The sequence below is a fragment of the Protopterus annectens genome, chromosome 10.part0, assembly GCF_019279795.1.
Source record: "Protopterus annectens isolate FY-2018-M chromosome 10.part0, PAN1.0, whole genome shotgun sequence".
NCBI classification, from domain to species: Eukaryota; Metazoa; Chordata; order Ceratodontiformes; family Protopteridae; genus Protopterus; species Protopterus annectens.
In genome coordinates, this window is record NC_056744.1 from 1313166715 (window position 1) to 1313238803 (window position 72089).

Genomic DNA, 72089 nt, shown 5'->3' on the forward strand with positions numbered 1-72089 from the left:
TGTACACATTCTGCTGACACATTCACATGCAGCCATTTGGATATCTGTACCTGAGGTGGGATGTTAACATGTGGGGTACATATTTGCCCGCGTGGCACTGCCTAGGACAATACTTCTTACTACATTTCAGGTATGCCCATTGTGTGTAGGTGTGTAGCTGCGCAAGGCTGCTAGCTGGGTTGGGTGCACAGTCGTACATGGGTGCGGGTTACATGCTATGACGGGGCTGTTGTGTATTACATTTGCATGCATGAGATCCGCTTCTGGATATTACGCTTAGGCATATGCCGTCCTATGTGTATGCGATGAGCACATTGCTGGGTGTAGTACATGTTGCTATGCATATGTTTGCCTGTGTTTAGGGTATCTTGTTTCCTTCTTGTTGTTATATCGACACGGCTACCCGGCTGTGTACTCTCACTACTGCTGGTGACCATGCCCATGTCGCTACTTCTATGTCGGTGTGGCGTGCTGACATGCTGCAGTACACCTTCACTGGGTATGCCCACTGACAATGCATTGCGAGACGGACACGGTATTACGCGTATCCTTTGTTCCTTGGACGGGTACACTTTGGACTTAGTGGGTTAATGTTTGGTTCTCTGTTTTGTGTGAACGGGTACTATGTTGCATAGTCTGCGTACGTTTCATTATCCACGGGCCCTGGCTGGTGCGGTTACTATTGCAGGCGGCCTGTGGAAGTCAGCACTTTAGGTTGCTCATCGCCTGCCGGCTTGGCCACGCCTCCAGACGCATCCTACTTGGGCTCGCTCACGTGCCCTCCGCACATGTCTGTGGTTGCGGCGCGCACTCATTACTATGCATATGGCACTGCTACGCCGATTATTCACTGCACTGCCGGCGCAAGCCTTACACCGGCCTTGCGCCGAGCTTCATGAATCCCGGGGATATTCTCCTCATGTTTCAAAACTTTCACCACATTTGGATCTTGTGAGGTCAGTAGATATGTGTGGAGTCCCACGATTGCAGATCTATACATGTAATCAATTTCAGGGAGGCCCATCCCTCCTTCAGAACAGGGAATATATAATCTTGGTTTTTATAAATCATTTGGTGAGCATGAAGTATCTTTCTTGTTTTAATATCCAATCTAGCCAACACTTTTTGGGGCCAGTCAATCACTCCAAAACTATAAGTTAGGACAGGAAGAGCAAATCGATTTATAGCTTGGATCTTGTTTCTAGGTGTCAATGCTGTTTTCAGGATTAATTTATGTCTTCTAAAGTACTCCTTATTAAGCTTTATTCGCATTTGTTCATGTTTTATTGCTGATCCTTCATCAATTCCCAAGTATTTATACACTCCCTCTTGCTCAAACTCTTTTATATCACATTCTTTTTCCAAACTGATATTTTCCTGGTGCTGCAGTTTTCCTTTTTTAAAGGTTGCTTTTGCACATTTATCAAGACCAAATGACATTACAATATCATCTGAAAAAGTTTTGACAACCTGCAGAGTCACTCTGAGAAATACAGTCTATGGCGCAGGCAATCTGCTGTGTCACTGGTTTGGAGATTGGCAATATCTGTCTTTGATTCCTTCTGATATCCATTCAATCAGATTATATGATGTAAGACCTCAGTTATTTGCAAAGGTTTTTGAAGACAACCACTTGGTCATATCCTTTAGATGTTTGCATTTTCACAACCTCTCCTTGAAGTAATGGTCTAAGAGGTTTGCTGGACTTATAGTAAACTTTTGTGACTGACATTTTCTTGAAAGCTGAGCCTTGGCCATTATGTTGTTCTTTGCATTTGTTACTGACAATTGTTTACTGATAAGTAAAGTTGTTCTCGTCTGTCTGGACATTAATCTCTAAGCAGGTAAATCAAGAAAGTTATCTTGAGAAATGTTTCTGAGATTGAGTACGTTAAGAAAAACACCTGTACCATCTCTCTTGGAATTCTCCAACAAATGTTTCATACTTTAAACTGTATGCTCAGCTAATCCATTGGACTGTGGATACCCAGGACTACTAGTAACATGGACAAAGTCCCAAGACTCAGCAAATTTCTTGAACTGCTGACTTATAAACTGTGCACCATTGTCCGAAATGACTTTGTGCAAACTAACATGGACAGAAAAATGTCTCTTCAGTTTTGTAGTGACAGTGCTAGCTGTTAAGTTAAGAAGAAAGTCAATTTCAAGCCAAGTCGATTAAGAGTCTACTAACACTAAGTAATGCTGACCATTCCATTTGAAAATATCAGTAGCAATCATCAACCATGTTAATTCAGGAATCTGGTTCAGCTGAAGTAGTTCTTTGTGTGGGTGCAATTAAGTTCTTTTGCAAATTGAACATGCTAGATTTTCCTTCTTTATATATTTTGACATAGAAGGCCAAAATACTATGCCTCTTGCCCTTCTTTTGGTTGAATCAGTACCTGGGTGACCTCAATACAAAATTTTGATACATTCCTGTTTGAACACTGTAGGAATTATCATAGGTTCATAGGTTCATACTAGGCTATCTGCCGTAGGGCATTTATAAGCCTAGCCAGAGTTGTGTGGCTTTCACCACCCCTTAGGTTGAAGAATACTATACCCATTAGTTTGCCGTGCCTCTGTCTAGCAGTGATACAGAGATGATCCCCGGGGTAAACCTACAATCTCCCATCCACTGGTCAAGATTCCTCTTGAACAGATCCAGCGAGGTGCTCTGTCTCACATGGACCGGGACTCTGTTCCACAGCATAGGGAGTCTCTGGGTGATGAATCTGTCCCTCCAGCACGTCCTATTTATATCCGTGTTGAGGTTTAAGTCTCTTGCTCTTGCGGCTCTGGTGGATTTGGATTTTTTGAGGTGGAGCATGTCCATTAATTCCGGGTTGGACATGGCCTTGTATGTCAGGCACAGGTCACCTCTGAGCAGACGGTATGCGACTGAATAGAGCTGGAGTTTCTTCAGTCGGGCAGCATATGGCATATTTCTGAGCCCCTTTATCCTTTTGGTGAGGAACTTTTGGGGTCTTTCCAATTGCTGCAGGTGTCGGGTAAGATACATTCCGAATGGGGCATTGTACTCAATCATTGGTCTGATAAGTGAAGAGTACAGGGGAACAATGACCTCCCTTGATCTGGATGTGAATCCCTTCATAATCAGGTGGGCAATGTGAGTGTCAAAAGAAAGGTTACTGTCAACTTGGGTCCCCAGGTCCCTGATAACCACTTCTGTGCTTAATGGATTGCCACCTATGTGGTAACTTGGGGTTACCTTGTTTTTACCAAAGGGTATGACTATACATTTTTTGGCGTTTAGCTTAAGGCCATGGCTCTGGCACCAGTTATCCATTTCTATGAGACCTCTCTGAAGGATATCTGTGTCTGATGGATTTTCAACTATGGCACCCAGTTTGCAGTCATCTGCAAACTTTGTCAGCCACAATCCTCCTATGTTTGCCTGCACTTCTGAAAAGTAGATGCCGAACAAGAGGGGCCCAGGACTGAGCCCTGTGGGACACTGCTTGTGACCGGCTTGGATTCTGACATGGCACCAGCAACTCTAACCCTGTGGGTTCTGTCCTTGAGCCAGTTTGCAACCCATCTTGTGACATATGGGTTTACATTTAAGCTGGTGAGCTTTTCTATGATACCCAAGTGGGGTATTGTGTCAAAAGCTTTTGCAAGGTCAAGGTAGGCTGTGTGAACTGCCTTACCCTCATCAATGGCCTTGGTGACTGTTTCAAAAAAGTCGACCAAGTTCAAGAGGCATGATCTGCCCTTGACAAAGCCGAATTGGATAGGATCCAATGTCTGTAGGTCCCCTATGTCTTTATTTATGAGTTCCATTATGATCCTCTCCATAGCTTTGCAGACCAGGCTTGTTAAGCTTATGGGGCGGCAATTACCAGGGTCCGTAGAAGCACCGCCTTTGTGGAGTGGGACCACAGTTGCTGTACGCCACTCTTTGGGTACATATCCTGTGGTAAGGCTAAGATTAAACAGCAGCCTTATGTGTGGGTTTAGTTCCTCATTGAGTTCGTGTAGCACACAGCCGGGGACACCATCTGGTCCCATTGATGCTGTGTTTTTAGCTTTAGAGAGAGCAGCTCTCACCTGGGCATTTGAGATGATTGGAAGGCTGCACTCTGCTGGGATAGATATTTCTCCTTTTGGGGGGGAGGGAGGGGAGAAATTTTCACTGAACCTGTCTGCCAGTATGTTTGCAATGTCTGTGGGTTCAGTGATTTTTGTATCATTTTGGACTAATTCTGAGCATATCTGGGAGTTTCCACCCAGATTTCTAACATAGCTAAAGAAGGCCTTATGACTGTCTTTTGAGTCCTTGGCGATTTTTCTCTCAAAGTTGGCCTTGGATGATTTTATGAGTGATCGTAGTTTTTTACTAGTACTGATCAGAGATGTCTTCCCTTTTAGGGATTTTGCTCTATCTTGTAGTAGCTTTCTCCTCTTGTTGTAAAGTTTGTTTATGGCTGGGGTCCACCAGATCGGGCGCTTGCCTTTGGTGGAAAGGGTCTTGATTTTATTTGGGATTGCTTGATCCATGCAATCCTGGAGGTGCTCGTAGAAAGTATTTGTAAGGGATTCAGCAGCGTGGGTTGTGGTTTCCAATGGCTCAGGGGCCTTGAAGGATACCACACCAGTCTTATGAAGTGTGAAGTTGGCTTTTGAGAAGTTCTTCACTGTGGTCTTTTTTGTTGGGGGTGGGGGCGGGATGTGGATCTCCAGTGAGATTAGTTTATGGTCTGATCTCACCAATAAGGGATATACTTCCAGTGTGGAGCATTTTGTCCCCATGTTTGTGATGATCAGGTCTAGTATATTTTCACCTCTTGTGGGCATGGTGACAAGTTGTTCCATAGCATTTAAGTTTAACTCCAGGAACCTTTGGGCTAGGGTATTGGGGCTTGAGTATTGTTCCCAGTCTATGTTTGGGTAGTTGAAGTCACCCAATATGATGGTGTTTGGAGAGACATTTATACTCTCCAGTGTCTTCAGGAAGGCTGTGTGGGGTTCCTGAGTTTGAGAGGGTGGCCTGTAACATGCTACAAACCGTAGAGCAGTTTTGCCTATGGTCAATTGCACCTGAATGGTCTCTGATGCTTCGTGAGTTGCCACCAGCCTGGAGGTGTGGGTATCCTTGATGAATATGGATACACCCCCTCCTTTTGTGGTACGGTCCGGGTTTTGGGGCCGGAAGGCATGATATGAGGTAAAACCTGATAGTGCCGGGGTGCTCTCAGGAGCCTTGAACCAGGTTTCAGTCACAGCACAGACATCGATGTTCTCCATACTGAGGAGGGCTTTGAGGGCGTGCATCTTGAGATTTAGACTTCTGGCATTGAGCAGCATTACCCTTAGTTTTTTTCCATTATTGTTTTCTAGGGTGGTGGGTTTAGAATATCACTTTAGGACCTTTCATGATGATTTCATTTTCCATCATCTCAGTAAGGAAACTACTTCTGTATGTCAGGTGGTAGACTGTTTTGTCATGCTGGTCATCCTTAAAATTATAAAATGTTGCAGCTTCTGGAGAATTGGATCTGAGGTGGTGTAAATTCTGAGTTCATCAAGACGTGATGAGGAAAAATTTTTGATTTCCAAGACTTCAATATAAGCAAACTACATTTATGAGAGGAATATGAATTTAATTAAATTTTTAAACTGGATTAACACTAAATAGGTAAAGATCTTTAAGGATACATCTAGAAGAGTTACAGGTGTAGAATAATTTGGATTCTGATTACTCCTTTTCTTATGAGTCTGAATAACTATTCCTTTTTTTTTTCAGGAATTTGAGAATTTCATTAATCAGTATAGCATATGAATTATGCAATGAATATTTGTCCAATCTTACTTAACAGTTTTATAGCTTTTTCACTAAGTGGTTGAGTATAGGAGATTTTTTCCCTTTCAGCATACCACTGCATTGATAATATAATTTACATAACTTTTTATGAGATATTCCCCGGGATTCAGCAAACTTCCATGCAGGAATAGTTTATTCCTGCACGGAAGGGACCATTCTCGTACAGCACGGCAGCGTGTTATGTATATTCATGAAGGTGTGCTGCCGTGCTGTTAAACAGACACAGATCTATGTATGAGTGTAGGAGGTGTGTCTGAGAGCAGTTCTCTCACAATACACATGCCCCCTGCACACCAGAATTGCCATTCAGCAATATAAAACGAGTGAGAATGGTCATAATACCCCCAACCAGTTAGGGTAAGAAATCTTGTCAAAGGCATAAGGGACAATCATCCCTACCAAGACAAAAGTTGAAAGAATAAGAGATGTAGCATAAGCACATAGCGCACACCACCCGACCCGTCAGAGTAAGGAATGTGGACAAAGCCATAAGGACAATCATCCCACAAAGCAGAAAGTTGATAGAATAACAGGTTCAGGATTAGCAGGGATATTCTGAAGGGTACAAATAATAAAACACAACAAATATTTTTTTTTTGTACGTGCGATAAGTTTAAGCGTAGCTGTGTGGGTGTGCCCATTGCTTAGCTACACTTAGTCCAGCTTAAACAGCAACAGAAGTTAAATAGCAAGAGACATCCAACATAAGCAGTACTGCGATAGTGTAGTGGTTAGAGTGCACACTTTGCAAGCAGTACACATAAACATTTTTTTTTATAATTAGCTACGAAATAACATACATTTGTTAACCAGAGTACTGTAGCAGGTCCAGATGTGAGATGTCAGTTTAATAAAGTTGTGAAACCTCCATGTAAACACAAGTGCCCCATACAGTATAGTCACACATGAATAAATGTAATGAAAGCACATGGGGGATGATACGGACAGTAAAAAAATTTACAATATATAATGAATTATGACTCAGTTCCATACAGCAGATAGTCTATAAAATAAAAAGTAAGCAGTGCTAAGCATTGCACAGCTCTGCTTACCAGGTGTAAGCATTGTGTAAATATGACTGCTAAGCAATGAGTAGCCCAGCTAAGTGGATTTGCCCATTGGTAAGCAGTGCTGAACCTGCCCCTTTAAGCAATGCAAACCTTAGCTAAGCAGGTTTGCCCGTATTTTAGCTTAGCTCAGCATATTCAAAAACGTCCAATCATGGGAAAGAGTGGGAAATCAGCTGTATTTAAACACCACAGGAGGGAATACAGCTCATAACTGGTTGCAACTTCCCACTGTAGGCAGTATGGCAGGTGTTGGTGAGGACATGTGCTTCCGAGCACAGTGCTGGGGCATACAGGAGTCCAAGGTCATGGTATGACTCCTAGTACAAAAACATGATGAGAGATTACTGCAGGGCCAGTAACAGGGCTCCCAATATAAAGCAAAAGCCTGAAACAGTTTTGCCATTGATCTCACCAGTGCCACTGGTATCCCTCAGACTGGTGAGTAGGTCCAGCACCACTATGCCAACTTGAAGCGGAGGAAGAGGGAGCTCTTGGATGAGTGGGTCCAAGAAGCAAGGCAGAGGGGTGATGTCCCAGCAGTGTGTAAGTATTCCTATCAATAACTGTTTACTGTGTATGTGATAGATAGGTATGCCTAAATATTTCTCTATTCCCTTTACAGCTGTAGCTGAGTGGGCTGTGAATCAGGAAGCCCATGCCAGTAGGTTGCAAAGGCTGTGTCATGAGGCTGGTGAGTAAAAATCCTACTTGTAGTAATCATACCAAATAAATATAAAGTAGTAGAAAGTCACCTGGCCGGGTGGCCATGGTGTTGCAGCAGTTAGCGTTGTTGCCTCACAGCAAGAGGTTCTCTGGTTTGATCCTCGGCTGGGGTGCCTTCTGTGTGGAGTCTGCATGTCCTCCCTGTGGTCGCATAGGTTTTCTCTGGGTGCTCCAATTTCCTCCCACATCCCAAAGACATGCTGTAGGTGGACTGGACACTAAATTGGCCCTAGGCTTGAGTGTGTGTGTGTGCCTTCTGTGGAAGGTTGGGCACCGGGCTGGCAACTCAACACTGTAAAACTCCACTGCCAATCATGAGCAGACAGGTGATCTGCTTTGGCAACCCCTAACTGGGAAAAGCCAAAATAATAATAAGAAGAAAGTCACCTGGCAGTATAAAAACTGTGTATGGGTTGTACTGAATAAACCAGACAATATGACAGTAAAGTCCCATACAGGTGATATTTAAATAAAACTGTAACTGCCTGACAATAAACTTGTAAATCCTGGACTGGTTGTATGTTAAGAAGGGAGGTGATGATTAGTGATCAGCAGTATGGTTTCATGCCAGGAAAGAGCACTACAGATGCAATGTTTGCTCTGAGAGTGTTGATGGAGAAATACAGAGAAGGTCAGAAGGAGTTGCATTGCGTCTTTGTAGACTTGGAGAAAGCATATGACAGGGTGCCTAGAGAAGAGTTGTGGTATTGTATGAGGAAGTCGGGAGTGGCAGAGAAGTACATAAGAGTGGTACAGGATATGTACGAGGGTAGTGTGACAGTGGTGAGGACTGCAGTGGGAGTGACAGATCCGTTTAAGGTGGAGGTGGGATTACATCAAGGATCAGCTCTGAGTCCTTTCTTATTTGCAGTGGTGATGGACAGGTTGACAGATGAGATCAGACAGGAGGCCCCGTGGACTATGATGTTTGCAGATGACATTGTGATCTGTAGTGAGAGTAGGAATCAGGTTGAGGAGACTCTGGAGAGGTGGAGATATGCTCTAGAGAGCAGAGGAATGAGGGTCAGCAGGGCTAAGACAGAATATATGTGTGTAAATGAGAGGGAGGGTAGAGGAATGGTGAGGATGCAGGGAGTAGAGTTGGTAAAGGTGGACGAGTTTAAGTACTTGGGATCAACAGTTCAGAGTAATGGTGAATGTGGAAGAGAGGTGAAGAAGAGAGTACAGGCAGGGTGGAATGGGTGGAGAAGAGTGTCAGGAGTGATTTGTGACAGACGGGTATCCGTAAGAGTGAAAGGGAAGGTCTACAAGAGTGTAGTGAGACCAGCTATGTTATATGGGTTGGAGACAGTGGCATTGACAAAAGGCAGGAGTCAGAGCTGGATGTGGCAGAGTTAAAGATGTTAAGATTTGCAATCAGTGTGACTAGGATGGATAGGATTAGGAATCGGTATATTAGAGGGTCAGCTCATGTTGGACAGTTTGGAGACAAAGCAAGAGAGACGAGATTGCGTTGGTTTGGACATGTGCTGAGGAGGGATGATGGGTATATTGGGAAAAAGATGCTAAGGATGGAGCTGCCAGGTAAGAGGAATAGAGGAAGGCCTAAGATAAGGTTTATGGACGTGGTGAGAGAGGACATGCAGGCGGTTGGTGTGACAGAGCAAGATGCAGAGGATAGGAAGAAATGGAAAGAGATGATCCGCTGTGGCGACCCCTAACGGGAAAAGCCGAAAGAGAATGATGATGATTGTATGGCATTTAGTTTTGCATTCTCTGAATAGTAATGTTGTGTTAACCACTGTTACCCACACTGTGCTACATAAAAATAAAATATGTCAGATTGTACAACCAAGAGAGGCTTAGGTAGAAAACACTGAAGGAAAAGACAGCAGTTTCTAAATAGCTCACACTGATAAAACTGAAATTAATGTATGTTTAGACACATAGCCATGGTTCAAATCCTGGGAGTGGTAGTAAGCTGGATGCATAATCATACCTCTCAACTATACAGATTTTCACATAATGTCCAGATAATTGGCACATATTTTTGCCCGGTCCCAGTGGATCCACCTCTTCCACCTTATCTGGCCATGGCACCAGGCCCCAGCACATCTGGGACCCACCTCAGGACCTCCTTGTCCGCTGGTCCTGCACCACCTTCAGGCTTCTCCCCCCACTGGGAGTAGGTGCAGACAGCATCCTGTCACCCGAAGCCAGGTCCGGAGTTTGATGTGTAGCGAGCTCCGAAAGGAGTCTGGAGATCTGCTACGCCAACTTGAGGGCCACATGGTGCAATTAGAGGGTTAGCCTGCCCCTCCTGCTTAGCCCCCAGCACAGCCACCTTTGGAGCAGTGACAGTGCAATGGTGCATGGGTGGGGACATCAGTTTCTATTTGGGGGCTCATGTGCTTCTGATTTCCAAACACCCCTCCCGTCCAAGGTGTTTGTGTCCATATGTCATATACTGCCCCTGTATGCTGTCTTGTCTATCTTCCTACCCAACCTACCTCCCCAAATATACCTACTATCCTTCACACCTTACAAGGATAAATATATATGAACATAATATATACATATATATAAATATATATCTAGGTATATATATATATATATATATATATATATATATATATATATATATATATACACACACACACACACACACACACACACACACACACACACACACACACACACACACACACACACACACACTCACAGACGAAATATATATATATACATATAGATATATATATATATATATATATATATCTACATATATATATATATATATATATATATATATATATATATATATATATATATATACATATATGTGCATGTACTGCAGTTATACCCAGCACCATACCTCCCCACCCCTAAGTGCAAGAGATCTGGACAAAGGCTGCAAAATGGGGGGGGGGGCAATGAACCAACACTAGGGACATAATGTACATCCTGCAGGTATAAATGTAGAATGTCACTACAGGAACAGGGTGTGTGTCAGCATACATGTTCAGAAGGATGTCAATTATGAAACTGCAATGTATGTCATCATATACTAACAGTCATCCCCACATGATTACAGTGATTCACCACAGGAAGGAATAAAATGATACTGCTCAACAGACCAGAGATATGGCCAATAAACGTGGACAGTCTGGAAAAATCTGGCCGGTGACAGATATGCTCAGAACAGCTTAATGCAGGAAAGCAAAACCAAGCCTGGCAAGTGGGGGAGCCATGAAAATGTGGACATATCTGACATACTGGTGTACATGAGCTGACACATGTGATGCAGTAACACCCTCCTGTCTGTTCCAACATCTATTGAGTGGAATAGCACAAGTCCAAAACCCAGTGACTTCCCAGGAGTTAGTCATGTAAATCTTCACATCCCACAAAAACTTTTGGTTTATCAGTCTTCACATCCCCCCACTGATGTGTCAGACATACACAATGCTTATGTGGGCCAGGCAACACTACACATCTGCCAAATATCTGGACATAACATCCCACTATGGAAAATGCACTGAGCTGATAGCCATGTCATCAAGTGATTTCCAAACTACAGGCAGAATGACAAAACAAAAAAGCAATCTTGCTATGGGGGAATACACATGTCATTGAAAATATACCAGGCACTCCAGTTATGTAACAGCACTGAGAAACATACACAAGTGTGAAAGTGCATACAATATAAGGAGTGTTTGAACCAAACTGCCAGCATGCTTGATACTCACACACTACCCCTACATATAATGGCCCAATACAAAGTGTAGTATGATGCCTGACTGTGTTATGGGGCATATCTACAAAAATGTAACACTTAATAGAGCAGCACAAACTGGAACCACATGCAAAGGCAGACAGAAAAGGAAACATAACACTTACATCTACCCCCCCCCACCCAATAAATAACATATTCACAATACACTGCTACACAATCCTGACAGGCTGTCAACAATAGCCAGAAATACAAAGACCTCCCAACTGTACACACTCCCAAAGAATGCCCAGGCCTTGTCATCATATATAAGGCCTCTTACACATAAAATGTCTGGCGGTCTGATACCTAACTGGGATGATATTACGACTTACATCACTAAGTAATGATATACTATGTCTCTATGCCTCTGACTGCATAATATATGGACAAAGTTTGACATACTCATGGACAGAGGCCTAAACATAGGTCCAGGATGGAGATATTGCTGTTATAAACTGAGAAAGTAGCTGGTGTAAGTCTGTTCCTATCCCCCATAACATAGAGTGCAAATGTGAACATCCCACACCTTGCTGTGTCCAGCCCTGAATCCTGCCTGCTGTACAGTCCCACTGTCTGCAACCAGTATAATGTAGCCAGTCACACTACCCTCCTGCAGACTTTACAAATTACACTTAATGGTACTTGTCTGTCACAAATAACTCCTGACTCCCCTCCACAACACAGAACCTGCCTGTACTCTCTCGTACACCTCTCCCCCACACTGCCCATGACTCTGAACTGGTGTTCCCAAGTAGTTAGTCCTATCCACCTTCCAAACTGTATGCCCTGCATTGTCACCATTCCTCTATCCCCCACCCAATTGACATACATGTATTCTTACTTAGTCCTGCTGACCATCATTCCTCCCCACTCCACAACATAACCCCACCTCCCCAGGGTCTCTGCAACCTGTCCCCTAATCTCACTACATACCACAATGTCATCTGAAAACTGCACAGTCAACAAGACCCCTGTCTGATCAAGTCTGTCAACCTGTCCCTCACCACTGCAAATGTGAAAGGACACATAGCTGACCCCTGATGTACTCCCACCTCCACCTTAAATCCACCTGTCATGTCAAAACCAGAAATCACTGCTGTCAGACTAGCCTCCTACATATCCTGTGGTATCTGACAGACTCCTCTGGCACCCTTGACCTCCACATACAATACAACTACTCACCAGGCAGCATGTCATATGCTCTCTGTAGGTGTGCATAGACACAATGCAGCTGCATCTCAGCCTCAGTGCAGAGCTCCATCAACACTTGTGGATGAACATTTGTATCTGTAACACTTTTACCTGTCATGAAACCATACTGCAAATCATCAATCATTACCATGTTCTCAACCAAGCTGCCACCACCCTTTACCATTACCTCATCCTGTGACCAATCAATGTTATCCCTCACTTGTTACTACAGCTCTGTAGACCACCCTTGGTTCAGATAAGCAGTACCCATACATATTCGCCAGCATCTCATACATCCTCTCACTTTCCAAGATTACAGTAAACAATCCAGTTAACAAAATACCACTGCCAGGTCTCAGAAACACCTCCAGGCATCCACAGGTATATCACCTGGAACAACAGCCTTTCCACTGTTAAACCCCCCTCATAGCTATCCGTACATTCTCCTTGATAATCTGTTGTACCTCCTGGTTAACCATACCCACCTCAGACAACCTTCCCTCCCTCCCCCATTTTCCTCATGGAACAGGCCATCAAAGTGATGCTTCCATATGTTCTAAACACACTTCTAGCTTGTATGTTTCACCCATATTCCTTTACCGACCTTTTGTCCTGCACATCCTTCCTAGCTATGTGCCTCTGCCCAGCCAATAGCTACAGGCCCTATACACCATCTATGCTGTCCAACATTAAATACAACCCCAGACTCCACATTTGTATGTCAGACTCCACATCCATAGTCATGTGCAACACTCTCTTTGCCATGCACCCCATCTCTTTATACTCATGTCTACTCTCTACATCTGTCTGTCAATCCCGCTTCTCCTTTGCCAACACCTTTCTCTGCATACTCCCCTGTACTTTTTCATTCCACCACCACTTGTGTAGGAGCAGTCACCATCTGGGCAGCATGTCAACTTGTGTCTGATTGAGCATAGTAGGTCACAGGTGCAATAATATAATGCTGAGTATGAATACAAATAGGACACATCCACTGAGGGCAATTGGATGGCCATCATCACATGTATCAGTGGTCTCATAGGTAACTATCCAACCCACCTTGTAATGGAGGTCAGCCACAGTACATACACACACACCACAGCTGCAGATGGCCAGCTTCAGACATGTTTAGGACAAACATCACCCCCTTGGCTCAACATCAGTATACAAGGATATGGAAACCACATGCACCCCTACCCTCATCATTAATCAGGTGCAAACTGCCTACTTACACATAATGCTATGCATGTCCATACAATTCTGCTAGGTACTGGAGTATTATATGATGTAATGTTGTGGCTACTAATACTCATTACTAGTGAGCTCTCCCTGTAAAGAACTCTGGACAATGTCTGAAGTCCTGTAATGTGTTTTTCCCTGTTCGTGTATTTCAGGTGTGATGCATAGGCTTCCAGGCTATGATGTCCAGGAGACAGCAGCCATAACTGAGGGCATCCTGGAACATTACCACATTCTCTTCAGTCGGGGTCACCAACATCAGCAGGAGAGGACAGCCCTCTGGGAAGACTTCACACAGAGAGTGACACCTTGGGGAACCATGGCCGCAAATACGAACAGGTCAGGCACAGAGCAAATGACCTGATTCGGCATGCATGGCAACAGGCTGCTGCAGTGGTGAGGGACCATTCTGCTACTAATGGGGGGGCCAGCCAGAGAGGCCCCACTTACAGCAATGGAGGAGCTCCTTGCCAACATGTATATATGTACGGAGATGCATATATGTGGACAAATCTATACATAATACATATATATATATATATATATATATATATATATATATATATGTATGTATATATATATATATATATATATATATATATATGCTCATATTTGGGATATATATGGGACTTCATATATATATATATGCTTTGAGAATATATTATATATAATATATATTATATATATATATATATATATATATATATATATATATATATATATATATACATATATATATATATATATATATATGTGTGTGTGTGTGTGTGTGTGTGTGTGTGTATATATATATATATATATATAAATATATGCATATGTCTATATAAATATACACAAACATATGACAGCTACAAACACATGCAATCTGAGGGTCATGCTGCTGCACACTAGACATCTACATCTGAAAATGCACTCACTGGATGAATTCCTTAAAATGGGGAGCTATGACATCTGTGCTGTAACAGAGACCTGGTTAAAGGCAGCAGGATGCACCCCTGCACTACCAGCCTATTACCCATTCCACATCTCCTGGCTGCAGAACTGTGAGTGAAGCGCCAAAGGCGGTGGTGTTTCCATATTCATTAAGGAGGCATACACCTCAAGAGTGTTGACCATCTTAGGCATTACAGATCTTGCAGGCATAGTTAACATTGGGTAGGACAGTGGTTCAGGTCGTAGCCTGCCATAGGTCCCCAAACATGTCCCAACACTCACACTCTATGTCCGTAAACACCCTGGAGGATAATATTGTCCAACCCAACACTCACATACTGGTTGACTTCAACTACCCCACTATTAACTGGGAAAGCTACTCACTTACCAATGCACATGTCCATCACATCGACCTGGTCCTTCCTAACATGGGTGACTGTTGCTCGACACCAACAGACAACTAACTCCCCCTTGTTATATCTGAACATAGATTAATCACCTTTGGAAATCCATGGCTCTCCCATGCCCTCCTGCACAGATAGCCACCATGAAAAGCCTTTCCAGTGCTGAATATGGCCTCATAACAACAGAGGTGGCTAACCTCACGGCAGCCATGCAAATGGAGACTAGGTGCATGACAGCTGAATCAAACAACAATACACTATGAACATGTACACAAATGCATGCATACTGCCATACTCACTACAACCAGGACCCTCACCTCAAATAAAAGGAAGCTGATCTGGTGGTCCCCTGCCATACAGGCACTGTACAACAGAAGGAGGGAACCGATATGGAATAACATGAAGTCCCAAGACTGGAAATCAACCCTTATCAGCCTCAACTGAATGTTGGGATCCCTCATCAAATACTACAAAGTTAGCTGTGAGAACAGAATTGGAGCACATAGTGAAGTCAACCACAAGGTCTCATAGAGTTATGTTAAGAATCTCCATGGCAATAGCAAGATTTGTTCTGAGCTACTAGACAATGGAACCTCCCAGACTGAGCCAACAAATACTGCCAATATACTGGCTGGCATCTTGAGTGCAAACATTACCCCTCACCCCCCCAAAGGACCAATCACAATACCTGTACACCACCAGGCACCCAGTAGTACTGCAGCACAGGTTAAAACACCACTGTCCAAGGCCAAAAGTACAGCTTCTTTGGGGCCTAAGAATATCCTTGGCTGTGTTCTACATGAACTATAGATGAACTACAGAGTGACCTAGCACCTTACCTGTGTGCCCTATTCAAGCACAGCCTCACCTCAGGCTTTGACCCTACTGAATTGTATACTTCTAGCGTCACTCCTTCCCACAAATGACGTGTAACTACAGAACCTAGGAAATACCACAAGTCTGTTATGTGAAGCTATGGAATGCATCATCATACCTGCTCATTACACCTGGTCAGCTTCTTGGTGTCAGTCACCTGAGCTGTGGATGAAAGCAAGGTGACACATAAAGTCTACATTGATCTGGCCAAAGCCTTTGATAACATTCCCCATTCACTAACTAAGTGGGAACAGAGGCAAAAACACAGGGGTAGATTGGACATACCGCCGTCATACATTGACAGTTGCATATGTCACTGAGTTTGTTGTAACATTCTTTATGAGGATGATGACATTGGTAATACCCATAGATGTGAGTATTTACTGACTGCATTCCCCAGAGTCCCCAACTGATTTACCAAGGACATCAACTGTCTGGTGAACACACAAAACATAACAGGCAGACATGTGGCCAGTCTGTGGACAGAGTGCCAGTGGAGAGGTATGTCAGAGACATATCACTGAGTCATAACATCACACACTAAATGCATGTCCACACAAACCCTGTCAATCTATCAATCCACCATGTGTATAACAATATTGATGACATAGAATCTATTCACAAATTTGGGGATATGTCCCCCATGTTGGTTGGCTGTCTCCACATGTCCTATCCTGTGACGCATTGCCACCCACTGTATGTGAATCTGTAGGCCACCACCTCTGTAATGTCCCTCACACAGGCAAGGAAATGGGGCAAGGCCCACATTAAGGAATGTCCCATATGTTGGAACTAGCAGCAGTGTCCAGACCCACAGCACAATACAATGTTGGCACCTACATAATGGTATGGCTGTAGCAATACCTGACATATGCACATCTGTACAGAGGACAGACTGTAAGTAGACAGTCAACAGATTATGCATTAGGATGAATGTTTTGCAAGATACACGTCTGAAACTGAAAGGTATGCCATTACTACATGACAGCAGTCCTCAATGACATGTCCAAAAAACATAGTAGTCTACAGTTAATATCAACATATCAAATCAATATCCAATAGGAGATACATATAAACATACAGCTCAATACCAAGAACAACATTCCCAGTACGCAGAGTCCAGCTTTGCATGCAGGCGTGTACGGTTCCAGTACTACAATTTGCAATTGACCCTTACTTGAAAAAATCACTGTTAAAAGTACTACCGTAATGATACAATATCTGTTAAACTGTTTCTTTCAAACAGTGCACTGTAGCTGGTGTAACATGCAAGTGTGACTGCATATAACCTGGGATACTACCCATGTATGAAACAAATCCAAAGAGAAAAGATTGCGGTACTACCCATGTATACCCAAGTGTCCATACAGTATACTCACACCCCTTGCAACTGTAATGACAGCACATAGAAGCATGTTATGTACAAGAGATGAAATACACTTATTAAAGATGTCATTACCCTGATATTTTATCAGACTGGAATGTGATCATTGATTACTAGGCCTGAGCTATGCTTAGCAGATGTATGCATTGCTTGAATGTGAATGCTAACCAGATTTGCGCACTGGTAAGTGAGACCTACATGATGTAAGCGCCTATTAGTTTAACCGTACATTAGCAGCGCTGAGCTTTGTGCAAACCTACGCAAACCCACTTAAAGCCACTTTAAAGTACCTTAATCACCCTGTCTCCATCAGCCCTTGTTCTTCCCAGCAACAAAATAAATAGCCCAAGCAGGTCTTGAACCCAGGACCCTGCACACTATAGCCACAGCATGTAACCACTAAGCCACCTGAGCTGTCAGAATAGCTGCTGGTTCAAGTATATCATTCAGTACATACTGAATAGTAGTGAACAACTACTTTGACTACTACAATTGTTTATTACTTATAAGTGAAAATAGTCTTGAATGAGTCATGTTCTTATATGTAAATATACACATTTCAGATTAATATGGTGGTATACATCTGAGAAGGTGCATACAATACTCATATTTACACATAAAAGGAAGTATATATATATATATATATATATATATATATATATATATATATACATATTCACACACACACACACACACACACACACATATATATATATATATATATATATACACATATATAGGTATATATTTCCATCTCTTTCTCTGTGTGTGTGCGTGTGTGTGTTTATATATATATATATATATATATATATATATATATATATATATATATACATACATATATATATATATATATATATATATATATATATATATATATATATATATTATATATGTATGTATATATAACATATGCCCATGACATGTAGTGGAGTCATACCCCAGCACCATAACTCTCAACCTCTTAGTGCAAGGGAACATAATGTATGTATTGCAGTTATAAATGTAGAACGTTGCTACAGTGATAGGGGTTGTGTCAGCATACATGTTTTGAAGAAAGGTTCTTCTGAAACTGACATGTATGCCATCAGTTACTAACAGACATCATAAAATCATCATAGTGAAATACCACACAAATCACAGTAATGAACCTATATACCTATATGCTTGTAATGACAACTGTACCTAATCTGTATGTCTGTAATCTGTTTAGACCCTTTTTAAGTACCGTTATAATTCTTTGAATTTGTGATAATTATTACAGTTATATATTGTGTCTGTGTATGGCTGTAACTGTTTAGAGCTATTTTACTACTGTTATACTTCTTTGAACTTGTGATTATTTTTACTGTATAAAATTGTCTGTGTTGGAGCTTTTCTCCCCGGGCCTCTACTGAAAATGGATTTTATTCCAGTTAGACTAGCCCGGTCAATAAATGCAAAATAAAAAATAAAAATAAATAAAACCTGTGGAATACAGAAGAAATATGAGCAATAAACATGGACAGTCTGAAACAATCTAGTCAGTCAGGAGGTATACACAGAAATCCTTAGTGCAAGAGATGTGGAACAAGCCTGACAAAGGGGATGTTTACAGCCATGAAAATGGGGATATATCACACATACTGGACTAGATAAGCTCACACAGTTGATGCATTCACACCCTCCTGTCTGTCCTAACACATATTAACTGGAGGACAAGAGGTCCCAAACCACATATTTCCCACTAGTTGGTGACATACATATTCACAGGAGCCCACTGCTTTGTCAGAAATACAGAGCACGTATGGTGGCCAAGCAACAGTACATCTGGCAAATATCTGGACATAACATCACTCTAGGGTAAATACACTGAGCTGCTAGGCATGTCACCAAGCACTGTCTATACTACAGGCAGACTGCCACAACACTAACCCAATTTACCTATGGGGGAATACATGTGTAATTGCAAATATAGCAGGCACTACACTACAGGCATGTAACAGCACAGAGTAACAGACACCAGTGTGAAAGTGCATACCCAGAATCAATCTCAACACAGTCACAGTCACATAATGGTAAGCCTAAGTAATAGTACAGTATACAGACTGTGTGAACAACAGTCATCATCATGTTTGCCACTTACACACTAACCCTACATATACTGGCCTAATTCAGAGTGTAGTCTGATGCCTGACTGTGGTACGGGACATGTCTCAGGTTGGCCCTACAGACATATAGGCTGGTAGGGTATCAGAAACTGGAGCAGCATGCAACATCGGATAGAACAGGACCAAGAACACTGACATCTACCATAGTCTGTACACAGGCCAAGTAACATAATCACAATACATGGCTACATAATACAGACACACTGTCAACAATCACCATAAGTACACAGACCTCACTACTATACAGACTACAACAGAATGTCCATGTTTTGTCCTCAGATATTAGGCCTCCTATACATTACAAGTCTGGCAGTCTGATATATCACTGGCTTGATATCAGGAATTATCTCAGTAAATAATGGTATACTGTACATATCCACCTCTTACTGCATGACATATGAACAAAGGGTGGCAGACTTGGGGCACAGAGGCAGAAACACAGTCCTGCTCACAGTGAAGGAGAAGGGCCAACACTCACTTGCAGTGCTAACTTATAGCATGTGTTTCCATGCAATTGGCTATAGGAATGATACCACAGCTATTCCACATGCAATTAGCAGGTGGAGGACTCCAATTCTTGCACAGACAATCAGCTGATCATGAGCATTACCTACCAAAGTCAAGCTCCTGCCTATGCAAAACAGATGCATTTTTCCACATCTACCAAAGAGAGAGAGAGAGGGAAAGAAAGAAAGGATGAGAGAAAGAGCCAAGTGTGTTTGTGCATGATCTGTGGGTGGAGAGAGATCTCTGGGAATTATAATGGTTGCCTATATATACATTTATGGCTGTGGGTTGTCTACAACAACCTCTACGGTGTTTGACAACTGCTGGCCTTGTAATGTGACATTAGGACATATAGGTCCTCACTATGAAAATGGGATCCTGTTATTACACAATCACACCAACACCCACACAGGATACTACTGACACACACGCACACACACACACACACACACACACACACACACACACACACACACACACACACACACACATTTGACAGTATCGTGTTTCAATCCCCTACCTAGCTGTGTCTTCGTACTACAGTGTTACACAGTTATTGCAGGTGCCACAGAGTTTATATTTTGAACAGCTGTCCAAAGGTATCTTTGAAGGTGATTGACATCAGCTGCAGTGCTAAAGGAGGGGTGAGGGAAGTGTAGGAAGTGTGAATGACCACAAAATCAGGTGTCAACAAAGACACACACAATCTCACGCACATTATTACAGTTGCCAGGACCAGGATTAGAACTTCTACCTAACTAGTGTGCTACGCTATTGTATTATGCAGTTATCACAAGCGCTGCACAGCTTATATGTTTAAGAACTTTCCAGGGTCACAGGAAAATAATTTTCTTGGGTGGCAAAAGCCAGGGTGCATTTTGGCTAGGCTTATATAGACCCTAGGGCCAAATAGCCTAGCACCTACCTATGAACCAAAGGTATCTTTGAAGGTGAGTGACATCAGCTGCAGTGTTAAAGGAGGGGAGAGGGAAGTGTAAGAATTGTGAATGACCAAAAAATCAGGTGTCATCAAAGACACAGACTCTCATACACATTATCACAGTTGTCAGGACCATGTTTAGAACTCCTAACTAACTAGCTTGCTACACTGATATTACGCAGTTATCACAAGCACCACAGAATTTATATGTTGAAAAGTTGTCCAAAGGTATCTTTGAAGGTGAGTGACATCAGCTGCAGTGCTAAAGGAGGGGAGAGGGTAGTGTAGGAAGTGTGAATGACCACAACATCAGGTGTCAACAAAGACACACACTCTCACACACAAACACATACATTATCACAGTTGCCAGGACCAGGATTAAAACTCCTGCCTAACTAGCTTGCTACACTACAGTATTACACAGTTATCACGAGCACCCCACAGCTTACAGGGCTAAGACTTGGCCAAAGGACTATTTCAAGGTGACTGACATCAGCAGGCGTGCTAAAGTAGGCCAACGGCAGGTGTAGTGGTGTGAATGGGCTCAAAATCATTAATCTCCACACACACACACACTCACACACACACACACACACCCACACACACCCACACACACACACACACACACACACACACACACACACACACACACACACACACAGTCACACACAACTTTTGACAGGACTGTGTATACAAATGCTACATGAATACTGATTTGTACTACCATCTTACACAGTTATCACAAGCACCACAGATACTACAGGGGTGAGGGCTACCAAAAGGAATGTGTACAGTGATTGACATCAGCACATCATGTGATATCAACCAATCAGATGTGTAGTGGGTGGGAAAGGCCTCATAATGGAATTCTCTCTGTCACTGTCTGTCTCTCTCTTCCCCACATCTCTGTGTGTGTATGTTTGACATATTATAGTGTGTTGCCTTGGATATGTGTGAGTATTCCTATCCAATGTGTGTGTGAAGCATGAATGGTGTACAGTTTGGTGTGTGTGCACAGACATCTGCAAATGACAGAAATGTATAGTCCACTGTGTTGTCAGACATGGGCTTTATTTCTCTAAGTGTTGGGGCATGCCCAGTATGACGTTCTGTATTGAGTGTGTGAATCCATTCCAGGTAGGGTTGTACTCCAGTCCAGGGTTTAGTGTTCTAAACATACAGCTACCAACCTGTTTCTGCAGGATATCAATAGATAGGTTGACAATAAGGAGTCACAATGGGTGACAGGGGGATACTGTAACTATTGCTATCTGTGTTGCTTGTGTTACATGGCTGGTGTTAGCAGAGATATTCAGACATATGTACTGTTTTACACTGTGATGTGTTATGCCATCAACTACTGACAGATATAATTATTTGCTGACAGTTATTTACTGGGAAATTCCAGATGAATGAAGATGAGTCCAGTATTGTGGTCCACAGCCTACACATTCTTGCACACTCCTGCCATTCTGGAGGGGTAGCTACAGACACTTGCTGATGGATCTGTGTAAATGGTCCAGCACTTTGGTACTATGGTGTCTGAGGATCCCCTTCTTGTACATATATCAACTTAACAGAATGGTCATATCTTGCTGTGGCCATACTTCTCAGCTGTACAGATTCACCCAGGTTACCCAGAGGCAGGGCTCATATATCTGGTCATTTCCCCTTCACATTGTGGTTTACAAGCAGTTTGGAGCCACCCATTACTGGGTTTGCAGGCAGGGGGAGTATGGGCACACATCAGAGTTTCAGACTTCACACACTCCATGACGTCCATGCATCTACACCCCCCACTTTGTTATTCTATCCTCTTCCTAACATTATGTGAGTGATATCTGAGAAGTAACCCTATAGTTGACCCTTCATCCCAGCAGTATTTATGGATTGGCCCACGGTTCATGCAGTGGGACATGGGGGCATGCTACTGGGATTTGTCAACATGGCCTTGCATTTGTGTTCTGTTGACTGTGTTAGGTTGTTAGTTGTGATCTCATAAGATACCATACATTGGCACTACGGGTGAGGCACAAGCCTTTGACAGAGGACTGTAGGCCATTTGGTAGTGATACAGGCCATCTGTAGCAGGGCACTGCATTCTGTCACTCCTACATTCCCAGGCTACAAGCCAGTGGATTCCCCTGGGGTGACAGGGTAAGTATGCAAGGTGTTAATGGCAATGGTTCCTATCGATATTGATCCATTGATCAGGATACAGTCAGGGTGCTGCTTACAGCTAAGGACACACCTGCACAGGGCAGCTCTTCAGCATGCTGCATTCTGTGGGTATTCCCATACAGAAGTGGGGTCATACTGTACTCATTCCCAACAGCAAGGATATGACCTGTGATATACCTGTGGCTGATGGTAGGGTGAGCTGAGTGCATGTGTGATATGGAAGTTACTTGCAGCTGACTCACAGATATACATGGGACATTCCCTTTATGCTGCCTTGTGCAGGGACATAGGCAGTCTCTCATTACTTCATAACTGTGCCTTTTGTGGTCTGCCAGTGATTGGCCAGTCTATATCAGTATTCCATACTGCACAGACAACTATTGTGCTGTTAACCTGTCTGTACAATTCCAATGATGTGTGCAGCTGACAGTTAAATTTTATGCATTCTGTCTAGGGTACTTCCACCTGTGTACTGTGTTTATGTATGGACCCACATTCATGTCATGTCCATCTTTCAGATGGTGACAGATATTAACATCTAGATAGTGATTATGAATGACTGCTGACATGGGTATTGCTGAGAAGCATTGTGTTTGGCACTGCAGTTGTCGGAACATGGCCCTGTCAACCACAGTACTAGCCATAGGCCACCAAGACACAACCCTCCATGCCTACATGCTGACAACTTCCAGACAATATTGAACACACAACAACCTAACACACAGACCCCTGCATATTGTACACATGCAACAATCTATCCTGTCGATTAGGCCAGCTCAGGTAATCTGTGCTCCACTGAGACTACTCCTCACACTTATATGTTACTGCATTTATGCATAGGATTGTGGGGGGGGGGGGGCACACCTGACAACTTTAAACTGTGTTATGACTCTACTGGTATGTCAGGTACTCTGTTGGCGTCCACATCATTTCGTATTCTGACTGTATTCTGAAATATCATGCAGACTGTGGAGGCATATCAGTGGAGTACAGATCTTTGGTTTTATTGACCTACATTTCAGTTTCAGACTTCTTACCTTCAGAACTAACATACAACTGCCAGACCTGTTGTAGTCTGTCTGTGTAGATCTGGAGGGGGGCTGTTTACCATTGCCATCAATTGGAGGTCTTAGCCCAGCCTTTCTTTATGGTCATCGAGACCTGTCCTGCTGGCTGAGGCTGGTGGTGGGTATGTGAGCCTCACCGATATGCATGTGTGTGTCCTATGGACACACATTTGGGCCACCACATGTACTGCAGTGGGATTTGTCACCTTGTCTAGAACTGCCTAGTGTATTGACACCAGTATTTGTTATGGATCTCATACTGCCCATATAGGTGTCCAGTATCTGCTGCCATCCCATTCAGCCACCCGATTCCCTTACATGCTCGCATCCATACCATACATACATACAACTATTAGAACATACTACTCCATTCAGTAATTGATAGGAAGAGTGACTTACCTTGTGGCTGGGCCAGTATTGAGGACAGTGCTGGAGGGCTGACTATGTTGGATGTACATAGTACACTCCCAATACATGATAAAGCACAGGTAGTGTCATGTTTGGCATCCCTTTTACTGTATGTGTGAGTCAGACAGAGGTGTCATTCCCTGGGTCCCTACCATGTCAGTGTATGTGCTATGCCTGGCCTCTTTGCCAAGGCTTGGGCATACTGGGTAAGCCTCCTTCTGCCTACATAGGCAGGCTCAGGTCATTCCTCCTCCAAGTCCCTCTGTGCCAGTGCTGGCCTTGGCAATGTTGGAGGGCTTTGTGGCCTTGCCCGGTGCTGCTCCTGCTGCAGCTGTTTCAGCAGGATCATACTGTGTAGCATGGCACATACTATGAACATTTGTGTACATGTAGCTGAAGAGTACTGCAAGACTCCACTGGATATGTCCAGGCATGGAACCATGACTTGAGTATCCCAAACACATGCTCTATTATGATTCTGGTTTGTGCATGTGCCTCATTATGGAGTTCTTGTTCAGGTGTGTGTACATTTCTGAGGGGTGTCATCAGCCATGGCTCCAGTGCATACCCAGTATCCCCCACTAGGTGGCCATATGGGATGTCCCCACTGGCAAATGACTGGTATAGCTGTGTCATATGCCAGATGTGGGAGTCGTGATATCTTCCAGGTCTGCCAGCACACACATTCAAGATAATGCCCTGGGCATCACACACGACCTGGCAGTTGATGGAGATGAAGCCCTTGTGGTTTATGTAGACCCTAGCCTGTTCACCGGGTGGTGCTTTGATGTGCATCTGCGTGCAGTCTTTAGCACCCACTACCTCAGGGTATTCTGTTATTTGGTGTAAGAGATGCATACTGCTGGTCAAAGCCTCATGGGTGATGGGGAAATATATGTGCTCACTGGCATGTGCTGACATGGCATCCAGGAACTGGTGGAGTACCCTGGATACTGATGCCAGTGAGATCCCCATGATATCCCCAGTTGCCCTTTGGAAGGTACCTGTGGCTAGTATTCTTAAGTCTACACATACCTTGGTATCCAGTGGGATGGGTTCCCCTCTGTTGGTTCTGTGTAAGGCGGGACCGGCACAGCTCAACAATTTGCTGTAGAATGTCCCTGTCCACCCGACAGCACTCCACTATCTCCAGCTCATGTAGGCCCTGTTAGGTTACCCTGGGTGTGTACACTCTTCTCCTCCTTGTTAATGTGGGTTGTTCGTCAGCATTCACATCCTCACCACCCTCAGCCTCTTGCACATATTGATGTAGGATAGCGACAGCAGCCCCTATCATTTTGTTAGTTTTGTCAGATAAAATTTCCCCAATCTGTGTACACTGGCGGTGTAGAGTTTGTGGGAAAAAACAAAGTGAAAGGTGTTTGCATAGTTTATAGTAGTGTGCTGGGCTGGGCTGCCGCCTGTGTAATTGGCTGATTCTGATACATTTCACCTGCCAGCTATGCTAGTTCTCCTTGATTGCTTTCCTACTGCTGTTTTCCCTTTCCATTGCCTTCCTGTTTAAGCCCCGAGGTGTGCCGTGCATACCCAGTGCTCACATGTAAACTGAGCTGCTATTTCCTGTTTTTCTTCTTTTTTTTTTTTGTTTAAAACCCAGTGCATGGCATGCACACACCTGTTTAAGCAGGGAAAACAGTGCTAAACAATGTGAGACACACCCCCTTCCTTAGCTCTGCTTAGCTAAGAGAAAACACGGGCCACAGGGCTCCAATAAGTTTACACCAAGCATGACACACCCCCTACTGAAGTCATCCTCTTCTCATGCCTACATGGTTCCTTATTCCTGCACCTGCACGATTAGGTGTAGGCTTCCACAAGGTAGAAATGTGTGATTCAGTATAGGTCCCTTCATTTGCATACCACAGTGTGCATGTCCATAGTTACAATTTCCAAGCACACCCTTTCCCCTTGGCAACCAGTGCTCCCTTGTCTCGTTTGCATTCTGGCTGACATTGACTATAATGGCAGAATGCATATTTCTGTTAAATGGCAGTTTTGCCCTTTTCGTTTTTATTTTTGGCACCCCTGTATTTGTGTGCCACTGCCCTTAGCTTAAATGGCAGAGATCGGACAAAAAAAAAAAAAAAAAGTTTTATTTTTAAAAAAAATGATGTGGCTTTTCATGCCAATGGCCTTATATTTGGCCATTGGCTTGTCTGTTCTACATAATGCATGCTTTTTACGAGCTGTCATGCCTCTGTTTTGTCAGATGCAAAAATGTATTCGGCTACTAGCCAAATACATTTTTGCACTGACACTGTTCCTATACGGAATCCGTTCAGCTTGTTGGATCACAGAATCACCTCATTTACATGGTTTTCACCAGCAAATGAGGTGATTTGCATACTGAATGGAATACCATGCAGAAACAGTATAGGGCTGCTTGTGCATGGCAAAATGGCCCTATCCTGGATCGCACGGTGGCCATATTGCATGCAGGAGCTGCAACACTGTTCCTGCACAGAATATGGCTGTTCATGAATCTGGCCCATTGTCTCTGTTAACTTGTCAAAATGTAATTTACTGTGCGTAGGATAGTAGGCTATTGTAATGTAGCACTACTGTACTGCAATTGCAACTTGCAAGGCAGACTCATTTCAAGATGACTCACTTTAGACCTGATTCCACCAAGTGACCATGGATAGAAATAGACTGTAAATATCACAATCTTGAAGTGGATTTGGTTGGATCCACTCTGAACGAAGTCCGGAGGTTGAATTGTGACAATGTTGAACTCCGATATTGTCGAAGTACAAATCTCACCCCTATTTTGACCCATGTTAATGTGCATCCTAAAATTGCATTCGATTTGTAATTCGATATTACCGCAGTTTGACATTGTCAGTTTTCATGGACGTGGGTTGATGATATGATCATTCCACTGAGTCTACTTCAAGATTATCTTAGTAAACTATATATATATATATATATATATATATATATATATATATATATATATAGGTTTATTATAACTTTGTTGAAAGTCACAACATATTTGAGTCATGTCCTCTGCTCAAATGGCTGAAATTGATAATGGCAAACATGACATTCAACAGTCAAACCAGTTCAAATGTTGCTTTAAAATCATGGTTCAAGCCGAAGGTAAGTTTGCAAGAACCCATCACTTCCTTGCTTTCAGTTTTATGCATTCAGAAGGATGTGGGTTCACTGTTTTAACCAGTCAGTCATGTGATTACATGATTTTGGAATCCGTGTAAGTATTGTTCAGCAAAATGATAAATCTCTATCATAACCTCTGATGTTGAATTTATTGTATACTAATGTATCCAAGGAAGTTTCAGTCAATCAGTTAGATATAGCATACAGAGGTATTGACCTTATGCTAGAGGAGATGCTGCTTAATCAACACATTACTGAGGATGAGTTTAGTTTTGTTACAGTTGCAAAATGAAAAATTCCCACTATCTTTCATATCCCTGAAATTCACAAGAGCCTCACTGACCCACCAATGTGTCCGATTGTTGATGCAAAGGCCTCCAAAACGTTTTTCTGGCCAAATATATTGACAATTGTACCAAGAGTATTTTTGCCAGGAACCCATTTATTTTAAAAGACTCTTGGGATTTTTTAACTAGCATTTCTAATTGATGATTTCATGAGAATTTCATAATTGTTATTGTTGATATACAGTATCTGTACTCCATCATTCTCTATGACATTGGAGTTGAATAGTTTTATGAGTACTGGTCCTTTTATGGAAGCATTGACAAGAACAAATCAGATACCATTAGGGTCTTTATGACTATGGTATTAGATAACAACTACCTTACCTTTGAGAACCAATTATTTAGAAAAAGGAAAGGAGTGGCAATGGGAGCAATTTGTGCCTCAGTTTTTGCTAATGCTGTACTCTCTTATTGGGAGTGGAACTATGTGGTAAATTCTTGTTTAGTCCTGGGTTTTTTTATGGACACTTTTTAGATGATATGATTTTTTTTCTGGAAGGACAGTGAGGAAAAGTTGTAGGAATTTTATGAGTATTTACATTCTACCACTGAGCTTTTAAAATTTAGTATGGATATTCAGGGTAGTTCAGCCAACTATTTAGGCTTTACTATCCGTATTAATAAAATAGATAGGTGTTTTGAGTCAACCATCTATTGAAAACCTACATACTCAAACTCATTTTTACATTTTGAGAGTATGCATCCTGAGTATCAAAAGAAAGCTCTTTTTAAAGGGCAATGTGAAAGGTTAGCTAGAATGGTGACTCATGACCAGCAGTTTGAGAATGAGGCTGACAATTTGTTTAATATGTTTCAAATTAGGAGATACCCTGTTGATTTTCTTATGAATATTTTTAATGAGGTAAAGGAGAAAAGGACAGTGGGGTATTTTGTTCCCTTACTTGGAAGGGGAAATGTGTTAAATAGCCAAAGAACAGAACAAACTTTCCCGCATGCATTTAACAAGGCTTTAGTACTTACAACAGCAATTTTCATGACCTAAAGACTATTGTGGAAACCCACTGGAATTTTTTTTAGAGTGGATCATGATTATTTGGATACTGTAGGAGTGAAACGTGTAGTAGTATACAGGAAGGATGTTTATGTTAAATCATTATTAGAGAGTGTAGTTAAAGAAGAAAGTATGGGGAGGATGGCCACGTGGGACCATTGTGCACAATGCCCATTTATTCTTGAAGCATCCAGTTTGAACAGTTGAGGGATTGGGTGTAATGAAATTGCATCATAAATTCTACTGTGGAAGAAAAGAAGTGGTTTATCTGGCCCAGTGTGGGAACTCTGTGGCTTTCTATATAGGGAAGACCAAGTTAAGCCTTAGGAAATGGATTTATCAACATAACTATGATATTAGAAGGAAAGATCTTAGTAATGCTTTTTGTAAGATAGCAACTAAACAAAAGTAAATGCATTAATATAATCTGCATGTATATTCCCCCAGGTAACAATATAACTACACTTGAAGACACCCTGCACTGGCTATCATGTCATTACCCCCAAGAAACCCTACTACTCGGGGATTTTTACATAGACTGGGGCACCTGATCCTCAGAATACCCATCAACCCATATTAACCTGCATGCTTTTACACAAATCATATCCACCCCTACCAGGTTAGGTAAACCCAATCAAAAAGAAAGCATACTCGACTGGGTACTCATAAATAGTCCCCCCCAACTGTACACTGCTGGTACCCTCCCTGATGACCTAAGCGATCACCTTCTCACTTATATAATTAAGCACAAAGCCATTAATCCCCAACAACCCTTACTCAGAAAAGGTAGAAACAAAAAAGACTTTGACCCTGCCAAATTCCGACAAGAACTTAACTCATGTAACTGGTCTATTCTAAAACATCTCTCCTTAGAGGAGGGAGTTGCATACTTTAATAACAAATGTCTTGAGATCCTAGATTTGCATGCACCTGCTCGTTCAAAGAGAACAAAAGCAAAAACTGCACCATGGGTTTCTAACGAGTCTAGACTCAAAATTACCCATGGAAACAAACTGTGGGCTTTATGGTGTACTACTAAAGACCCCCAAGATCAAATACAGGCAATCTAGAAATGAAAGTAAAAAAATCCATTTTACAAGACAAAAAAACAATACTACTGCAACTTACAGACAGTAAATCAAAACAACCCTCAGAAGTTTTGGGCAGTTTTGAATAATCTACTTAATCCTGGACAAACCTCTACCCCCATCCCTGCTGCTACTATTGATAAACCCCTTGAGGATGTTTCAGATAGTTTTAACTGATTCTTTACTGAGACAATTCAAGCCCTAGCTAGCCAGTTACCTTCTAGCTCCCCTGGCCCTGAAAGTACCACCCCTAGAAACCTACTCTCATTCAGCTTCCAACCAGTGGCCACATCACTTATCTGTACCTTGATCAAAAAATTAAAACCCACCACACTCTCTGCTGATCAACTCCTCGCTGAGTACCTTCAAAAATCAGCTGATGCTATTGCCTACCCAGTATCAATACTAATTAATCGAACCATAGCAGAAGATAGAATTCCCACCATATGGAAAATATCCAATGTAATCCCACTTCATAAAGGAGGCAGCACTACTGAATTCTCCAATTATAGACCAATAGCCATACTCCCTCCACTTGTAAAGATTATGGAAAAATGTATTCACAGACAACTCATGCACCACCTAATCCAGAATCACCTCATGGCAGACCCCCAACACGGCTTCCATCCACACCACAGTACTACCTCAGCCCTACTAGCTTTTACCAACACCATAAACCATAATCGCAACAACAATCACATATCCTCGACCCTCTTCTTGGACCTTTCCAAGGCATTCAACATGGTTGACCACCAACGTCTAATACACACCCTGCAAACATTCTGTCTAGATACTAAGACCCTTCAATGGTTTAAATCCTACCTGAATGGGAGACAGCAGGCTGTTCTTTGGCAGAACAAACTCTCTAACCTACTACCTAACACCCTTGGAGTACCATAAGTCTCTATACTAGGGCCCATGGTGTTTTCCATCTTCATTAACGACCTGTATACTGTCATCTCAAAAGTCAGCTGTATCCAATATGCTGATGACTCCACCCTGATCTGCTCGGCAACATCTCCAACAGACTTATGGTCTGCTACCCATTCCACCTATAGAAAACTGGCTTTCTGAACGTCATTTGATACTAAATCCCAAAAAAATTAAAATGCTGTTAATCTCACCAACACAAATGTCTCCTGCTTTTACCTTTACCATAAATGCAAATGATGGCAAAATAATCTCTCTTGACCCCTCTACAAAACTATTAGGTGTCACTATATATAACAATCTATAATTCAACCTACATGTAAACCAGTCAATCAAAACCATCAATAAAAAAACTAGGGTCACTTTACAGACTAAAAGCCTTCCTAACCCCTCCAGCCAAAATTGCCATAGCTCACTCTCACCTTCTTTCAACTCTTCTGTATGCATCCCCTCTGCTCTCTAATCTAAACAAAACTGTATTTAACAAACTCTCAACCTGCTATAACCACATCTCCAGATTTGCCACTGGGTTGCCTTTTAGGACACATCATTGCATTAATCTTAACCAGCTTGGGTGGCTTGAACTACCCAGTCTAATTCAGTATAAGCAACTGATAATGGCTTATAAAATCCTTTATAATCCGAATAATACTCCTGCACTTAAAAATCTTATCACCCCCTATTACAATCCGCAATTGCTTAGATCCTCTAACAGACATTAGACATTATTCAGATAAGCAAAATTAACAATGCAGCTGGTGACTCTCTTTGCAAACTCTGTAGGCAGATCCTGGAACTCACTTTCAGCTGACATTACTTTACTCTCTTCCCTAGGTCAATTTAAAACTAGACTCAAACAACATCTGGCACTAAACTGGCTATGTCATTGTATCAAGCCTGGCTAACTCTCTTCTAGAATGTGTAAAATTTATTAATCAGCTTACTGTTTAATTTACCCGTCACTTTCACCAGGGATTAACTCTAACTTGTGGAACATGTTTGTTCTTGTTTGCATATGTACTCTTTGTCAAAATTATATTTGTAACATGTTTTAATGTTTCTGTTTACCTTGGAGCTTTTCTCCCCGGGCCTCTGCTAAAAATGGACATGCATCCAGTTGGACTATCCAGGTCAACAAATGTAAAATAAATAAAAAATAAAATAAAACAAGCATTTTATGGAGAATCCTGGTCATGGTTTCAATTTATTATTATTGACCAGGTAAATTTAGGTCAGCAGGGTGGACCTACAGATGACTATCTGGAATTTTTAGAGCTTAAATGGCAATTAAGAGCGAATGCCACTCAGTATCCTGGGTTGAATGAAGCAACCTCTTTGTCAAGCGTTCTTAAGTTAAGGGCTGTTGAATTTATTTAGGGGGGTTTGCTGAATTAATTAATTTTTATGTTTTGTACTTCTTATTAAAAGTTGCATTTATGTAGGAAGTTTTTACATGAGGGATTTTTAATAATTAATAATAATTATTATTGTAATATTTTTGTATATTTTTGTGCATTATTGTTTGGTCCATTTGGGACCTTTGTTAGTATTATCACAGTGCATTTTTGATATTTCCGTTCTTTTACACATTTTTATGTGTATATATATATTTTTTATTGTATTTTTTTAACTTCTATGAAATCAGTTGATTGGTTAATTGGTTTATTAATCAACTGGGGTATTGGTAACAGTATTTAAGACACTGAGGGGAGTGTTTGGGCTGGATTCACGAAGGCTTGCATGGAGTCTAAGAGTAGAGTAAGACTCCCTGCAGCCAACATGTCCGCCGAGCGATCCAGGAACAGCCGGTAGGGGCGTGCAACTGAGCTCTCAAAACTAGTCCTACATGGACAGGGCTTGGATATACAAATGACCTCAATTGCAGGTGAAAGCTATGCAAATGAGTTAAATTTGCGATCCAGGAAACCCGAACCTGTCCGAGTAGGAGTAGTGTTATTTGCAGAAATGTACTCAGTTGACAACTGAGTACAGTTCTGCAAATACGAAAACGGAGCCATGACAGCTCCAGAAAAAGGATGCATTTACAGGAGGAAGCATGCCAATGGCCAAAAATACGGCCATTGGCAATGTTAAGTGATGCAAAATAAAAATAAAATAACTTTTTTTTTCATCCCGATCTCCGGGGTTTAAGCCTAGCGCAGCGCCGCGCAAATGCGCTGCGCCCTAAAAACCAGAAAATCAATAATTAAGATCCACAAATGTGGATTTTATTGCTAATATGAATTTACAATGCAAGTGATTGGCAGGCTGAAGACAACATGGCCACCGAGTAGAGGTTGCTAAGGGGGAAAGCTCAGTCTAAGAGATGTAACCAAGCATTAGTAGGAAATCCCATGCAAATGAGGGTTAGGATAGTGAATTGCAAGTTTACATAGCAAATGAGCACAGTCAGTGGAGTGTAGGAGTAGGATAAGGGGAGTAACAGAGTGGAAGATAGGTGACATCACGAGGGGGGTATGTATGAAAGACGTGCAGCTCATTGGAGCAGAGTGGCATGTGTCAGCTGTCATTTACACATCATTGAAAGAGGTGTGTCAACAGGTAGGCTAGGTAAAGTCAAGAAATTGAAGGTGTATGCCTGTAAACCCGAGTAAGACAGTGTGCTCGCGTGTAAGTGTGTGTGCGAGCGTGTAAGCCGGAGTAAGCATATATAAGGCTGTATAAAGAGTTGTAAGCGCGTTTGCACTGGTGTGCGCGTGTTTTAACAAGAATAAGCAAGATTTAGTCCGTGTAAGCATGTGTGCACTCGTGTGAGCTGCTGTGCACGTGTTTGCGCTTGTGTGCGGGGCGCTCCGCCCTGAGGAAACAGAAAGGAAAAAGGAAGCACAACAAATAGTAGGAAGTTACCAGGGAGTACTAGCAGAGCTAGCAGGTGAAAACAATCAGAATCAGGCAATTACACAGGCAGTACACTAGCCCAGCCCAGCCTAGCACTTAAAACTCTGCAAACAACAGTCCATTATGTTTCCCTCAAGAGACACTGCAACACTGCAGTAAGCTAATAGAAGTGAAAACTGAAAAAGCTTTACTGAGACAAAAAATGTTAGGGGCTGCCATTACTGTTATAAGGCGACATATGCAACATGCTGAGGGTGGTGATAATGCAAATGCTGCTGGACAACCCACAATGAGGAGACGGAGAAGAGTGTACAGGCCCAGGGTAACCAACCAGGGGCTACATGAGCTGGAGATAGTGGAGCGCTATAGAGTGGACAGAGACCTCTTGCAGCAAATTGTTGAACTATGCAGGCCACACCTCACACACAGAACCAACAGAGGGGAACCCATCCCAGTGGAAACCAAGGTATGTGCTGGCCTAAGAATATTAGCAATAGGTACCTTCCGGAGACCAACTGGTGATATGATGGGGATATCAGAGGCATCAGCATCCAGGGTACTGCACCAGTTCCTGGATGCCATGTCAGCACATGTCGGTGATCATGTATATTTCCCCAATTCCTGTGAGGTATTGGCCAGCAATATGCGTCTCTTCCAGCAAATAGCGGAATACCCTGAGGTAGTGGGTGCAATAGACTACATGCACATATGCATCAAAGCACCAGCCGGTGAGCGGGGTAGAGTCTACTTCAACCGCAAGGGCTTCCCCTCCATCAACTGCCAGGTCGTGTGTGATGCCCAGGGCATAATACTGAATGTGTGTGCTGGCTGCCCTGGAAGCTACCATGATTCCCATATCTGGCATCTGATGCAGCTGTACCAGACATTTGCCAACGGGGACATCCCACATGGTCACCTAGTGGGAATGCTGGCTATGCAATGGAGCCGTGGCTGATGACACCCATCAGAAACGCACACAAACCTGAACAGGAACGCCATAATGAGGCACACGCGCAAACACGAAATGTAATCGAGCATGTGTTTGGGCTGCTCAAGTTATGGTTCCAGTGCCTGGACACATCTGGTGGAGCCTTGCAGTACTCACCAACTACATGTACCCAAATTGTCATGGTATGTGCTATGCTACATAATATCATCCTGCGAAAACAGCTGCAGCAGGACAAGCAGAGGCCTGGGCCAAACAGCCTCCCACCATTGCTAAGGCCATCACAGGCAGAGCATGACTTGGAGGAGGAACAACCTGAGCCTGCTCCAGTAGGCAGAAGGAGGCGTGCCCAGTATGCTTTGGCCTTGGCAAAGAGGCAAAGCATAACGCATACAGTGGCTCAAGTAGGAACTCTGGAAATTATGCCTCTCTCTGACTCGCACATATAGTAAAAGGGATGCCTAAGTTGACACTACCTGCTTTCAAACATGTATAGGGAGTGTAGTATGTGCATCTGACATAGGCAGCCCTGCAGCACCACCTGAGGCATGATTGCCATGTGTTAAGCAATATAAAGCAGTGCTAAACAGCATTTACCACCATGTAGTGTATGTAAAGAAAATCGTACACACCAACTAGCACAACTGTGGTCAATGTTGAGTAATACTGGCCAAAGTCCAGCAATGTTGGTTAATATTGAGCAATGTTGGACAAGCTGGGTCTAAGTAGGGCATAGCTGAACAAATGCCAACATGCTCATATTTGCTCTACTGACCCTTAAGCAGTCTGGTCTGCTCAGTATGAAAATATAAAGCAGTGATGGGCCTCGTACCCAGGATACTGTGCACTATAGTCAGAGTACTGAACCACTAAACCATGACAGTATTGCAGTGGTCAGCCTGTATGAAGAAATGTTGATAAGTCTATGCAAAGTATCTCATGGAAACCCTGTAGGCACAGCATAATCCCTGTCGAGTTATGACACAAAGGTGAGTCTTGCAGTAAAAATAGAACCTGACTTTCAACACACACAGTATAAATGTTAATATTGGACATGTACACACACATCAACAAATGTAGTGGACCTCAGACAGCAACATACTGAAAGGTCACACTGGGCATGCTCACACACTTGAATAAATGAGACAAATGTCAGGCAACAAAACACTGGCAGTCTGAACTGGGCATGATCACACACTTAGGCCATGTCGGAGTACAGCAGTGGGCCACACATATCTGGTAGTTGCATGTGTTAACCCAGGAACCTCTCACTATCCAGCAATCCGCCCTCTGCACATAGTTATATGACAACAGACACATATATATTATAGTGGAACCCTGTCATAATCAAATATGTTCTGCAGATACCTAAGTTGTTCATAGAAAGTGGGAAAGCAAAGATGACAAAAACCTGCAAACAGTATCATCAATAAACATTGTGCATCCTGAACATTATCATAGGTTCAGAGGCTGAAAATAGGCTATCTGCCCTAGGGCATGTACAAGCCTAGCCAGAGTGTGTTTGGCTTTTGCAACCCTGTCAAATTAGAACACTGTGCCTGTGAATAGTAGGCCACACAAGATAGCCCATTTATGTTTAGTCTATTGTGCCTCTGTCTAGCAGGGACCCAGAAGATATCCCATGGGTAAACATACGATCACCCATCCAGTTGTCAAGATGTCTCCTGTAGGTGGTCAGTGGGTGGCTCTGCCTATGCGAAACCGGGATTACAATCCGGAGTGAGTGGAGCCTCTGGGATAAGAATCTGTCCCTCCAGCATGTCCTATTAACATCTGTGCTGAGGTATATGTCCCTGGAGTGTGTAGCTCCAAGGGAGTCGGATACCCTGAGGTGGAGCATGTCTATTAATTCTGGGTTAGATATTTCCTTAAACAACAGGCACACATCACATCCGAGTAGGTGGTAAGCGACTGAGTAGAACTGGAGTTACTGTATCTGAACTGTGCAGGGCATCCATGTGAGTCCTTACATCTGCTTGTTGAGGAACATTTGTGGCCATTACAGTTGCTGCACGTGTTGGGTAAGGTACATCCCAAATGTGGCATTGTAACCAAGCATGGTCGTGATGAGTATAGGGGCACAATGACCTCACTTGATCTAGATGTGAAACCATATGGGATAAGGTGGGCTATATAGAAGGTCTGTCTAACCACTTTGGCAACGTGATTGTCAAAGGCAAGAGTACGAACAAGTTATGTCCCCAAACCCCTAACAACGCCTAACGTATGTAATGGATTACTACCTATGTGGTAATGTGTGGGCATGTTGTTATTCCCAAAGGGGATGACTATGCAACTAATGGCATTTAGCTGTAGGCCATGGCTCAGGCACCAGTCATCCATCTCTGTGAGACCCTGTTTGAGTATGCATGTGCCAGCTGGAGAGTTGATTATGGCACCCAGTTTGCAGTCATCTGCGAACATGGTCAGCCATATTCCTCCTGTGTTAGCCTGTACATCACACAAACATATACTGAACAAGAGAGGTCCCAGGACTGAGCCTTGTGGGATGCCATGTGTAACTGGTGTATAGTCAGACATGGCACCTGCAATACTGACCATGTGGGTGCTATCCCTGATCCAGGTAGCAATCCATCGTGTGAGATATGTGTCGATATTGATGCCGGTGAGCCTATGCATAATGGCCGAGTGGGGTATTGTGTTGAAGGGTTTTGCAAGGTCCAGGTAGGCTGTGTGGACAACCTCCCTACGCAGATGGACCTGGTAACTGTTTAAAGAATATGAACAGGTCCAATAGGCAAGATCTGCCCACAACAACACTGAAATGTGTAGGACCCAGTGTCTGTAGGTTCCCAATGTCTATGTGTATGAGTCCCATTACAATATGCACCATAGCTTTGCAGAACGGGCTAGTTAGCCTTATAGGCCAATATTGTCTGTGGTCCATTGTGGCACCAACTCTGTGGAGTGGGGCCACTGTCGCTGTACACCATTCTTTGGGTACATATCCTGCAGTAACTCTCATATTGAACAGTGACTTATATGTGCAGGTTACGTCTGTCATGAAGCCCGTATTTATTCGAATATCCCTTAAGTGTTCCAACAACCTCACTTTAAACATTCTTTTTGTTTGTCCAATATAAAATGTATTGCATCCACATTTTATAGCATAAATTACACCCTCTGTTCTGCAATTATAAACACCATTGGGTATAAAATTAATGTTATTAATACAAGAAAAATAATTCACTGTGTAAGAACATACACTACATTTCCCACAAGGCTTCATACCTTTAACATAAATTTGTAACGGGAGTCTGACCTCAGGTCTAATAAATTTAGTATAAACTAACATATCTTTAATATTCCTTCCCCTTTTATAAAAAAAAATAATTTCCTATTAATTAAACCTGTCAGTTCAACAAAATTCCTCAAAAATTCCCAAAAATATAAAATACACTGTCTAATGTTATCACTAAGAACATTATATGTGGAAACTATAAACAATTCCTCTAGATCTGTGCTATTAGTCACTCCCCGGGATTCATGAAGCTCGGCGCAAGGCCGGCGTAAGGCTTGCGCCGGCAGTGCATTGCATAGCCGGCGCAGTAGCGCCATATGCATATTAATGAGAGTGCACCGTAACCACAGGCATGTGCGTAGTGCGTGGCGAGCCCAAGTAGGATCGTCAGTAGGCGTGTTTAAGCAGGCAGGCGAAGAGCAACCTAACGTGCTGTCTGCCATAGTCCGCCCAGAATAGAAATGGCTGCAGCCATGGCCCGTGCAGAATGAAATGTCCGCAGAGTATGCAACAAAGTACCCGTCCCAACTAAACAGAGAAGCAAATAAAACCCACGCAGCCGAAATGTACCTGTCCAAGGAACAAAGGATACAGCGTAATACCGTGTCCGTACAGCAATGTACTGTGAGTCTGCATAGTCAGAGAAGCTCTACAGCAGCATGCCAGCACCGCGCACCGCCATAGGAGTAGCGACTAAGGTCACCAACCGTCCCACTGCGAGGGCAGTCCTGTATTGGCATCGTGTTCGAAATAAAGCATTAAAAGCGGGAAGTGTGCGAAGAGTGTAGGTCATAATGATTTCCGTATTTAATGTAATTGTAGCCTGAATCGGTTATTTCCGTAACTGAAATACCTAAATGTCCCAAGAAACAGAATAAGCTACCAAACTGCCACAACAATAAGCTCATACTTAGGCAAATAAGTGAAGTTCTATGCTATATAGTGACCGTGTATGCGTGTCGGGCTGTGAAGTCAGATGTGACTCCCTGCACATACAGGTGGTCAATGTAGAAGTCCCACAGAACCACGATAGCAATGTGTGTGTTGAATGAAAGGCGACCGACAAACCCTGTCCCCTGATCCCTGGTAGTCACCCCTGTGCTGTGTGGACAGCCACCTATACGTTGTACAGGGGTGACCTACTACCCCTCGACAGGTATGACTTTGCATTATGTACCAGTTAGCTGTGGGACATGTCCCTGACAGCAGATATGCATATCCGGGAGGCCCCTGCGAAGGATATCTGTGTCAGATGTCCGTCCCAGTATGGCATCTGTTCTGCAAGCATCTACAAACAATGTTACCCATAACACCGCTGTGTGTGCCTGTACCGTGGAAATGTAGATGTATGACAGGGGTGCACCCAAGGAATGGCACCATGGGACACCACCTGTGACAGGCAGTTGGTCTGACATGCAGCCAGCAACTATGACCATGTGGGTTGTGTCACATAGACAGTTTACAACACATTCTGTGATGTACATGTTCACATCAGCCAATGGTTTCGTGCGTTACCTGGGGAGGGTAATGTTATGAAGCCCTTTGCCAGGCCGAGGTAGGCTGTATGGACTGCAACACCCCCAGCAATGGGCTGGGTGACCGTCCCGAAAATGTCAACCATGTCTTAAAGGCATGAACCGCCCCTGAACAAGACAAACCGTGTGGGATGCAAAGTATGTATGTCCCCTATGCAGTCATGTACGAACCGCAGTATGATCCCACCCCATGTCTATGCAGATAGGTCTCCTCAGGGTACTGGGACAGTAATAACCAGCCTCAGTGGAGGCATTGGCCCTGTGATGTGGGAATACAGTTGTCATGCGATACAACCTGGGCACCCTACCTGAGGTGAGGCTATAAAGAAATAGCTGTCCTAACTGTGGGTCCTAATCCCAAATGAGATAGTGGAGTACACAGCGGGCTCACCATCTGGTCTCATGGATGCTATTCACACTACCCTGGAGAGAGCATGTCCCACCTGTGTGTCACAGAACATTTGGTGACCACAAACCGCTGGTACAGACATCTCCACATGTGTGGTGGAGGGTGTGGAGATGTCCTCACTGGACCTGTCAGCCTGTATGTCGGCAATGTGTGTATGTTGAGTAAACCCCACCTCTATGTGAACCCAGTCAGAGCATATGTGGTAGTGACCTCACAGGTGTCGAGCATAGCAACTGAAGGTGGTATGATTGTCAGCCAGGTCCATGTAGGTATATCTGTGGAATGTGCCCTGGACAATCCCATGACATTGTGTAACTCTACACATATGATGACCAAGGGTGTCACACCTCACAAGGTGTCTGCTCCACCCTGTAGTAGCCACCTCCTCGTGTTGTACATCATGTGTATGGCTGGGGTACACCACACTGGACGCTTGGCATTGGTACAATGAACCACAGTTGGGTAAGTGAATGCCTGGTACATGCAGTCCTGTAGGTACTGGTAGATGGCAAATGTGATTGATGCAGTGGCTGCTGTACCATTGACCACTGGCTCAGGGTCCTTAAAGGAGACCACAGTACTGCGCAGTAGTGTGTAGTCTGCCTCTGAGCAAGCAATGTGTATGTTAACTGGCAACACTCACAGCAACGGATTCCAAAGCAGAAGCCAATGTCCAAATAACATAGATCAACTTCTGCATGACAATATGTGTTATCATACATGTATTGACATGTGTCTGCCAATTACAATTGGAAATGGCGGTAAGACTGGCCTAAAGTTCCCATGATGTACACAGTCTGGGGTGTTGTTCCGATAATAAAGTGGCAATACCTCCCAATCGTGACCTCTGGGTATGGTATGAAAGTGGTTGTTAACCTGCAACAATGGATGTATAGCATTGGTTTCTGGTGTCGGAAGACATGTTTCCTGTAGCACAACACAGTATGGGTAGTCAAGCACACATACACAATTGCTGAACACACAGCATCAGTGAAACCCACTGCTCACAAGGACACAGTCCGACAAGCTCTACACTTTACATATGCACAGTGGTGTCCATTGTAGGACCCAAAAATTGTGGAAAGAACCAAATTATGTCTTATTTCAATGCGTACCTGAACTCATTGTCGTCACAGGTACACATATGCACCGCCAGAGTGTTTAATGTTGCTGATAGCTGTGCATGTAATGCAGCACAGATGCACAGAAATACCCAGGGTACGGGTCCATACAACTGCATCCACAGCACAACTCCGGACACATGGGGGATGTGTAATGGGTACTGTGAATTGTTGCAGACAAGGGATTCTGGGTATGTAGACACTGTGCTCGGTGTTGTTGCGCTGGCAATCCTTCCTCCGCCCTGTGGGAGGGATGTGTCTTGTAGCACCTGCCTTACTCCCGCTAATAATGCAAAACATACTCCGGAGAATGCTAAATGTAGGTGTGGAATGTGTACAGCCCTATACTAGTGTCCAGTAGGCAATTGTCATGGATGGACACCCGTATGTCCAGGATGGCACCCACAACTGCAAACCGGGTAAATGACATAGCAGCGGTAAGGCATGACACAGGAAATACACATAGGGACCACAGTTGACATTCCACATACAGAAGCGGACTCTGGTGCCAACACCGGCGTACACAGCACTCAATGTGCCAGCAACAGACTGAGGAGCACCGCTACCATACAGCGGAGCAGATGTGCGCCCTGTGGGACACATACTAATGCGACACACACACCGTCACGTAGGATGTGTAAACTATGGCATTCCCACCTACGAAGACAACATGGTTACATGAATGCATAGGTAAGCAACATGTTCTGGTGGTGTTATATTGGAAATATAGTGGCGGATATGTCCCATTGGTATGTTTGAGGTTTATATGAATCAGTTGGTAGCCACCATCTTTGCATGTATGTCATTTGTTCACAGTACTAACCGGTTATGTAGCACCATGTGGAATGGGTAGTCAAACAGACATCAGCGATTGGGAACATACACCAGCAGTGAAAAGCACTGGGCAGGTGGACACAGTCCAGCAACATCTAACTTGACAAATGCACATCGGTGTCCATTGTAGGACCCAAAAATTCTGTTCAGAGCATGCCTGCTAGCTTCCTGCATTACTCATGTGATCTAATTGTCGTCACCACGTCACAGGTACACATAGGCGCATAGCGTGTTCAATGTTGATGATAGCTGTCCATGAACTGCAGCACACATGCACAGAAATACCCAGGGTATCGGGTCCATACAGCTGCGTCCACATCACACTGCAGCACACATGAAGGATGTGTAATGGGTACTGTCCACTGTTGCAGTCAAGGGAGTCTGGGTATGTAGAATCAGGCCTCGGTGTTGTTTCGCAGGCAATCCTTTGTCCGCCCGTGGGAGGGGCGTGTCGCGTAACACATCGTCACTCTCCGCTAATAATGCACACCATACTCCGGGAATGCAAAATGCAGGTGTGAAATGTGTACAGCCCCATACCAGTGTATAGTAGGCAATTCACATGGATGGACAAGCGTATGACTAAGATGGCACACATAAATGCAAACACGGTGGAATTACACTGCCGTAGTAAAGCATTACACAACTCATACACATAGGGACTACAGTTGACATTCTCCATACAAGAAACACAGACAACCAGCCGATGAAGTCCAAAGCAAAGACAAGGTACTGTAGGGACCGTCAGTGACCAACCAGAGCACACCAAGAATTAAAGGCAGTCACCATAGTGTATTGGAGCACACTTCGTCTGCTTCATAAGCAGACTTATTCAGACTACATACAATGTAGTCCAACCTACTAAATTTACAAGCATTAATTGGTTGGTACATTAGATGTGCTAGGTACTAATTACATGCCTTAAAGGCAGACAAGCGAACAAACCTTACTTGGGTTACACATCCCACACAGTGAGGACAACAGACATTGCTCCGAAGGTACAGTATTCATCGGAAAATGGAAATATATGTACATATATGAAACATGAACCAACATAAAATGTTTTCCAAATGTCTGACTGTGTAAGCTACATGTATATGTCCTACGGATTGTGCCAATATATTAACAGAACTGCAGACACCTAGTAATATGAATGAACCATAATATATACACATAAACCGTATGAATATGAGTACTGTAAAATAGACCAGCGAAATGTAAAGATTCACAATGTGCTAATGTAACATTCATTTACAAGGTTACAGAAAGAAATCAATGCAGACATCCATGTGTAAATACTAACAGAAGGCCAGCGAGGTGCTTGCCCTCACATGTACTGGGATGTCGTTCCACAGCATAGTGAGTGTCTGGGTGATGAATCCGTCCCAACAACACGTTCGATTAATGACAGTGTCAAGGTGTCGTCAGCTGCCCTTGTGGTTCTGAGGATCTACCTTATTCGTGAAGCATAGTCATCAGATCTGGGTTCGACCTAGCCGTGCATGCCAGGCACGGGTCACCTCTGGGCAAGTGGTATGCAACTGTATACAGCTGGAATCCTTTCAGTCGGTCAGTATAACACATATACCTGAGACCCTGCATCCGTTTGTCGAAGAACTGTTGGTGCCTTTCCAGCTGCTGCAGGTGTTGGGTCAGATACATTCTGAGCGGGGCATTGTACCCAATCATAGGTCTATTGAGTGATGAGTACAAGGGGACAATGACCTCCCTGATCTAGATGTGAATCCCTTCATGATGATGTGGCCAATGTGGAAGGTCTACCCAACTATGTTAGCAACATGTGTGTCTAACGAGCGGTTAACAACAACCGTGTCCCCAGATCACTGGTAACCCCTCCGTGTTCAGTGGACTGCCACCTATATGGTAGCTCGGGGTAACCTTGTTCATCGAAGGGTATGCCTATGCATTTCCTGGCATTTAGCTGTAGGACATGTCTCTGGTACCACTTATCCACATCTGTGAGGCACTCCTGAAGGATATCTGTGTCAGATGTGTGTCTGACCTTGGCATCCGGTTTGCAGTCGTATGCAAACATTGTCACCCATAACCCCCCTGTGTGTGCGTGTACATTGGAAGCGTAGATGCTGGAAATAGTGGACCCAGGACTGAGCCCCATGGGACACCACCTGTGACTGGCTGTGAGTATGACATGGCGCCAGCAACTATGGCCATGTGTGTTCTGTGACCTAGCCCGTTTGCAACCCATAGGGCGATGTATGGACTTACATTCAAGATGCCGGGTTTATCAAGTATACCCGAGGGGTGTATTGTGTCGGCGGCCTCTGACGGGTTGAGGTAGGCTGTATGGACTGGTTTACCCTCAGCAATGGCCTTGGTGACTGATTCTACAAAGTGAAACACGTGTAAAGGGCATGATCTGACTATGACCAAGCTAAACTGGGTTGTATCCAAAGTATCGGGTCCCCTATGTCCTCATCTATGTGTCCCATTATGATCCATCTCCATGGCTTTGCAGATAAGGCTTGTCAAACTAATGGTATGGTAATACCCAGGGTCAGTGGAGGCACCATCTATGTGGAGTGTGACTACAGTCGCCCTGTGCTACTACTCAGATGCGTATCCTGAGGTGAGGCTAGGATTACACAGCTGTCCGAGTGTGGGTTAAATTCCCCATAGAGTTCCCGGAGTGCACAGCTGGGACACCATGTGGACCCATGGATGTTGTGTTAACTGCCTTGGGGCTGGATGTGGGTAATGCTGGACATACCAGCGGCAGGCGTGCCACGTTCCCGAGTCCGATGCCCAAGGGACCACACACATAGCCGGCCTTAGGCATAGGCCAAGTAGGTAGCCGTCTAGGGTGTTGCTATACTCGGTGCACCTTTCCAGACTCTATTTGGTGTAGGTAGACCAGGAGGGTAGCGGGTGGCGTATCGGTGGCAACCTCTGCCTAGGTCACCACTTACCCTAAGGCCACTCTTCTCGTGGGTAATACAGCAGTACCCACACCTAGGCGGGTCATCGCTAGGGTCATTGCTAGTATGGCACATCATCTACGTGGAAGGAAACCATATATCCCCAGACATAATGGCACAGCATAATGCCTGTTCGCGGCCAAAGGCAGACATCGTCACCAGCGTCGGTGCGGGCGTACTGCGAGATGTCCGTTAACAATGCCGACAATGTGTCGCTTTGTGAAACAAACTCCACAGAGACATTCAATAATAGACAACGACGGACAACCCGATGTCCTCGTGTCTGAGCTATTCAACCTGTTACGCCATGTTAAATGTGTAGCACAGCGGAACCGGGCCAAAAAGCAGCGGACATGTCTGTGGCTCTGTGATGGTCGTCACGCAATGTTAAACCCTTGTAATATTGCGACACAGCCCATACATACGGAGGGTTAGTAATGGCAGTAGGTTAGTTCGATCAGACCGTGTGCAATTAGTATAACGAGATCTAGCGGATACACGGACATTGGCACCACGGTTAAGACTAATTGGGGGCGTGACATAGTACCATGGACACGGACAAAGCGTGCCCATGTGACTCATCTAACATTCGTACAGGGTCAGGGCGGTCCCGTACAGTGGGCGGACAAGACCAAACCCAAAGCACCACAGCAACACCCTGACAATCGAAGGCCTGTATGCATATGGGATATAAGCAGCTGTCATCTGAACAGCCCTGTGGTGACGACATATGCATCCTGGGCCATGGCGAGGGAATTAGGAATGTTCAACATGCAGTACCGCACCTTTCCCAGCAGGGGAATGGATGCCTGTGGCGTCGTGTGTGCGGGGGTGATAGGTAAGTGTACATACCTACCGCGGGCATGCATATTGATGACAACGAACAGCTAGCGTGCACTGGTCACAGTAAGTCTCAAGCGTGACTGCAGTCACGTTGGAATCATGACTATAGAACATATAGATGTGCGTGTGCGTAAAGCGTCCATGCTGCAAAGACCGTTACATATATAAAGCTGTAAGTGCTTTCTGCACCGTCCGTCAACGGATCAGACATATGTTACGGAATAGTCACAAGTAGCATAAAACCGTAACCACACAGACACTGTAAACATATATAAGCGGAATACGGATATGCGTAATGCGGCGTGCGCGTAACACACAATCCGGACATGCGGGTATGCGTGTGCGTGTGTGATCCAGTGGAACCAGGGAAGGTTACGGATGTCTCCTCCACCGTTTACATTCATAATTGTGAAATATATGCTTAAATAGTACCTATTGATTCCATGCTTTGTTATCGTAATGCTACTAATATACACATCGATATACAATAACCTGATCAACACACTACATCCTAAGGTGCACTCTCACCAATTATCAACTATGTGTCCGGATACTGATTGTATTTACCAATATTGTAGATATATTAACACATTGTTGCCGTATTATTGTTTCCATGAAGTAAGGCATGCAACACTGATATGTATATGTCACGTTATAATCAAGACTTGGAGCACTGTCCACCTAACTATGAGCAGGTTTATTGATTAATTCGCTTTAAACCGACCCTGAAGGAAGTGAATTAGGGACGGCTATGTCATGACATCCGTACTCGGAGGGTGCCCCATGTTAGTAGTTGAGACAGCTCAGTATCCTTTCACTGTGGAGTCTATCGTATTTGACAGTGTCTGTTTCAGCGATATATGTTCCATAATGTCGTTTATGAAGATGGGCAGGGCGCAAGGTTTGCTGTATTTACGCATACTATGCGTGGATATAGATAGGCCATGTCATACAAGCGATGGGTAGTCAAGCAGACATCCACGACTGGGGAACATACAGCGGCAGTCAATACCACTGGCCAGATGGGAACAGTCAAACACGTTCTACACTTTACAAATGCACATCGGTGTCCATTGTAGGACTCCAAAAATTCTGATTGTTTTGCCAGTATCGCCAGAAAAAGCCAATCCGGTACATACCGTGACTACGGCACCGCTGAACATATGCACCACCAGCGTGTTTAGCGTTGGGGACAACTGTCCATGAAATGCAGGACATATGAACAGAAATCCCCAGATTGTCGTGTCCATAGAAGTCGTCCACATCCCAGTCCGCACACATGAAGGATGTGTAATGGGTACCGTGGAGGTTGCAGCCATGGGATCCTGGGTATGCAAATATGGGGCTCGGTGTTGTTTGGCAGATAATCCGTTGTCACGCCCGTGGGAGGATGCGGGTATAGCACGTGCCTTACTCCCCACTAATGATGCAAAGCATCCACGGATAATGGTAAAATGATGTGTGAGTGATGTACAGGCCTATATGAGTGTCCAGTAGGCTATGCCCATGGTTGGCCATGTCTGCGTCCGAGATGGCACCTATAACTGGAAACCTGATGGAATTACACAGCTGCAGTAAGGCATAACACAGGAAATACAGATAGGGACTACAGTAGACACTCCCCATACAAAGACAGACTGCCGTGCGAATACCGGCGTACATGGCACTGGATCTGCCATCAACAACATGAGGATCACTCGCTTCCATACTGCGGAACAAATGGGCGACCTGTGGAACATATACTAATGGCACACAAACAACTTCAACTAGGAAGGTCATAGGATGTTTCAACACTGGCGTTCCGCATATAACGAACATCCTTAAATGAATAAATAGGGTATACATGTTCGGCTGTGTTATATTGACAATACAGTGGCGTATCGTCCTACTGGGCCTTTTGAGGATTACTTAAAGCAGTTGCCAACCTGCAGCATGACATCATTACCATTTGGGTTAATCGTAGTAGGACCACGGGTTTACGTAGCACAACATAATATGTGTAGTCAAACACACATCGCGATTGGGAACATACAGCAGCGGTCACAACCACTGGCCAGATGGACACAGTCCAACATGTTCTACATTTTACATATGCACATTTGTGTCCATTGTAGGACCCAAAAATTTCTCCTTTGCGAGGAGACCCAGATGAACTACAGCCGTGACTACGGCACAGCAGCAGAAATGCACCGCCAGCGTGTTCAAGGTTGATGACACCTGTCCATGAAATGAGGGACATATGCACAGACATCCACAGATTGTCGAGTCCACACATGTCGTCCACATCCCATTCCGCACATGGAGGATTTGCAATGGCTACTGTCGAGGGTTGCAGCCATGGCATCTTGGGTATGCAGAAATGGGTGTCGGAGATGATTGGCAGAGGATCCATTGTCCGCCCGTGGGAGGATGTGGGTACAGAACATGGCTTACCCCCAATAATGGCAATCATCCACGGAGAATGCAACATGCAGGTGTGAAATGGGTACAGCCATACACCAGTGTCCAGTAGGCATTTCCCAAGGCTGGACAAGCGTCACGGACAAGATGGCACCCAGAATAGCAAACCTGGTGAAATAACACAGCTGTAGCAAGGCATAACACAGGAAATACAGCTGGAAACAACAGTAGACACACTCCATAGACATCCATCCAGCCGTGCGAATCCCGTACACAGCAACCAAGCTGCTAGCAAGTGTATGGGGATCACCGCTTCCACTCCAGCGGAACATCACGGTGACCTGTGGAACACATATTAATGGCACTCCAACAACGTCAACTAGGAAGGTCATAGCATGCTTAAAGTATGGCGTTCCCACTCATAAAGAACATCCTGTCATGAATAAATAGGTTCTACATGTACCGGCTGTGTTATTATGGCAATACAGTGGCGGATAGTTCACAATGGGACCTCTGAGGATTACTTAAAGCAGTTGCCAACCTGCAGGACTACAGTAACACCATATGGGTTAATTGTGGAAGGACACGGGTTCCGTAGCACTACATAACATGGGTAGGCAAACAGACATCTGCGACTGGGGAACATACAGCGGCAGTCAAAACCACTGGCGAATGGACACGGTCCAACATGTTCTACACTTTACATATGCACATCGGTGTCCATAGTAGGACCCACATATTTGTCCATAGGTGTTGGCGACAGGCTGCTATCGTGCGAACCAGAAGAAGTGACAGCCGTGACTACGGCACAGGTAGATATGGGCACCACAAAGCGTGTACAAGGGTGATGACAAGTGTCCATGAAATGCAGGACATATGAATAGGACTCCCCAGCTCGTCGTGTCAATAGGCGTGCGTTCACATCCATTCCGCACACATGAAGGATGTGCAATGGGTACTGTCGAGTGTTGCAGACATGGGATCGTGGGTATGCAAAAATGGGTCTCGGTGTGGATTGGCAGATGATTCGTTGTCCGCCCGTGTGAGGGGCGTGGGCATGGCATATCGTTACTCCGCACTAATAATGGCAATCATCCCCGGAAAATGCAGAATGCAGCTGTGTAATGTGTACAGCCCTATACTAGTGTCCAGTAGGCAGTTCCATAGATGGACAAGCGTGCGGCCAAGATGGCACCCATAGCTGCAAACCTGGGGAATCCACAGCTGTTACAAGGCATAACCCAGGAAATACAGATAGGGACTACAGTAGACACTCCCCATACAAAGCCAGACCGCTGGGCAGATGCGGAGTATCACGGCACTTAATCCGCCAGCACATTAATGGGGATCATGCCGCGCTTCCATACAGCAGAACAGATGGGTGACCTGTAGAACCATACCAATGGCACAATATCAGCGTCAGCTGGGAAAGACATCACGATGGTCGAACCATGGCGTTCCCACCAATGAAAGACATCCTTCAGTGGATTAATAGGATTGATGTCAATTGACCATGGAAAACACCTGCTCAACAATAAAGACCGCTGGCACCCTATGGCCACAAACCATGTCACACATAGGTAGATGGAACAGTCAGCGTAAACATTTCGTGCGGCAGGTCACACATGGTATCAAAGGTTCTTCATAGACATGTATGCGCTATCACCCGTAGGCCCGTGAGGCGTACACATAACATGGGAGCATCCAGGCTTTAAGTATCCACCCGTACACTTCCATTTGTCACTTTCTATGCGAACAATGAACATGTAGCCACAGCATAGAAAGCACAGGCGCACTGCTAACGACACACACGTTTGTCAACACTTCAGAAGGGATCCTATGAACACCGTATTACATGATATTGTACTATGCCGACCCTCAACAATCAGAGACCTAACAATGTATATGGAAGATATGCATAGCATATCACTGTAATACAATGGTACAGAACTGACAGAGTAGACAAATGTATGTTAACCCTACATCTGCATCTACACTACATTCCCGTTACGGTGTTTGCTCCACCTGCTTCACAAAGGATGCCTCAACAGTTATCCATCGGTCAGCCCTGGTGTGTGGCCAAACCTCCACCTACTAATCTATCTACATCGCATTCTTCAGCATAGCTGTGGAGGTCCCTCCTGTGGTGTAATACCCTAGGCGTCGTAAAACACCGACTGTAGGCGTGTGCCTTGTGATGTGCCCATAGCGGCCGTAGGCATCGCCAATCCTGCGGCTGCCCAGGCGCTGCCCTAGTAGGGCCACCTGTCTAGTAGGCGTGTCACGTGGTATATCAAGATGGGTGCACCATGTGTTGTGCTGGCGTGTGCCATGTAGCCCCACAGCCTAGGGCACCGGCGATCTAAGGCCGCTGCCGTGCAGGGTAGTACAGTCTGCAGGTATGTGCAGGCGTGCACATGTGACAGCGGGCCACAAGGATACCCATAGTGGCGACAGCTGCACACATGGCTATAGTGGGACACACTGCGGCCATGCATACAGCACACATAGACATACACACACCATAAATAGGCAAGTACACACAAGGTGTATGTCATGTATGGGTAAAGTGTAAGGACAGCAAGGATAGCTGTCTGCCATGTAATCCAGCGATGTCTATGAGGTGTTCTGGAATACGGACAGTGCATGGACAATGTGTGGATATGCAAAGTACCACAGTTATATGTGTCAGCCGTGCAAATATGCGATACATGGGGAAGACGGCTGTCCATGGGAGAGCAGTGGTACGCCACAACATAGGTACATAGATATACAAAGAAAGAGGTACACACGAGCACATCCGGCAGGCCCGTGAGTGTAATGTACACAGCAGCAACCCACAACACCATAGTAGGGTACCGCGTGGAGAACACGCTACGGAGGTCGCCGACCAGAAGAAGCACACAAGCAGTACATGATCTGCGTCCCACCATCCACAAACACAAGGATGGCGCCAGGATGTGGGTGTTACGCGTAAACCTCAAAGCCATACCGTATGAACCCATGCAGCTGGGAGCATGGACACACACACACATGTGGCACGCATGGTGATTGACCACACCCCACATACCCAACCGCACAAGCGTACAACACAGGTATGGTATGCTTCGTGGACCACCGAGCACACCACCAGCAGAGGCACATGTACAGGTGGGTGACAACAACCGTACAGGAATGGCCGCTGGTAGGCAAGGTATGTGTTGCGAAGCGTCTAAAAGCATGTACATCCGCAGAGGCAGCTGCAAAAACACACACACAGAAACACACGCAAGGGCCGGGAGTCGAACCTACGCCTATCTACATGAACTCACTACAGTATGAAGCATTTACAGAGCAGCTACCGAGTTTACTGAGCACAGCGCTGTCAGAGGCATACTTCTAGGCTGGTGACATCACCCGCAAAACAATAGCTGGCAATAGGCAAGGTATGTGTTGCGAAGCGTATAATAGTATGTGTATCCGCAGAGGCAGCTGGAAACACACACACACACACACACACGCAAGGGCCGGGAGTCGAACCTACGCCTATCTACATGAACTCACTACAGTATGAAGCATTTACAGAGCAGCTACCGAGTTTACTGAGCACAAGCTGTCAGAGGCATACTTCTAGGCTGGTGACATCACCCGCAAAACAATAGCTGGCAATAGGCAAGGTATGTGTTGCGAAGCGTATAATAGTATGTGTATCCGCAGAGGCAGCTGGAAACACACACACACACACACACGGAAGGGCGAGTCGAACCTCGCCTATCTACATGAACTCACTACAGTATGAAGCATTTACAGAGCAGCTACCGAGTTTACTGAGCACAGCGCTGTCAGAGGCATACTTCTAGGCTGGTGACATCACCCGCCAAAACAATAGCTGGCAATAGGCAAGGTATGTGTTGCGGCGTATAATAGTATGTGTATCCGCAGAGGCAGCTGGAAACACACACACACACACACACATGGAAGGGCGAGTCGAACCTCGCCTATCTACATGAACACACTACTGTATGAAGCATTTACAGAGCAGCTACCGAGTTTGCTAAACAGAGCGCTGTCACAGGCATACTTGTAGGCTGCTGGCGTCAGCCGCCAAGACAATAGGTGGCAATAGCCAAGGCATGTGTTGCGGGCGTCTAAAAGCATATTCAGTCGCAGGCAGCTGGAAACACACACACACACAGAGACACACACACACACACACGGAAGGGCGGAGTCGAACCTCGCCTATCTACATGAACTCACTACAGTATGAAGCATTTACAGAGCAGCTACGAGTTTGCTAAACAGGCGCTGTCACAGGCATACTTGTAGGCTGCTGACATCACCCGCCAAGACAATAGTTGGCAATAGCCAAGGCATGTGTTGCGGGCGTCTAAAAGCATAATCAGTCGCAGAGACAGCTGGAAACACACACACACACACGGAAGGGACGAGTGCGAACCCACGACTATCTACATGAACACACTACTGTATGAAGCATTTACAGAGCAGCTACGAGTTTGCTAAACAGAGCGCTGTCACAGGCATACTTGTAGGCTGCTGGCGTCAGCCGCAAGACAATAGGTGGCAATAGCCACGGCATGTGTTGCGGGCGTCTAAAAGCATATTCAGTCGCAGGCGCGGCTGGAAACACACACACACACAGAGACACACACACACACACACGGAAGGGCGGGTCGAACCTCGCCTATCTACATGAACTCACTACAGTATGAAGCATTTACAGAGCAGCTACCGAGTTTGCTAAACAGGCGCTGTCACAGGCATACTTGTAGGCTGCTGACATCACCCGCAAGACAATAGTTGGCAATAGCCAAGGCATGTGTTGCGGGCGTCTAAAAGCATAATCAGTCGCAGAGACAGCTGGAAACACACACACACACGGAAGGGCGGAGTGCGAACCCACGACTATCTACATGAACACACTACTGTATGAAGCATTTACAGAGCAGCTACCGAGTTTGCTAAACAGAGCGCTGTCACAGGCATACTTGTAGGCTGCTGGCGTCAACCGCCAAGACAATAGGTGGCAATAGCCACGGCATGTGTTGCGGGCGTCTAAAAGCATATTCAGTCGCAGGCGCTGGAAACACACACACACAGAGACACACACACACACACGGAAGGGCGGAGTTGAACCTCGCCTATCTACATGAACTCACTACAGTATGAAGCATTTACAGAGCAGCTACCGAGTTTGCTAAACAGAGCTGTCACAGGCATACTTGTAGGCTGCTGGCGTCAGCCGCAAGACAATAGGTGGCAATAGCCAAGGCATGTGTTGCGGGCGTCTAAAAGCATATTCAGTCGCAGGCGCGGCTGGAAACACACACACAGAGACACACACACACACACACACACACACACACGGAAAGGGCGGGGGCGAACCTCGCCTATCTACATGAACACACTACAGTATGAAGCATTTACAGAGCAGCTACCGAGTTTACTGAGCAGGCGCTGTCAGGAGGCATACCCTACGTGAGTGGTATCATTTGCAAAGGCAATCGCCCGCTCGGGTGTTCGGACAGAGTCTTGATCACGCAGTCTGTTACCATCCCAAGGTCGCCGTACACTAACTGCGTTAGTGCTGCAGTCAGAATAACAAGTAACTACTGATCAGTACATCACTGCATACTGGGCATGCTCAGACACTTAGACTCGGCACAGGGCAGACATGCATACACATGTTGCGGCGGCATGGGTGGCGTAATGTGGACCGTCGTGTGTGTCCAGCCACACAACAGAAACCTGGCCATGCCACAGGCGTGGCCGTTGCGTGGGGATAGAGGCATGCACCGGGGTATTACTGCAGCCGGCTGCGGTGTGCACTGTGCTGTGTGTCTATCTACACAGCTGCCTACTGGGCATGCTCAGACACTTAGAGTCGGCACAGATCAGACATGCATACACATGGTGCGGCGGCATGGGTGGCGGAATCGCGGACCATCCTGTGTTTCCGGCCACACAACAGTAACCGGTCATGCCACAGGCGTTGTTGTTGCTGCGGGGAATATGTAGGTGCAATTAACCATGTGTAGGACTGGCCTACAGTTTGTTGCATGCTACAGACAACCCTCACAAACACAGGATACCTTCACAGATGTCCTGAGGACACTGGTGAGTGGGCATGCTCTCACAACAGCACCGTTTGGGTGACATGAACCACCCATACATAGCCTGGGAACATTACCCATGGCACAACACAATCGCCAGCAGTCCCAGGTGTTCACACACCTGGCCACTGTTAAACAGCCATGCACCATACATACCAGGGGATGTCTGACAGTTCTGCCCATCACGCATGGTGAGGATATGCCCCACACAGGATGTACAGCCCTCAATGGTGATGCAAGACCGTATAGTGGATCCACTGGTCATCCACTCACTGTAACCAACACCAGCATGGGGACCTCAGTGATGACCTCTCCACAGGAAACCACACACATCATATGACGGTGTGGTACCCTACATGTCCTCCATGCCAATGTTGATCAGAGGCCAGACCGCTGAACGCCTACCGAATGCCTTCCACGACCACCCACATGCATGTCTGCGACAGGCAAACATGATGACATCAGGCCCTTGTCCACCACAGGTAGGCACATGGTGTGGTGGACCGCAGCCACTGACTACCTGTACATCAACAGTTGGAGCTACTACATGGCAGGGCAATGACAGTACCAGGAAACCATCACCCATTCATACCGGCGTCACCATACGGCCCCACATACCAACATCCAGGTCCGCTCGTGGGAGTGGTACTGCAGAGGGCACATGAGACAACCACAGGGCCTTCCCTAACTGTGGTAAGGACATGGTTGGGGGCACACAGACCTGCATGGAAATGGTCCAGAATGGTACAACAGTCACTGCACCCACAGACATTGTCTGCATACCACAGGACATGTTCCATGCATACATCGCCTCGCCAACAGGGAACATATCCATCCCACCAGAGTGTATCCTCCCAAACATGTCATATGGCCTGGGGTGATCCCATATCTCTATGGCGTTTGACACGTCAGCAATGGGCACCGATGGTTTCCCTGGCTGTGTGCTACCCATCCTCTTTAAGGCCCTCGGCCCACACATGCGTCCACTGTGTCATGTTAGCCTTACTATGGGCTATGTCCCCAATGGATGCCATATGGCATCTGTGGTCCCACTATGCCAGGGTAGTGCTCCTATGGACTGTCAACAGCCACACCCTATCGCTTGACAAGTGTTGTCTGCAAAGCTGTGTGGAGGTCCATACAGGTGGTCATGGTTACAGATAGCGGTGTACAGCCAATGCGGAACATACCCACAACTACATAGTCAAGGCGGATCCTGCCTCCCGAACCTGCTCGTCCAGTCTGGAGTGTTCACCAAGGCCATTGATGGGGATGTGTGGGTTTGCACACAGTACCATGACCTGGTGGAGCGTTCAGAGCACACTACACATGGGACCCATGTAAAGGCTCGCCAGCATACATGTGGGGACATATGTCACCCGATGCTTCTCACACAGGTTGGAGGTCACACCACACAGGGTTGGTGCTGAAGGTGCTTTGTCACACTCATATCTGGACCCAGTGGAGGCCCACAGGGCTCACTCCTGTGCACCCTGCCATATGGCATCCGACCTTCAATGTGCATGCAATCATAGGGGATTGTAGCAGACAAGGTATGCAGATGACTACGCACCGGCCGACATACCCAGCACCCCATGTTACCGTACATCCACCTAGGGCGTCATAGACATGGCTGACTGGTGCCAGAGCCATGGCCTGCTACCAGATGCCAGAGAAGGTGCAGCCCTACCCAGTGTGAAGAACATGTTTGTCCCAATGTCACATGTAGGTGATGCGCCATTAAAGGTGGTGGACATGTTCAGGGTGATGGCTACCACACCTGTTGGCAACCTCTGTCAACACACACAATGGCAATGTGGGTGTGAAGACATTCCATTGTGGCCTCCTGGTCTGGATGGAATGGCAACCACATCAGGGGTGTTCATTGTACCCCTGTACACATCACACAGCAGTGCAATGACTGTGTACAATGGCACATGTGGCCTGTAGCTAACCTGTCGCCTGCAGCACTTTCGGAAGGACATAAGCGTTCCACAAGGCGGGGATAGCGGTGCTAGGACATGTGTCACATGGTGCGGCCAAGGGGACACTGGCTGTGGATCTGCACAGCACAGCTGATCCGTGGTGATCTGTGCCCGACATACACGGCCATGTCTGACCTGGGTGACATGGGCACATTCCACCTCCCAGGCCCCATGCGAACACGGGCACAGAAGCGACTGTCAGACACCTCAACCCAAAGATGAGTGGGGCGTGCTGGGGAACAGGGTAGCGGCCAGACACACAGTGCGACACGGGGAGGAGTGCCAGGCCATGTGAAGGAAAGGCCCTGACTGCCTTTGTCCAGGACTGCTACTGGCGTGTGGATGTGTGACTATAGTTATCGCCAGTCAACCTCTGTGTGTCACTGCTAGACCAGGGACTGGGGACTGATGGATATGGCATCCCCATCCTGAGGGGTGTTAGATGCCACACACAGTCATGCTAGGTCCACACATGTCGTGGGGCACATATCCTGTTACGTTCATGTGCGCCTATGTACCTATGTAGGGGTCCATGCGGATGTGGGTAACTGTGCTATGCTGATTTTGCCAGACATGCCTGTGGGTACCCACGACTACGTGGGGAACTAATTACAGTGCTCCCAGTAGGCGCGTGCAGTACACCATCAGTATCAAGCGGGTTAACTGCACCGACATGGTGCTACACATGTAACCACCACACATACTGTGTACACATATCAATGAATGCTGCACCTGTCCTGCATGGTATGTCTGCTGCATGATGTCCGTGCACAACACACATCACATACACACCTGTCACCAGCCATACACACACACCACAACATACACAGCACGTACCATGCGGACACAGGTATCACGTACACCTCTCACTATCGTGTCCACCCTGTGCATCATAATATGTTAGCTTAACCGTGCATTGCTGGTGTGGCTCACAGTTATGCGGCAGAGACTTAATCATATGCACAGGGTGATATGTGTGCCACAGGCATGGGCTGTACCAATGGATGACATCATGTGTGTGTGTAAGGGCCAGTGCATTGAGTGGGCATGACTATGTAGAATGCATGTGGGTGTGGTGGAGCCCTACAGTTGTGTCTGCTGTGTGTGGGTGTGTGTGTACACAGTTCAGTCATCTGTGATGCCTACCGCGGGGTATGCTTGGCAGCCCCTGACTGTACAGTGCAGGTGTTACGGCTCACTGTGTCTGCCGGCCGAAGTGACCAGCGCCTGCCTGGGGTCGCACAGACGCGACCGGGTGGAGGTACAGACTGTCCACTCTCCGATGTCACATGTCCGCTGGAAACATGCCCGCGACGGGGCCGTCCAGGGCCCGCGTCCGTGGCCTGCTCTGTCCTGGTGTGGATGGTGTAGTGGCAGCTGCAGTGCTACTGCTACCATCACTGTCTGTGTGGGCATGGGAGGTGGCACGCCTACGCTGACCTGCAGCAGGTGGTGTTGCTGGCACCGCCCGTGCCCTATGCCTCACCCCTACCTGGTGTTCCTGCACGGACTGCGCCGCGCTCAAGGATGGCCAAGCCTCGGTCGAGGAGACCAGCCATGTCGCCCAATCTCCTATCCAGAACATCGGCAAGATGCTGTTGTGCATTCGCCAATGCCTGGATGCTGTCATTTAAGTGCGGATTGCGGACCTCTGCAGCCTCTGCCCCTCCTGGTTCTGCCGTTCGGCGCGTGCCTGCGCCGCCATTACAGTCTGGAACATGCGTCTGGTTATACCAGCTGCTGCACCTGTACGGCAGGTGTATGTCTAGCGGTGCTCCCCTACGGGCAGCACCTGCCACATGCCTGCGTGGCACTGCACCAGTCCTTACACTGGCAACATCGTGTGTACCCACACCTTCTGCAGCCACCACACATTCCTGCTCGGGGACAACAGGCGCTGACTGACCATCATCTATGGGCATCGGTGCCGGGGTATGTCGGCATCTGAACCGTGTGCAGGGATGAAAGGGGCGTATGTGTAATGTTCTCCACTGGCACAGTCTCTGCCTGTGGCGACCCTGCCTGTGCCTCATGCACATGGTCATCACCACTAGTATCTGTGGGGACACTAGCATCAGATTGACCGCGGGAGGGCGCACCTACAGCACCTGTCAATACAAAGACATACCATCGGTTACAATACAGACACACACACACACACACACACACACACACACACACACACACACACACACACACACACACACACACACACACACACACACACACACACACACACACACACACACACACACACACACACACAGCATGCATGTGATAATGCAGGTGGCATGCAGCATTCACACAACACAGACCAGTGAATGCAGACCAGACATTCATAGTGGCAGTATGTACACTGCCCTGGTGGGGACAGTACAACAGGCAGGTGTCATTTAGTAGGCATGCAGTACACACATTCATGGTAGTTTGCATGCATCAGCGTGATACACCGTGTGGCGCGGGCAGGTTGAGAGTACACATGGCTGCCAACACTATGTAATGTACACCGCAAACATGTGCGGTATCATGTGGACATGTGAGGATGGTGTCCCACCGCATGCACCACATCACGATGGCTGTCATGGTGCAGTGTTATGTGTACAGTGTACAGATACAATGTATGTGTAACAGTGATGTCTGTGCAGGAATGCGTTGCTGTGAGCTGTGTGCGTAGCTATGCGGTGTGTGGTGCAGGCTCTGTGCCACTGCACAGTAGCAGGACACAGCTATGTGTCTGTGCGATGCGTGACCTGGGCGCATTACATTGCCATGTCTGTAAGTCAGTTCAGCTGCTCAGCAGCACATATATAGTGGACATTGGAGGCACCTGTAGTAGCTGGGAGAGGGATTTCATGTCACTGGTGTACTACAGCAGATGTCCAGGGTCCACTACATTGATGAACCCACTATGTGTGTACAGGGTGCAATGGTGAGTACCCACTGTGGATGTGCTGTGTGGCAACATGCCTGTAGGTATCCACCATGGCCTTGTCTGTCTGACTCATTGACAATTGTGTGTGGTAGACATTGTGCACACGGCCCTGTGGTGGCCCATGTGACATACACCCATACTAGTGTGGCGTGTCACATTCTCTGGATATGCTGACAGTGTGTATGTCTGCTATGTTGTGCATAGGTCATATCATGGTGTGACAATGCTGCAGACAGACATACCGTGCATGGGACATGGCATGCGCCATGTCACAACGTGCACCGATGCAGGGGCATGGGTCACATTGGTAACACCTGTGCTCTGGCCAGATCACAGCTCACTCTGTGGTACTGTGTCCATACTGCACTGGCATTCCAATGCATACTACACATGCAGCCATTGTGTAACACCTACACCATTGTATGCATAGCTGAATGCACGTAACACACCAATTGGTTGTGTGGTGTCATACCACTCACGGCAATGGGTGTATCTACTGTACCTGCGTCGTGTGTATGCCGGGTGGTGCGAGCTGTATCCCGTGACGGGGGCACACACAGGTGAGCATGTCATGCCTAGACACATGGGGAATATCAATACAGCAGAACATGCGTTTGACTGGCAACAGACTTACCTGCAACAGACCCTTGTCCTTGCGACCGCCAGGCGTACCTGTAAAGGCATTACACAAAGGTATACACATTAGCCATTACTATCTCCACGGTCAGCACTGTGCATGACACATCATGCATGTGTGTGGTTGCATGTGCTATGCACATGTCTGCTAACACAACATAGCATACAATGGTTTGCATCTTGTGTGGCCATATACCTGGCATGTATTGCTATATCATGTGTTGTACTATGACACCCACACCCGTCGCCTATCATACATACATGCAACACTGACTTACCATGCGGCTCCAGGCTCATAGCTTGGGTGACACCCACCTCCACGATGGGCGCAAGTGGTTGTGCATGTTGTTCCGTGGGTGTCCCCAGACTGACCAGGAGCTCCTCCGTAGCTGTGAGTGGGGGCTGTGTTGGTGGCCCACCACCTGTCCCACATTGTTGCCTGGCGATTGCAGCGGCACGCTGTCTTGCATGCGGATCAGGTCTGTGCAGTGCCTGCGGTTTGTTGGTATGTGCGGTTGGTTCCGCCCACGCTGTTCACCCTCCTGCACAACTCCTCCCACATCTCCTGCCGTTCTTGTGCCTGCTGTGGGACATGGCTGAACAGGGCATTGTAGTTACTCTGGAGGTATGGTATGATGACCCCCTCCTCCTGACGGCTAAATGGTGGTAGCGGGGCGTGGCATTATCTGGAAGACATAATGATGGTGGCAGGTCACATTCACACTGCTGTGCTGGCATACTGTTGGAAATACATTGCTATGACATATGCGACATCTGCCCAGTGATCTGTGAAGGGCAACGTGGAGGTGACACAGCCGATGTTGTGGCTTCACACCATTGAGCACTGGGTGTCACATCATAGCTGTGTGCCACCCCATGACACGGTGCGCACCATGTAGATGTTAGCCTGCCATGGACATGTGTACCTGGCTGCCCCTATGTCGTATCAGTTGGCATATGTCCCCATGTGGCGTCTGTGCTACTGTTCACCTATGCGCTGTGTATATGTCAGTACACATCACGTCTGTGTCCATTGTGAGCGTCAGCAGCGGCACTGTACACATACACATGGACACCTGCACATGCATGTGTTGTGCCATGTACTTCCACACAGCACTGTACGGTGCTGGACAACTGCCCCAGCTCACCTGTGTTACGTATGTGATAGACATGGAGCAATGTGTAACCATGACACATTAGCAGGAAAGGCCATGCATAGCATGTACCGCACACATTGTGCAGAGCATCACACAGCACCTGTAACATGACAGGGTGCATCGCCACCACATTACTACTGTGTATGGTTGATAGTGAGAGTGCCTTTTGTCCATTGCACCATGTGGGACTGCGATAGCTCATGCTGCCTTGCTGGTCATCTCTGCATGATATGGCAGGGTATGCATCATACATGGCAATGGGTGTGACCCACCAGGGGCTGCGGTATTGGCAGGGTGGCTGTCCATTGCTTTGGTCATAGCTGTGTGAATCTGGACATTCAATATGTTTATCACCATGGTGTGGACACTGGCCTCCAGCGGGGTATGCTGTCGCTGCTTGTTGAGGTGTGTGTGGTGCATGCAGGTATCACACATCCATGCGTACACTGTAGCCCTGGCAGGTGCTATGTGCTGGGATGTTGATCGACACAGTGCTGTATGTGTACACACACCACTATCCCATGCACATGGATATCCGCCTGAACTGATGTGGGTGACACATATGTGTGCATACATTGCCGCTGCCACCCACATGTCTGCTGCTGCACTACACACCGCCATCCCTCCTGTGTGAATGTGGTGTTGGCCTCAGCAGAGGTATCCATGTATGGGGACATGGATGTTCACATAGCAGGCCCACTGATGGTATCGTCGATCTGACCATACACATGTGATGCACCTTGTACACATACAACCCATTCATATTGTTGTTCACAATGGTGACACGGCTATATTGCTATGCGGAGCCATTCACAGACATACATACACAGAGGCATGCCGCCCATCTGTGTCATTGGCGGACTATTGGTGTGGTTTGGCACCTAGCGTGTTTGACTGCAGGTGGCGCAGACCTACTGTGCACATGTCTACATGGTAGGCCTGTTCTACGGTAGGCATCTGTGATGTGCTGTGCACATCTCATACCTGCACATTTGGTTGTTGTCCATCGGTCCACAGGCCAGTGGTGGGACATACAGAGATGTTGCTGAACATATGTACATGCGACACTGTACAACTGTGGCGCTAGCCTCTCAGATGCTCATGTGTCATGGGCGTGAACACCGTACACACACATGTGGTTGTGGGCCGCCGTCCATACCCATCTCCACCTGTGGGTTGCTATCATCCCACACACTCCTTGTACTGTCTGTTCAGGCTATGCAGCTATGTGGGGCTTGTGTGCATACAATACAATACTATGTGCCTTTGCACCCATCACGGACATTGTCACACAGGTACACGGCAGCCATACACATCGCATTGTTGTCAGCATGTCACATGTGGTACACACCTAACACATCTCCTGCGGGACATGGTAATCTGTGTGGGCATGTCCAGTAGTGACATACCACAGCTACCCCTACATGGCGGCTATGCAGGACATGTCTGTGTACATCTACTGTGACATGTACACCAGCAATGCCCCCTACCTACATCACATGGTACTACCTGTGGGTATGTGTGTCTGCATCCATGCTATGGCCATAGATGACATTTGTACATCTATATGTGCAACATACCTCGGTGGGGGTTGTCATGAGCACCGCGTTCCATGTGTCAATGCATTGTTTGTGTCTGTTGGGCAGTCATTGTTGTGCATGGTTTACATGGCTGACATAGTGTACTGTGTCTGATTCCAGGTACTTCATTGGGCTACCAGCATTGTACATTTCTACAGCACATTCCAGCCATCATGTAGCCAGCTTAGATGACAGTGGGAGGTGTTCCGCCATGTGCACATGTGTCACACAGTACAAGGGTGACTGACACACATTGTCGGGACTGGGTTCTGACTGCTGTGGATGTGTGTACCGGTGTTGACAACCATGACTGCACCAGATGGTGTCTCCTGGATGTGTGACATTCACAACAAACACCCACATTCACATAGCAGCACATCGTCCACGACAATTTACATTCCTGCCTGAACACTGTATGCGGTATGTTTGTATGACCACTGCATATATCACTGGTGGCCACCAGCATGGCTGCCTACAGCAGCAGTGTGTATCCTGTGCAAACATGGGTTACACCAGTCACAACACACCTGTGCCAGCTGGCCCTGTAGTGGGTGACAGTGCAGTTACATTCATCATGTAACAGTATACACCGTGCACCAGTATGTTGCGGACATGTGAACGGCTGTGCTACTCAACATATGCACACATGTCGCATCACCTGGTACACCGTGTCTGCCTTGCCACCTGCTATTGTGACCACCCTGTGATGACATTGTACAGCCCACATGGTCGTGGACATGTGATGGCTCAATGGTGAATTAACCGTCCAGGTGTGTGTCTAGCCAGGTGTCCAGTAGCCACTGGTCTGCATGCAGGGATAGTCTACATTGGCCTACTCTGTCACTGGGACTGTTGACTATGGTCATACTGTTGTTATGCAGGCATGTGCTGTCTGTCCAGTCTGATAGTCGTGTTGAACCACACTACCGTGGCACACATGGCGTGTGGACATCTGGCTAAGGTGTGCAGCCCACATGTACATCTTCTCATGCTATGCTGCCTGTGCAGCGGTGTCACATGTCTGTCTCTGGCAGGGCTGTCACAGGTAGGCACAGCATGCAGTGATGTGTGACAATGCTTACACCCTCCACTGTGCTGTACAGTAGCACTGCACACACAGTACAGCACACATGTCACTTATCTACAGTGCCTGGGACCTGCCTCCATGCCCTACACGCCACACCTGCCAGTCCAGATTGTACACAGATCATACCTCCCAGTCACATACCTGGACTGCAACACACACAGGTGGGTGGTTCCCACACCGCACCGTGATTTACACACATACTGTATTTTCCCATGACACATTGCATCATAGGTGGTCCATGTTCAGATACCCATGTTTGTGGCCACTCGCACATTGTGACAGCGACAGTGCAGACACTGTACACCACAGGTTACATGCCAGTCAGGGTGGCATGCTGTACGTGCACCTGGGACAGTTGCTAATGCTATGTATTGCCAGTTACTCGAACCTACCTAGTATGGCCTCCCAAGACCCCACACATGCTTGGCCATGCAGTACACATAGCTGGGTGACACATTACACGACACATACCATACCTACACTACCCTCAGCATGCACCAAACCTACATGTGTCTGTATGCTAGGCCTACACACCTCCCCCTTCTGTTTGCTGAACATCCATGCTTACCATCCCTGCTAGCCACACCCTAAGCACACAACCATAGCAGCATGCATGGTACATACACACTACAGCCGGTATTACTGACATCCACTGACAGAGGTTGTTGAGGGCATGGCACCACGTCCAATGGACAGTCTATGTGCCTATGCCAACAGTGATCACAGTGCACTTCTGCTACATGTACACACTGGTAGGGACCATGCTATTCCACACTGAGACATGGTGGTGCTGGCATTTTCACAGGCCACAGTGGTATTCCTGTTCCATGCACACGTGCTATATGGGCACATGTGCAGGCTGTTGCACGGTAGTTTTGTTCACCTGTGTGTTGTGTGTCACTTGACAGTCATGGTGTGTCCTGCTGGTGCATGACATACTCCACAGCTAGCTACCTACACATGACTGCCAGACATTGCAGTGTGGGCCCTCACGCGGTGTGGTGGTATGTCTCTGCTGTTTGACTACATCCACATTCAATGCAGCATACCACGGTCATGCAGGCATTGGCGACACAGATGTTGCTGGCATCCTGCCTGCCAATGGGGTACCTACCAACAATACACACTCTCACTCACTACAGGGTTCCAATCCTTGGCTGGACATTGTATTAACCCTGTGGACACATACATAGTACTGGCATGCACATGTTATGTCTGGGAACACAGTCCCAATGTCACCTCCAACCACCGTAGTTGTTGTATCCGCCAACCTGGCTGTTACATGTCTCTGCAGCAGCACATCAGTGACTGCTAGCCCATTCATGTCGTTGTGCACCATGACCACCACACTACCACATCTATCACACTACACATGGATGGTACTGCATTGCACGTATGGGGCTGCATCTCTACACCCATGACTGGGCCATTCAGTATGGCACTGGGCCACATCTTGACATACATGCTTCACACACTCATTGACTACCTGCATGCCTTTCCTGGCACCCTTGTTGGGCTTCTGTGCGCCATGGAACACCACATCCCATGCTGGCCACCTGTCATATTATTGCATGGGTGGTTGGGGTGGTACAGAGGGTATCACATCAGACATGATCTGCTCTTTGCCCTTCAGCACCATTCCACTCTATGCTATTGACAGTGTACACATCCAGCATCACATCGTACCCTATGTATCGGCATGTTACGCCATGTGCCTTCTGTACAGTTCACACAGTGATGCGGGTATGTCATGCTAACTACAACATGTCTGGGGCGTGTGGCATTACTCGTTCCTCAGACCTGTGGCCCCTCGTGCTCAGTATTTGCATCGTACACTACCTACTGTCACACAGTACTGTACATGCCTACATATACCACTTCTACATACCTGGCAGCATTCTAGCTCATCCTACTCATGTTGCTGACACCCATACAGGTGTCAGTGTGGCAGATATATCATGTAGATATCATTGCATCAGTTACATCACACATAGTGCATACACATCACCTTTGCATACTGACAGTCATGCGGTGTGTATCACATGGATACTGTTCCTATACAGTCATATCACGTTGTACATGGTTGATGTACACACACATCGCCCACATGGTGCTGTGGTTGCCATATTACACCATAGTGTGGGTACACATGTGCAGGACTACACATTTCTGGACCGTATGTGTAGCTGATACCTTGGGTGCCCTTGTACCTGTGCCATACACACATGTACACGCAGGCCATGTTACAATAACACATGTGTGGTGTACCTTACACAATGGATACAACGTTACATGTGTCAGTATAGTCATGCTGTGCTCTCTACCCAGCTCAGACAGTTTACATATGCAAATGACAGTCATGTAACACATCTGTGCTCACCTAGATGCCACTAACACAGGGGTGTAATGTACTCTGCCATGGCCCATGTTCTCCACAGTACTGATGCATGTAGTACTCCTACATGGCGTTTGCTGTGGGCAGGGGGGGAGGAGCAGTCCTGCATGTGTGCACACATGCCACATTGCTCAGCCGGGGCGTCTGTGTGACATCCACAGACTGGACACACACCATGCTGTGGGACATAGGTCCTGTGCACATTCCACAGGGGCACACTGTGTCACTAGTCGTGTCATAGCTGCCTTGCTGGTAGGGTGACACAGACCCATGGTACCACCACAGCGGACGTACTGTATAGACATGACAGTTGACATCCAGTTCTGCCGTTCAGTGGACACTACCATGGGGGGGGGTATCAGTACTGTGTACATTGCACATGTGTTTACACACGGCACTGCTGGACATCATTGTGGCACACATTGCACCTGCTATGGAACGTTTGGACATGGTCACTTGCTGGTACCTCCATTTCGGTACCTATTCTGCTACTACATTGTCCCATATGTGCAGGCCATACATATCTTGTGTATGTATATAACATTAGGCCATCGTTCCATCATGCATGCTATGCCTGTGATACTGTCTATGATCTCTGAACATATCCATCATGCCAGCTTTGCATTACACATACTTGACATAGTCGCCCCTACTGCGTGGGATAGGTGCCGTCGTGCGCACATTCCGTATGACATCGGCGGTATATGCCCATGCACATGTGTGCTGTGACACTATACATAAATGTCCTATCCTGCTGTGGCACTTCAGTGTTGGATATCCACTGCCAGCATCGGCGTGGGTGGTGGCATTGTTCTGTGTTTGCAACCCCTATGGCAGACCTGGGGTAGGGTTATCACCTGTGCCACTTTGCAAGGGACAGTCCCTCCTTGGGCAGTTGTGTCCTGACAAACTTTATCACTAATGGCAAATGTCCTGAGATTGTGGGACATCACTATATCCCATTCTTATGTAAGAGTTGCATAACATACTTATTTATGTATGTACATTCCTAACTGTTACAAGACACACAATAAGCAACTGAACTGCTACAAGAATACACCTTTCTTTATGCAAAGAGTAGAGTTCTAACCTTTGTACTGACCATGGGTATGTGTCCACCTGTAACATCTGAAGTGTGTCCCGGTTTCCCACTTTGGCCTTTTGAAAGGGTGGCAAGCCGGCCCTGGGGTTATCCCGGTGTTTACATGTTGTCCCACTGCTGTGCACACGTTGTCCACAGTTGTTGGTATGCTGCAGCGTTTTAGCATTACATATCCAACCTTAGCCTCTCTCTGCCTGATGGACAGGTATCTTTACCTACACACACCGATCACGTACTGTACAGATTCGTCATACGTATAGTCTGTTACACACCAGTACAATTCGTGGGTTCGACATACCTTTCCGGCCTTTTGTTCTGCGTTCGACTCAATTCCCTTGATTCTGTTTCTCGAGTTCGTATGGGTTCGGTATGAACATACGGTTTGGATATCCAGGGAGTCTTCCTTATATTCGTCGTCGCCTGATCCATGTGGGTTAATCAGGCCAATAGCTGTTCCTCGGTGTGTACTTATGCGCATATCAGCGGTGATCCCCCTTCCTTTCGTTCGTTACGCGTCGGCACTAGGCCATGGTTCTTTCCTCGTGTGGCCGTTGGTTATTTGCAATACCTTAGTGAGGATGGTATGTATTGTATCATGTTTGTGTGACTGCATCCGCTATGTGTGGTGTCGGGTACATTTCGCTGTGGTGTTAGCCGTGGATTGTGTGTGTTGGGTATGGTATTGTGTTCGACATGTGGGTCCCGTGTCCTGGCGGCGTCTGTCGATGGCGTTGTGCATTCAAATGTGTTACATGGCTGTTATTTTCCTGTACATAGCGAATGCATGGATGCATCAGCCGCTGCTAGTGTTCCCCATGAGCTTGTTGTGGGTATGCGCTGTCATTCACTACCTGTATGTGTTTGCTAGGGTTTTAGCTGTTATCCCTTCGATATGTGCAATGTGGTATATCTGCGGATGCGGGTGGCAGTGCGGGTGTGAGTCTTGCATTTACACATACCAGATATGCTTGTGTGTGTGCTCCATCCCTGCTTGGGGAGCTGCGGGTTACCTGTCTGTTGTTCCGGGAATGTTTGTTTTGTTGATGTCGTCTGCTGTCGGTATCGCCTGCATGTGTGCTTCCTGCACGTATTCGCCTTCACATCGGTTATATATCTGCGCATGTCCGTCCGTGCCTACCATCCATTGGCACTTTGTCGCTGATAGTTACGGTGATTGTGGTCCTATACTTGGGGCGGACTGTATGCTACGAGTAGCCTCCTATTCGTGTGCCGCTTGCTTACGTCACGGTCGTGGAACACACCGCGGTATTTACCGGACCGTAAGTGTTCACGATCGGTGCCGGGATGGCACATTCGTATTTTCGCCGTACATGCCTGATGCTGTGTAGCGTTGCCAACAGACCGTGTGGAGTCTACGTTATGGCGCCATACCTACGGTGCGTGGTTTGTACATCGTCCTTTGCATCTCCGGTTTGCTATGGCCCTGTGGTACACTTTGGGACATTGCGCTTTGCATCATTTCGTCGCCACGTGCATAGCCACTGAGGAGATGCCAGTACTACTTTGTGGGTACTGCTGTACATCGCCTATGGTTCCTGTACTGTATGCCTCGCCTGTTATTACACTCCGCCTGTGACATGTCACCTTCATACACAGTTTACACTGGCACACATTACACACACACAGGGGAACACACGACAACCTCACCTCACACATACACATATTCCCGCCATGGCTGTGAACCTTCTATTTCCCTCGTGGGGAACACACACAGTAGTAATGTGAAACACATGGGCATAATGTGGAACACATAGTAATGGCATAGTGACAACTTCAGCTAAGTAGGTCATAGGTTGATTATGATATGCTGATTTACTTACAGTGAAGAACCTTTACTGACTTACTATGAGTACATTCTATTTACCAGGATGTCATTTATATACATTCCTAACAATGGATGTTTGAGAGACATTTTCAATGTGGAACTTGTAGGTACTGCGAGGAACATGAACTGTTTTACACCCGAATGAGTGCGTTCCTCATAATGTCGTACACTTCACTGGTATGCTTTCGCTTCGCACCGACGGTTGAACACAATACCTCGTTGGCGCATCGCGGTGGCGGCGTGTATCTCCGCACTCATGTCCTATGGATATGACACGCACATATGTAGGGTTGCCACCTTTTCAAATGGCCAATGTGGGAAATTTTAGTAGAAGCGTCTGATTTTGCATGCCAACACACACGGCCAGTACAAAGGACAGCGATTCACTTTTTGACGGAATCTGACGATGTAGCATTACAGTTGCTTATTCTGTTTATTATCATATTTAGATGTTTCTTCTACAATATAACTGTTTTGTGCAACTAATAAAGTAATTATGGGAAATGGTTTTGTCCTACAATCTCAGGACATTTGCCATTTTGTCAATGTTTTGCAGGACACAACTGCCCAAAGGTGGACTGTCCCTCACAACGTGGGACAGGTGGTGACCCTACACATATCCGTTACTGTACCGTGGACTGGTGACCATCCCGACACGCGGATATGTATTGATGCAGGTTAACATTTCCATGGCTGGCGTTACCTGCCCTGCCCACCCTCCAGGATAATCGGGTTGTCGGTCACTATGTTTAATATGTGGTGATTTCGCGTCTTACTTATCTGTGAACTTGCATCCCTGGGTTCCATATTACCCTGTTGTACTTTCTATCTGTGTATGCGTACATATATTTCTACATGTGTACTGATATGTATTTCCGTATCTGTGTATGCACATGCGTACATGTGTGGTCGACTTGCGGCGATAGTGGCAGCATATGGCTCGCCGTGTGCTGTTGAACGGCGTCGTTGGCGTGTTGGCGTTCCATGCTCTGCTGGCTATTGGGTGTGCAGTGTTTGGCGGTGCCTTTGTTGGAGTCACACATTCGTCCGCACATACGGTACACATTACGGGCGGACATGTTTGTGTGGCGTCCATTTTACTGTGTGTGCAGGTCAGGAGGTGTCAGTCCATGGGGCCTACACTGTCAGAGTATGTGCCATCGTTCCCTCTTTGCCAGGGCGTAGGCATATTAGATGCGCCTCTGTCTACCTACTGGGGCTGGCTCAGGGTGTCCGTGGCGCCGCCCTGTGCCTGTGCTTGCCCTGGCAGTTGTGGCGGACTTGGTGGCCCTCGGCATTATGTCCCTGCAGCAGCTGTTTCCGCAGAATCATATTGTGTAGCATACAACATACTATGAATATGTGGGCACTTGTGCCTGGAGAGTACTGCAAGGCTCCACGGATGTATCCAAGCACGGAACCGTGATTTCAACATCGAACACACGCTCTATGATTATTCTCGTTTGTGCGTGTGCCTCATTATGGCGTTCTTGCATGTGTGTGTGTGCATTTCTGATGGGTGTCATCAACCACGGCTCCAGTGCGTAGCCAGCATCCCCACAAGGTGACCTTGTGTGATGTCCCCACTGGCGAATACCTGGTACAGCTGTGAGGCATGCCAGATATGGGAGTCGTGGTAGCTTCCAGGGCTGCCGGCACACACATCCATGATAATGCCCTGCGCATTGCACACGACCTGGCAATTGATGGAGGGGTATCCCTTGCGGTTTATGTAGCGTCTACCCTGCTCCCCAGGTGGTGACTTGATTTCTATGTGCGTACAGTCTATCGCACCCAGGACCTCCGGGTATTGTGCCACACGGTGGAAGCGGCGCATATTGCTAGCCAACTCCTCCTGAGATGTGGGGAACTTTATGTGCTCATGGGCATGTGGTAACATGGCATCCAGGAACTGGTGTAGTACCCTGGATGCTGATGCCTGTGAGATGCCCATTATGTCCCTGGTGGGCCTTTGAAAGGTACCTGTAGCCAGTATTCGCAAGCTCACACATACCTTTGTGTCCACTGGGATGGGCTCCCCTCTGTTGTCTCTTGTTCTCAGGCGCGGCCGGCACAGCTCCACTATTTGCTGTAACGTGTCCCTGTCCACCCTGTAGCGCTCTACTATCTCCAGGTCTCGCAGCCCTGGTAGGTCACCCTTGGTCTGAACACTCTCCTTCTCCTGTGAGGCCTACGGTTGTTGTCGGCACCACCCTCCGCAACTCCGTCTGTCTCTGCCACATACCTATGCATCACGGCCACGGCGGCACCCAGCATATACATGTTAAAAGTTCCCGTCTGTTTACACCCTACGGTGCGGCGTTTGGGAAGTCGCTGTGTGTTGTGCGCATTCACATTTATTACTGTTGTGCTGTATACCGGTGAGGTCATTGGGTGTGTCTGTGCGGCCCTATCCATGGATTATTTCCGTGGTTTTACGCCTGCAGCTGCATGGGTACTGCCTGTAGTGTTACATTACAGTTGCCTGCATTGCCTTCGCCTGGCATCTTACATTACTGCATCCTGCAGGCACATGGCATATGATGCATTTTATCTGCACCCGCTGTTTTGCTTCCTCTGTACTTGGCTGTGCTTTTTCGGTTCTTTGTTCTTAGCATTTCTACTACATCCCTATTATCTTTGCTCTCAAATGCCTCCCTTTCCCGTTCTGCAGGAGTCTGCATGCAGACTTATCAGCTGACGGCGTTTGCCCTTCCTGCATTGATTGGTGTTAATTGCTCGTTACGGATACATTTACACTGCTTCCGCATTTCCTCGTATTCTCCGCATTACCTTCCTATATCCCTGGTTGTTGACGGTGAGGCCGTCACATGACTGGTTTCGGGTGCGTAGTCATCCTCGTGCACATGCATTTGTACGCGCATTCTGTACTGTCA